Source organism: Carassius auratus, chromosome 44, assembly GCF_003368295.1.
Source record: "Carassius auratus strain Wakin chromosome 44, ASM336829v1, whole genome shotgun sequence".
Lineage (NCBI taxonomy): Eukaryota > Metazoa > Chordata > Actinopteri > Cypriniformes > Cyprinidae > Carassius > Carassius auratus.
Window position 1 is genome coordinate 3,513,698 of NC_039286.1, and position 71,053 is coordinate 3,584,750.

Sequence of the window (71,053 nt, forward strand, 5' to 3'; positions counted from 1 at the left end):
CACTCCAGCCATGCCATCTGTTCAACCCCTCCTCCCTTGTCTTCCTTTACCTCTCTATTCAATACACTGCTCTCAGTTGATCTTTTATTCAGAGTTTCAACAGTAGCGAAATCAGAATATTATACATTTTTGTCAGTTATTTTTTGCTCCTCCAAACAAGTAAGAAAAAATGTTTTGGTAACACTTTATTTTAAGTTGCACGTTACATTACTTATTATATAATAACAATATTATGCATAATTACATGCAAGTACCCCTAAAGCCAAACCTAATCCTAACCTAATAAGTACATGTAGTTAATTACTAGTTAAATGTATAATACACTGTAACAAGGACACCTTAAAATTAAGTCTAACCAAATATATGAAATGTGACTATTACAACCATACATTACAAACATTTGATGTTTGAATCTTCTTCATCTGGAGAACATGAAAGAAGATGTTATGAAGAATATTTAAGTGTTTTTTTTTCCTCCATACAAAGAAACAATGTTTAATTGTTGACTAAAACTACAACTAAAACTAAAGCTATTACAGATTTCATTCATTGAAATAAAGCTGAAATAAAATAAAATGAAAATATCAGACCTCATATGAAAGTGAGAAATTTTACCTTGGCAAATAACTAAAATACAAATGTTTAACTGAAAGTTAAACAAATAAATGAAAGCTTAATAAATGTTTTAAATAAAAATGGCATAGTCACAAGACAAAATGACTAAAAAGACAACTAAAATCTAAATGAAAAATTATAAATACTACAATAAATAATCCTAAAAGTACAGCATTGAAAGGCAAAGGAATACAAAACAGCATTGGATCCCATTAACTTTCATTGCAAGGACAAAAAAACCTTGAGACATTTTTTAAAATTCTTTTGTGGTTTTGCAGAAAAAATTAAGTCATAAAGATTTGGAACAACATGAGAATAAGTGAATGATGGCAGAATTGTATTTTAACATTATTTGAACAAGGTACGTTTTCATCACTCGCAAAATTACATGCAATATTGAGTCTCAAAGATCAAATCTGAATTGGATGTAGTGTGAACAAAGCCTGAGAGAAAAGTGAGAAATTAAGGTTCCAAGCCAATTTCTGTCTTATCTTATCTGGCTTTCTCCTCTCATCGTGGTTACAATCCTATCTCAACCACACATGCACTCTAAACACACATCACGCAGCGTTGCCAGAGCATCGCTATGATTGACAGGCAGTGGGCGGGGCTGATCTGAATGGCAGGTGCCATGAGCTGGTAATAATGCCACACAGCTGGGCTGTCTGTATATGTGTGTGTGTGTGTGTGTGTGTTAAAAAAAAGAAAGAACGAAAGAGAGAGACAGAAAAAGAAAAAGAGAGATTTCTGTTTAGGAAAGGTGGTTGTTGTTCTTAAAAATATGGTTCCCATCGTACCTAATGGGGTAGGTTTGAACACCGTCTTACCAGGCTTAGGTGAGCCGGGAGACTAATAGAAGGATGGAGGGATAGAGAAGGAGGAGAGAGGATTTAAAGTCAGGGGAACCTGCTGATCTGTGTCTGGAGAGGTCGGCAAAGGTCAGATTACTGTCATGCTAATAATGGGATTTGTTCTGGAGTTACCCATGAGCACACATGCGCATAACGTTACTCACCATAAGGAAAAACCATCTAAACAGATACTCACAAACATTGATTCTCTAAAACCAAGGTAGAACAAGGTTTACTTTGCTCACACTTCAATTTTAATTTTGTCGCTACTAACACTACTCAACCAGCTTTCGATGTTACGTGATGTGACATACAGAGCAATAAAGCCATATATCCCTTCATTAGCCTACGTCTGGTGGGACAACAGTCGGCTCGGAGTCTGTTCAGATGCACCAGAAGCTTCTGTTCGACCACTCAGTCCACATCGTGTCTCATCTTTTATGACACGCAGCTTCCTCTAGTGCAAATTAAACTCGCTTAAATAGAATTTGAGGGGAAGCAAAAGATTCCCTGTGGGTTTGTTTGCTCCATGTCTAATCAACAAAGGAAAAGAACATTACCATGTGAGCACCGAGAGTAATAGTTGTATTAAAGGGATATTCCACCTAATAATGAAAATACTGTCATCATCATACTCACCCTAATGTAAGTCCAAACTGGTCTGACTCTATTTTTATCTGTGGTACGTAAAAGAAGATATTTTGAAGAAACTGTTCAACAATGGAAGTCAATGGGAACCGAAACTGTTTGGTTACCAACATTCTTCAAAATATCTTCTTTTGTGTGGAGCTGAATATAGAAAGTCATACATGTATGGAATGGCATGAGGCTTAGTCAATGGGTGGAATATCCCTTAATTCCTTCTTGTTGATCACAAATATAGGACATATGAACTCATTTTCAATAGCTATACACTGACGTCACATGCATTCAACTTGCAACACGGCTCATAATGTTCCAGTACATCTGTCAAATCTGAAAAAGTAGGTAATTAGCACATAAAACAACATAAAAAAATATGAAGAGACTGGAGGTTTGTGAATTTACATGTTGCCTGTCATGGCAGATGGCCTAACAGCTAATCAACGACTCCAGACAGCGACACGATCGCAGATGCCTTCAAGGATTGAGCCCTCCTACATACCTAATTAAAGTCTGTTCAGTCAACATAGATTTCCACAGATCCCATCTCCTGAACCATATAATGTGTTGTTTCCATTTTTAGAAATGACTTCATGTTCCTCAGCCCTGTTAGAAGAGCTTAATGATAAAAGATTTATGCTATATGTAGTCTGCTATATATAGGCAACTGGAAGTGTTTGTTTGACTTAAATAAATCTATTTTTTTATACAGCCCGTTCACATTATTAACACTGACAACTCACCCCTGGCAATGTCTTCTGCTCATGCAGTGCATTCTGGGCCTTCAATGCTGACTCCCTCGCACAGTACGTCAAGAACGCACATCCTGAAGAAAGAACAAGAATACAGTGTAGGATGTTAAAAGAAAAACATACCAGACATAGACAGATCATGGATAACAAGCAGTATTTTGCAGACATAAAATAATTTGACAACCGTGACTGAGAAATGAACAATTTGTTTCATCACCAAAGATGCCTTTTCTATGAATAGATTTATCTCAGGAAGCTAGAAAGCTGGATGCAAACTTTAAATGTAGCAGCAGCAAATGAATGCTACTACAAGCTAAAGGTTAAAGTGTCTACACAATAAAACAATTATATATCCCAGTGTCAAAGAAGGCCTCAGTAGACGAACTAAGATATGTAGTTAAAACATGAAAAGGAAATACATCTAGCACCATTAGTCTCCCGTCTCCCCTTGAGACTGTCCGTTCTATAGAGCTGCGTTTAATTACCTTTGTGCATTCCCGTGTACTTGTCCTTGATCACCGTAAGCTCATAGATCTTCCCAAACTGCTCAAAGATGGGCTTCAGGTCCTTCTCCTCCAGATTCCGTGGGATCTGGCCAATGAAGAGCTTGATGGCGTCGGCTTCCTTCATTAGGACAGTTTCCTAAGAGGACGGAGCGACAGCTGCGCCCGGAGTTTCAGCACTGGAGAGCGGCTCAGCGGCGGGGGAAGAGTCGCGATGTTAAACACGAGTCCCGGTGGAAAGGTTTGAACCGTGACAGCTCTGAATACAAAATAAAATAAATAAATTTTACAAAATAAAATAAATAAATTATACACACACACACACACACATATATTCTGGCCAAAAGTTACCTATCTGGAAGACCTTATAAACAAAACACTAATGCTTTTATTTCGAAGAAGCGACACATGACAACAGTATTTAAGTTTTTTATCAATGTAAAATACGATTGGTTTCTGTTCGTGAGTCCTAATATGTAACTTGAGGTAACTGAAACGTTTTTAAATCAGCTAAAACCTACTATATTTGTCCTTAAATGTAAAAAAAAAAAAAAAAAAAACTTTAGTTACCGAGAATCAAAATGTTTTCTGTTCTGCAATATGAAAGCATACTTAATTAGATGTAAGATATCTAGACCAATCAAAATTCAATATGCAAATAAATTCAAGAACGACCTCCAATCGCCATTCAGTTTGCCAGAACTACAATATCTTCTTCCATGACGGTCAATTTGAACAGCGAACATTTTCACACAATGGGACATCTTACATTTCTTTACAAGTATAACATTTATAAAAAAAAAAAACAGATAGCAAACCAAAGAAAATTATCCACAAAACTAAGTTTAAGTTTGAGCTGAATTAACTACATAATATGGAGGATAACAGAGATTTCTATACAATGTTGGCTTTCTGTTTGACATTTCAACATCATACAATGCTGATCTATAGTAGCTATATATTTTTTATTACAATTTTGAGCTATTCGAGTATACATTAATGATCTGTTTGAATGAATGCATTATATAATGTAAATATTAATAATGTATGCTATTATAAGGTGTCACCAAATACAGAATATAATACGAGATCAGTGAATCTCTGAGGTATTTTAAGAGATTAAAATGCTATAGTAAAACAAAGAAACTTGTGTTACGAGCTCTGGCAAGAGCAAGTATATTAAAAGCGAATGCAATAAAATGAAATGCATATAAATATCGACAGATATCCCCATTGCTTCTTTGTTTAATCCACACTGGAGGTTCAGGCGTATGTGGCTCTTTGTCACGACACCAACTGCACATACGCACATACATGATAGAGAACAAAACATTCAGCTGTACATGCAACTTCACGTCTTTAAATCAAAAGAGACTAAAATAAGTTTAATTTATTTATTTTTTACTAGCTCTCTGGTGTTTGTCAGAGGCGAAATTTGCTCACGTATCCTTCCCTCTCTCTCTCTCTTTTGTTAATCCCAAGGGGATGTTTGTTTATTTGCTGTCTTTCTGTCTGGTTGTGAATATGGTGTGATATTCGACGTGCACAGATAAAGAGAGCTGATGGAGAGCGGGTGGCTTGAATGCCAACCCCTGTACATTTAACTAAATCCGTGCATCTGTCACCCTTGAGTCGTCTTGGTTTTTGTCTCTCTCTGCCCTCTCATATATCTCCTGTTGACTAGAATACATGCACGAATCAATACAAGTATAAATACGAATAAAATCTATTACACTCACGTTTTAAAGCAGAGGCTGTGAAGAAGATGCACTGTAATGCTGTAGCCAATATTCACGGTGTTGACACTCCGTATAACCCGTAGCTTTTGACGTCGAAAGCCGGTGTCCCCCTCCTGTCCATCTCCTGTCCTCCCTCGGGGTGTGGAAACCGTGACGTTTACTCGCTTTAAGGGAACGTTTATATTTTCCTCTCACACAGTGTAGCCGCAAAACCATTGGGCGCTGTCAAATAAAAACAGCTGTCCCTTTCAAATCAGTGTGTGACTATGGAGGTCAAAATCACTAATCATGCATTTCTCCTAATCGCGCCTTTATAATATATAATTTTTTGTATCTGCAAATATTTTAGTTCTTATAATGCATAGCTCAAGTTTGTGACTTAAAATCTTGCAATTGCAACTTTATACTGATACAGTTTATTTGATATGTTTTTACAATTAATTTAATTTTTTTAAATTTAATTTTTTATTTTTTTAATTTTAGCTCATAGCTAAATTGAACACAGTGCTACAATAACAATATGATTCACCTCCGTTTGTTTTGAGAATGAGTTGTACGAGGGAAACTAGTTTGACAAAAATAATACCAATTAATTTTCCATATATATATATATATATATATATATATATATATATATATATATATATATATATATATATATATATATATAATGAAGTGAACAAAATTGGAAAAAAATACAAAGGAGCATGGAATAATCATATTCAGAATTATTAATAAAGAATAATGGTAATAATTATATTAATAATAATCTCACACGTTCCTTCATGAACAGTTACATTACATAACAAGCCAAATATGACAAAATATTTTTTTTATTGGTGAACACAAACAAACGAACACGTTTTACTTACAAGAAACTGTCTGTACACTCAAGTGAACTGGGTTAAACTTCGCTACTGCTTTATTCGAGTGTTCGTTTTTTAGCTTTGCATGTAACATTTCGACGGTGCCTGATATCAAGGACGCTAATCCGCCTTTTGTTCTCGTCGAGCTCTGACCACGGTGCTGAAACTACACTGAGCCAAATCATGTTTTCTCGCAAATTAACGCCCACATGGCCTAAACTACGTGATGTGCTTGCTATGCGGTCGAGCAATTCCCAAATCTTAGTGCGCGATCTGGCATGGAATTCATTTTAATTCATTCTCTATTACTGACAAAAATATAAATAAATAAAATTAACCTTTAGGAGATTAATTTACACAGATCACATCACAAACCATGTGTTCGCTTTACATCCGCAGGGACGTGAAGTTCATCTGTAATTGTTTAATGGTCAGTAGCCTATATATCAGGCTGTCTGGCTCTTAGAATAAACTAAATTAAATACTAGAGTACTTGTGTTCATTTACTGGGATTGGCAACCATCTGCCACGAGCCCTTAAATCCCCCAATGCTGTTTTTACCCTTGCCCGCGAATCCATATTAAAAAGTTATCTTTCTGATAACCACACTTTAGAACAAAAAACATAATTCTTATACTATGAGCCAAAGCACGACTCAATCACGTACACGAGAGCACGCACTTAAATAAATCACAGATGACTCAACTGGTTATACCAGACAGCTGAAATAACGACGACATCTGCTGGATATTTCAGAATTGCCTATTTGTATACATTGAGAGCTTGTCGGTGGTCAAAGTCTGTGTCAATTATGCAGGAGAATCAACTAAATAAAAGCTTCCAGATGCCCAACAAGATTTTTGAACAACAGCCAAGAAATCTGGATGATAAACAAACTGTTTTTATCATTTGTGAGTAGCTTTTTTAATGTATATATATATATATATATATATATATATATATATATATATATATATATATATATATATATATATATATATATATACACATTAAGCAGCCCAAGGCATTCAAATCTCTGTGAGGTATGAAACGTGATATTGTATCAGCTGCATCTACTCACTTGTGGACTGGCATAAAGGTCACCTGATATACCCTGACCTTAATGTTGTGTAATCTTTTTGACCAATAACCCGATTTGTGAGTTCTGAGTTAGACACTATGCTAAGCCTACATGGTCATACTCATCTAAAATTATATATATACAGTACAGACCTAAAGTTTGGACACACCTTCTCAAAGAGTTTTCTTTATTTTCATGACTATGAAAATTGTAGAGTCACACTGAAGGGATCAAGGGCTATTTGACCAAGAAGGAGAGTGATGGGGTGCTGCGCCAGATGAACTGACCTCCACAGTCACCGGACCTGAACCCAATCGAGATGGTTTAGGGGTAAGCTGGACCGCAGACAGAAGGCAAAAGGGCCAACAAGTGCTAAGCATCTCTCGGGGAACTCCTTCAAGACTGTTGAAGACCATTTCAGGTGACTACCTCTTGAAGCTCATCAAGAGAATGCCAAGAGTGTGTAAAGCAGTAATCAAAGCAAAAGGTGGCTACTTTATTACATATTTTCAGTTGTTTCACACTTTTTGTTATCTATATAATTCCATATATAATTCCACATGTGTTAATTCATAGTTTTGATGCCTTCAGTGTGAATCTACAATTTTCATAGTCATGAAAATAAAGAAAACTCTTTGAATGAGAAGTTGTGTCCAAACGTTTGGTCTGTACTGTATATATATTAACATTTTTGCTTTGTCTAATAAAATGTAGATAAAATATTGCCTGCATGTTAATAACGAGAACAACAGAAACCACAATACCTCTCACAAGAGAGCAAACTAACCCATGAGACCTATGATAATTGTCTGCCCTATGGCAATGAAGTACCAGTTCATTAACATCAGTTTGTACCAGTAGAGGGAGGTAGAGCTCTAACTTTGCATTGTTCATTGCATTTGTCCTGAAGGCCTGAAAAAACTTTAGCAGAATAAAGGCTTTAACCATGTTGTGCACATAATAGTTAACCTCCATTGCCATCTAAGTTTAAGACTAATATTACATTATGTCAAATGCATAAAAAATATTTAGTAGTTAGTGCATTCGGAGTGTGCTTTGTGCAACTGCATATCCTTTACCTTGATTTGCAAGCAGACAGGATACAAGGGCATTGGATGTCCCCTCAAGGACTCTGTTGCTGGGCAGACAAAGTCCTCACCAGAAGATCTGCATTAATTGAGGATGGACAGAGGGAGAAAATAAAACAAAAGGTTGAATGGGTTAAAAGGCTAAGGTTACAGAAGGGGGAAGAGTATACACACACACACACACACACACACACACTCACCCAAATGGTGCTTTGAAAAATACATATTAAATTAACTATTAGCATCTTTTGGTGCCCCTTGACTTTATTTTTTTTCTATGAGAGTATATATATAGAGAGAGAGAGAGAGAGAGAGAGAGAGAGAACATAATATTAAAATGTTTGTTAAATACAAACAAAAAACCTGGGAAACTTTAAGCAAAGTGTTTATTTAATATTTTGATACAGAGGTGATTTCTAGTGTATGAACTGTGTATGCCGAGGGCGGATAACGCGGCACATACTGTTGTGGAATGTTTGGAACAGTGCGCGCGCTCTTCGCGTATGGGGGCGTGGCCCTCACTGCTATTAAAATAAGATATGTAACGTAAAGTAAACAGACGAGCGAGCTGATGACCTTCAGAACATCACCGTATACCTCGGAATCACAGTTTAACGTCGTCTTTGGTACTGTAAACTCTTAATAGTTTAGCGTTAGCAGCCAAATAAAATAAAATTACTTTATGATATTTAGATTTATTATAATTCAAAACATAACTCTACAATGATTATATTATCTATTAATTAAATTACAATATAGGCTATAATATACTAATGTATTGCAATGATTAGGAGTTTAATCTTATAATTAAATATTACAGATAATAATAACCTAGTGTAATGTTTTTTTTTTTATGTTATTTTCCTGAAAATATTTCATAGGCTATACATTTCATAACTATTATTTCCACGAAAATAAATCCGAGTAGGTATCATAATCGGTCTTATTGAAACATCTGAGGACACGACGATTAACTGTGTAACATATTGGACCGCTCCAGCGTTAATTCTCCATTTAAATAAAATGCTAGAAATTCAAAACAACTTGGCATATTCGTATGAGAGGCGACAGCTTATGGTTTTGAATGGTGATGGAATGCTGAGCTCTGGCCTTTCTGGATTTGTGTGAACAACACTGTATAAAATTACATTTAAAACCAGTAAAGGAATATTCTATAATTATCAATGGTTCACAACTTTAACAATTATATTCTTTCACGTCTATTTCTGTGCACATAACGTCTTGAATTATATTTAAGAAAAAATTTAATTTAAACCTCATTATTACTTTTATTTGCAAAAACGTGATATAGGTGTTTGTTAATTACTCCTAGTCCCACCAAATCTCTACACATGAATATGTAGGCTAATTATTGTATTGCTGGAAACGAATTCATGAATTAAGAAGTAAGGTTATGTTTTATGAGGAAGTTTGTAATTCAAAGCCCTGCTTTTGTCAATGACAGACAGAGAGGAGCTCAGCTGACACCTCTACAGCAGGTGCCTTACTGAATGATGAACCTGAGAGGGCAAAAGAGAGTTTGAAGACCCCTGATGTTGTCGCCCCCTGCCGAAGACCATGCGTAAATATTTGATTTGCAACTTGAAGCAAAAATAGATTTAGTCAACTAGAGGTTACAATTATTTACAGTATATGCTGATTTTGGAATGTAGATAGATGTGAAAATTTCAGGCAATTACTGAAAGGTTTAACTTTAACAGGTCTTTAGAAATGTAATGCTATTTCTATAATTTTAAGCAATTTAGTATTATAAGAAATTATGATTTCTAACTTCACTATAAAGTACAACTAAATGTTTCCAGCAGCACTAATTTAGGTTATTTAGCTATATTTCCTTTATGTTGTACAAACAATTAGCCAAAAAATCTCATTTGAGTCTTTGCTTCCTTTTCTGTTTGATGAAAGTTGAAGAATGAAATATGCATATACTTAAGCACCCACTCAGAAAAGCGAGTTTCAACATGTTTTAAAAAGTCCTGCGATGTTTTACTTCTGCGCTCCTTTTATTATTATTTTTTAATCTCTGAAGCAGAATTTATTCTGATATAACGCTTTGCTCATTGCTAAAATCCTGCCTATTAGCCAGCAAACATCACCTGCAACTGATTTTAAGGCTAAAGAAGTTCTCCTTTTACTTTACACTTCTATAATGTTGTTACTCAAGAAAAAAAAAAGCTTCATGTTGTTATGTTATTCCAATTTTAGGAGTTGAGAACATAAACATCCATCTGTGCCTAATCCAATTAGCATGAGTGACATTAAATTAAGTGGAACCATGCCGGGCCTTAATTTTAGAATCAAGTTATTGTGTAAATTCCTTGTCTCATATGCTACATTTAATTCAGAGGAACATAATTATTTCTTTTATGCTGTATTTCAGAGAAAGATGCAACAGTGTGATGCAACATTTGCCACACAACTGAAGTGTGACCAGAATCATCTCTAGATAGTCCTTACTTGATCCGACAAAAAATAGATTTTTATCTATTTCTGCATAGTAATTGGCTATTTCAAACTATTGTGCAAAAAAGCCTAAAGTGAGATAAATACGGGTAATTTGAAGTAAATACTCATTTCATACCAGACTACAATATGTGAGAGGAACGGAATGGAGGATTGATTACAGAACGCACTGAGTGAAGAGGTGAACATTTACCTTTAATAAACGGTCTACACTTATATTCTGATAACTCAAGCTTTGCTTTGTACAGTTTGCAGTTACACAGAATTTATCATAGAAATGGCCTACATTTACCCATTCAAACACTAATTGAGAATTACATGAAATGTAAAAAATACAAAGCCTCTGATTTTGGTTCCAGAACACAGTGAAGGACAAATCTCAGTCATATATAGTCGATACGAGTTGCAGCCATTTAGCTACAATGAAATCTCTGCATACAATGTTTATCATATTTTATTGATGAATGAAAGGTGTTCGCGAAACTGAAGAGCAAAGAAATCAGTCACTGAAGCAACTGAGATGAAAAGACTCATAGACATCATGGTTGAGACTGCACTCCGCCACAGTGGGTTTTTTTCCAAACATCTTTATTTATGTCAGTACAGTAAAAGCCTCAGGGAACTGAGGGAGGCCATGATGATTCTGCCCGACAACTTCGTTTCTGCCGTTCTGTTTCTTCTGCATCTTCTGCCACTGTTGGCAAAAACGGCTCGTCTCTGTACACCTCAGCACCTTACCTCAAAATTGTAAAGATTACTTTTTCTCTACACTGCACTGTTTGTCCGTGAAAGAGGATCATGAAGCTTAACTACCTGTTAAGGTACATTTAATTATATGTACAAAATAAGATCAAAACTACCAGCTTTGCATAACAATATAGCTTGATCATCAGTTGAACTTCAATTTGGAAGTAAAAAAAATATTACATATCAACCTTAGTTAAATGATGATCCAAAAAAACAGTTTCCCAAAGATATGTGCGAGATATGTACGCACACATTCTCTCTGAGGGAAAAGGACATTTTGTATTAACCTTTCAATTTGACGTTTTTATAGAACTAGACACAAAAATGAAATTGAAAATGGAAATGAAATTGAATAACCACCTCTTGTTTTGTTTGCCTTCAGATTCCATCTCATTCCCCCAGCATTCGTTGCCAGATATTCTTTCCATTTCTCTGCTCCAGTGCTTCTTGACTTCACCTTGCAGCACAACTGCTCACACTTTACATGTCTTGGTGTTGGAAAAGATCAGAGAAACAGATCTTGCTCAAAAGTTTTTGTTGGTCTGATTCAAACCCCTTGGTTACTTGAATAAATCTGCACTTTTCTATTGTGATCTTGTGAAGGTGTTCAGGACCATCTCCTTCGTGTCAATATCCACAGCAATCTTTGTCTTGATGATAACCCAACAGCACTTTGGACTTCTTTACTTGCTCACTGTGACATGCACTAAACACCTGAGCTTAAGTATCACAAGACACACTTCAGTAATGTCGAGGCAAGAAAGGTCTTTTAGGGGGATAAAAGGGGCCCCTGACTCTGGAAGGTCCACCAAAAGGTGGGCCAGGTCGCTTGCCTCTTGGAAAGGGCAGCTCATGATGGACCGGTGGTGGCCTGCGAAGGGGCCTTGGAGCTGGATAATGCCCAGGGTGAGATGGAAGAATATGGCGTGGTGGTGGAAGCCTGTGCTCCAGGTGAGGAGGAACCCTGCGTTCTGGGTAGTGAGGTGGTAATTCTTCAGGATAATACTCTTGTGCATGAGGCGAAATCAGGTGCATTTCGTAATGAGGGGGAGAGGGGCTACGTGGTGGCTGTTCGTAGAATTGGTCAAAGTATGGATCTTCAGGCAAAGGTCGAGGAGGACTTGAAGATTCATGGTAACCCCGTACTGGAGGAGAAGACCCAATGTGGTGATGGGGTATACTTGGAGGGTGCTGCAGAGGTACTCTTGGTGGATGTTGGTGGTTGTAGTCCACTGGCCCATTCAGTGGGATTTTAGTAACAAGGTGCGGTGCATTAGCAGAGTGAGAAATCACATCCCCATGTGGATGGAAAGGCTCCTTGTTTGAAACCTCATGAGACATGTGTTCATAATCAGAGTTTGCTGGGACATAGGAGCCATCAACACCACCTCGTTCTGCTTCCCTGAAAGGTTCCTGCAAATCTTCAGTGGCATGAGGACCACTTGCTCTTGAAGAAGATGCTGTATGCATGAAATCTTGTGGTGGAGGAGGAAGCTTTGGGATAGGTGGCAGAGGTGTGGTGAAGAAGTTAGGCGCTGCAAGATCCTGTCTTGGTTCTTTGGCAACATAACGCTCTGCACCATATGCGTCAGAGCTGGCCAATACTTGCTTCTCTTGATCATCTCGATATGCGTAGCTACCTTCCACCATTTTAGAATTTGGTCCCACATCATGAGTCAAGGAGTTTTGTCTCAGCTCTTGAAGCATTACACTGGATTTCTCGGTATCTCTCAAAGGTTGCTGGTTGCTGGACATAGAAGAGGAACGCATTGCTTCAATGCGTTGAATGCGCTTAGCTTCTGCCTCGGCAAGAGAGGGCACATAGTCTTTTTTTGGTGCGATCTTCTGGTGCAGGTCTGTGTGAGCTTGAGGATCGGTGTGAGCATTTTGTTCCTGCCAAGATGGAAGTGGACGCATTGATTTAGCATCTAAAGTGGTGGTCATAGACACCGTTTGCCCCTGCTGATACGAGAACAGCTCTGATGGAGGAGCATCCATAATTTCATCTTGTGTCGGTGTAGCACCAGCTTCATCCCTTACAGGGGTTCCACCAAGGTTTTCTGCACTTGCTGAAGGGCTATCAACAGTTCCTTTAGGCCACAACAGAACAGATGGAAATCCCAAATTAAAGCCTTTCAGCCCTGGGTTATCTTGGAGAAAGTTATCCAACTTGGAGTCAAAGGTAGAGTTGAGAGAAGAGCTAGGAGTTATTTTCTCATTCTCCATATTGGACTGCATAGGCGTAGGAGCCACACATCCTTGAGTAGAGGGATTCCTAGCCAGTGGGAGACTAGAAGGAGCAAGTAAGACTTTAGGAGATTCTTGAGTCTCTGCTGTAAGAGGCGATGTCAGGGATTGCTTTTCAGAATTCGAAGATGTGGTGGTCTTTGCAGTCGGGTTGTTTAGCAAAGAGGACAGACCTGGTGGGAAAAAAAATTAAAAGAAAGATAGGGGTAGGGACGCAGGGTCAGCAGATTGAGTTAAAAACAAAACATTTTCTAAAGAACTCATACTAAGAGCCAGACTACTAACAACTACCCATTTTTGACATTAAAAAACTACTGCAAGAATTTACTATAGGTTATTTTACCTAACCCTAATTGAACAATGTGATTTACCAAGATTTGTATTTAAATTACTGGTATTTGTGCCACTATTTAACCGCCAAAAAGCATGCCTTAACCAATTTTGCCCCTGTGCTGATTTTAGATTACCTGAACGTGATTATCATCATCTCTTCTTGTTTGCAACCCTACACTAATTTACACTGCTCTTGGTAAACTGCATTGACACTTTTATGGGGATTGCATAGTAAATTGACCTGTTTAGTAAATCTGGCCCCAAGTCTTTTTAAAAAACATCTACTGTTGCTTCCACAATTAGGCATAGTTTCACTAGAGTTTTAGGTCAACATGAAATAACATTGTCAACTCATTTTACTTAAGTAATTTGATGAATTTTCGAACATTTAACAAGTAGGGTTGGATTGCATCCATCAGGAATCATGGGCAAGAGTGCCAGAATGAAACCACACCTGAATCGGAGTTCACATTCGATTGTGAAGTACTACTATGCTCATAAATCACTACTTGTCTGGCACCAACTTTTGAGATTTTAGAAAAGCCACATTACCTTAATCAAACGCTTCAAACATAATTTAGTCTTTTTGCATTATTGACACACTGTTTTCCTAATAAATGTTGTTCAGTTGCTTTGCCGCAATGTATTTTGTTTAAAGGGCTATATAAATAAAGGGGACTTGACTTGACTTGTCATCTTAATGGTATTAAGCTTTTCGGCTTTAGATTTTGATTATTAATGGCCTAGGTGACATCGTCTGAGAAAGATGTTGTTTCAAAGGTGGAGCTAGTCATTACATTTTTGATGAAAGATTACATCAAACATTTTCTTTTGTGTAACACACTGAAGAAATCACACACAGTGAGACCGCAAATGTATTAAAATAAAAATAGGGTTAATTTTGATTTCATGTTGACTTAAAACAAATTGAACATACTATGTTTGAACTACTGTGTTCACAAATTTCATTTCCCAACTCTCTGGTTTCTCAAATAATTTAGCTTTTCGTTTTCTCACCCTGAAAACCCCCATGGGTTTGTGTTTTAGACAGTGCACTGAGCAAAGTGTTGGGGTTGATGTCCACCCTAGAAAGGATGCTGGCCAGTGGGTTAGCCAGAGGGGCAGTAGTGGGAGTCTTTTGAGTTGAGCTTGGAGTAGAAGGTACACTCGGGGATGGCCGAGATACAGGACTAACTCCTACAGCTGCAAAGGTAAAAGCAATGTTTGAATGCATGATGTTACATACAAATGTAGATTTCATTTCTTACTATGAAGCAGTTCTCCAAATCCAAATTCCAAAATTATTTTACTTTCTGGAATTTTTTCTACTTTATATTGACAAATAGTGAAGAGGAGACAAGAAAATTATTAGGGGAATGGGAGAAGACACAACACAGGTCACATTTAAACATGCATCTCTCGAATGAGCACCACAACTTACTGCTAGGACAAGGCTTTGACGTATGCACATTCAATAAGATATTTTGAGCTGTGTGTAGCATGCTGTGCAAATCAAATTTCAGCATCTCACCTGAGCTCTTCATAACGTTTGTGATTGTGCTGAGAATGGAGCTGATTTTGCCTAGATCAACACCAGCAAGGTTCACTGGCAGTGACGGTGTAGTTGGTGTGGTGGTGGTTGTTGTTGTAGTTGTTGTTACTGCTGAGGGAACTGTCACTGCTGGGGTGTCGATCTGCTTTGTTTGAGTACATTCAGTTGTTGGCAAGGATTCTGTGACATTTGGAGTGACAGAAGACTGTTTGGACGCAACAGCCGAGGCCACACGTTCCTCAACTGTAAAGAGGATACAAAATGAATAAAATAAAAAACTATCAAGTTTCTTTTGAATGCGAAACATACTAAATATCAAAAACTTTAAGGTCATATGGTACCTATGATGGTAGGCGTTTCTGTCTCCTCTACATCCGAGAGGTCCATGTCTTCTACATCACGATTGTCTTTGTCTCCCAAAGGAGCACTTGGTGGGGAGGAGCCCCCGACAGATGAGAGAGGGCTGGGAGCATCAGCCAAAGCAATCAAGTCCTCCTCCATCGCCTGACCATCCAGCTCTGGGTCTGGGGTACCAATCCTTTCCAGAGCTTGGAAGGGCGACTCTGAACCAGTGGGCGAAGGAGCATCTTCAATGGGGGAGGGGATGGGGGATGGTGTGGGGGAGTCATCTGGATCAGGCAATCTAGACTTCAGTGAATCGAGCTTGCGCTTAAGGTGTGACACCCGGTTTGCAAATGTCTCGTAAGCCTGAAGAACAATGATTTGGAGAAATGCTTCACTATTAGTTCCAATAACTACATCTATCAAATTGTACATTCACAAAACTGGCACATTAACAAAGGTTTTGTTTTGGGGGTTGAGCGGTATGAACTTAAATTACTTTTCAGAAGTTTAGGGTCAGTAAGATTTTAAAATTTAGATAAATTATTACTTGCGTTTAGGAAAGATGCATTAAATGCATCAAAAGTGATAGTAGAGACATTTTACAAAAGATTTCTATTTCACATTAATATCGGCTCATCAACAAATTCTTTATAAAACATCTCACACAAAAACATTTTAAGCCATTTTTAATATTGATGATAGTAAGAAATGTTTCTTGGGCACAAAAATAATATATTAAATAAGAAACATAAAAATAAGCATATCAGAATGATTTCTGAAGGATCATATGACACTGAAAATTCAGCTTTGCCACCACAGGAATACATTTTAAAATATTTCAAAAGATTGCTGCTTTTACTGTATTTTTTTATGTGAAACACAAAAGAGAAATTACAATATTTGTATATTTGATAGTGTTTTGTTTAATCCAAGACATCTGCAGATATGATTAAAAGATGAATACGACAAAACTACAGAATGTCACATTTAATTTTTGGGTGTTTCAACACATTCATGTTTAACCAAATAAAAAGGACCACACTTTTAGAGTTTAATCTCCTGTTTGATGTGAGCATAAGTATTGGAACAGTTGACTCACAGGCCTTTCCAAGCATTCAGCTGTGTCCTATTGCATTAATTCTTCAGATATTAAAAGCAGTTAGCTATTGCTTCTGCATGTGGAGTCTTGCATTTGATGATGAAACACATGAACCAGGATGAAGATGAAAGGGAGCTGACTTTAAGAGACATGCAAGCATTTGGATGCTTAAAGAAAAGAGGAACTCAATTAGAGCTATGTCAAAAACAATGGGCATGGAGAAATCAAGAATGTCCTGAAAAAGAAAGAAACCACCGGTGACTAAAGCATCCAACAACAACCTGGCCACTGATGACAGACAAATCATAAAAGCTGTGAAAATCCTAAAATGTGTGTCTGTAAAATCACCAGAAACCTCCAAAAAGTTGGAGTGATGGTCTGACAATCTACTGTCCGTGTTAAACCTCTGATCAGCAGCAAACATATAAAGGCAAGAATAGAGTTTGCAAAAAATGTGAGCCAGTAGAGTCTTGACAGATGAGACAAAGATAATCTAGGATTTAAGAGATGGGGGGAAAAAAAGGAAATGATCCTAAGCATACAACATCAACTCTAAAGCTTGGTGGAGGTGCTGTCATGGCATGGGCATGCGTGGCTGCCTCTGGAACAGGCTCTCTCAACTTTATTGATGACGTAAAGAATGATGGTGATAACAGAAGTGTACAAAAACATCTTGGCTACCAATGTTCAAGAAAATGCCACAAGACTCATCAGAAAGTGATTCATATTACAACAGGACAAAGACCCAAAACACCTTGCAAGCTCAGTCAAGGAGTTTATCAGGGCAAAGAAACGGAAGGTCTTAGATTGCCAAAGTCAATGTCCAGATTTAAAACCTATTGAACATGAATTTCACCAGCTAAAGAGGAGACTAAAGGCAGAAACCCCCCCAAACCAAGCAAAAGTGGAAATTAGATGTATTAAAGGCTGGGAAAAGCATGTCAATGGATGAAACAAAGAGTCCGGTGATGTCTATGGGTGGCTGAATTACTGCTCTCTGTGACTGTATGCAAGGGATATGCAACTAAGTATTAGCTTTTAAACTTATACATTTGCTTTAAGTTCAACTGTCCCACTACTTGTCCATTTTTATTTGGTAAAACATGAATGTGCAGAAACACCCAATAATAAGATGTGATATTCTGTAATTCAGTCAGGATCTTGTGACTCCACAGCTGACAAAGCAATTTTGTCTTTAATGTTATATATATATATATTAGGGGTGTAACGGTTCACAAAATTCACGGTTCGGTTCGATACGATACACTGGTGTCACGGTTCGGTACATTTTAGATACAGCAAAATGAAAAAATTGGCAGATAAATTTCCTTGATTTTTAAAAAATGTTTTATTTATTAAAACTAACAAAGTATGTTTTTTTTTTTGTTTTTTTTACATTGAACAATGATGGAACTATTCTTTACCCATCTTCTATGGTGTTTTCTTAGCAGCATACTGTATAAAACAAAAACAGCTCCTTATAAAAAAAAATAAAAAAATGTTATATTGTTGTAGTAGTTATGAACAAATACAAAGATGTAACTTTTAATATGGAACTCTACAACTCTTTATATTGAGTGTGTTTTTACTCAATCGGTTCTCTATAGGGCTTATGTTTTTTGGAACAAAGCAGGAATTACGGTTTGGCTGAAATGGGCTCGTGAAGGAATATTGTAACGGGGCTCAATTACATTAAGCATGTTCTTAAAACCTGCGTTTTCCACTATAGGCGCTCGCTCACTCAGTACGCGCTGAAGGCTCGTTGCAAAATGGCCAATGCGTTTAACAGACCAGAAATAGAAGATCCTCCAGTAACCAACAGGTCTGGTGTTTGGGTGCACTTTGGATACCCTGTAAACTATAATGGTGATGATAGAATGAATGGTAAATAGTAAGGTCTCATATCCGCGGCTATAACGTAAATGAAGCCTACCAATCGCCGCGGTGATGTCTCTTGCCCTGTTTGAATCCGTTGGAAATGTAAAAGCAGACATTTTTTCCGCTGGTGTTCCCTATTATCATGTAGATGCGACATACCGTTGTTTTTTTATCCACCACTCTCTTGCCATCACCATGGCTTACAAGACCTGTTGGTTACTGGAGGATCTTCTATTTTTGGTCTGTTAAACGCATTGGCCACCGCGTACCGTGCATGAGCTGCGCTGAGTGAGCGAGCGCCTGACTTAGTTGCCTAACACAAACATATAAGTTGGTGTTTTTTTTTCTTCTTCGGGGGTGTCAGGGGCGTTGCCTGTTACGTCGTTTGGGTTATTGGGCTACCTTGTTGAACGCATATCATTATATTTCACTTTTTCTTTCCAAATATAATTAATTAGTCCAACGAACCGTTCGGTACATAATGCGTACCGAGTACCGAACCGAAAGCCTCTTACCGAACGGTTCAATACGAATACGCGTATCGTTAGACCCCTAATATATATATATATACACATACACACACACACACACACACACAGAGATGAAAAACAAATTTTCTAATACAAATTTTACATATACTGCTCATCACCCAGACACCATCTAAAATCTTATAAAAATTAAAACAATTAAACTACGCAAAACCAATGATCTAAAATGTAATTATCCCAGAAATGTGGTAATTTAAACCATTGTAAAAATAAAAAAAGGTTAATTATAAACTTATACAGCGGTGTTTTTTTAAATGGCCAAATATGGCAAAAATTTAATTTCAGCACAATGCACCTGAAACCACTAAAAGCAAGAAATAACCATTTAGTCATTACTTCTGAAAGGGCTATTTGCTGCTTTCAATCATAAAGATAGTTTTTATATGTGCATTGAAATAATGGGTCTGCTGGAAGGCTTGAGGACGCTGGAAGTGAGGAGAGATTAAGAGCTTTTGTTGAAGCAAATGGAAATAATTCCATTTCATAAAGTGCTTTTTGGAAATATAAAGAAAACAACATTTTACTTATTTCCTACTCATCCATTTCATTTGAAATGACTTGATGGTTCTTTACATTCATTCTTGTCTCCCGGTGTGGAAAATGAATACATTTAGTAATATTTTTTCCAACAAACACTGCAAATTATAGTGTAAAATATTTTGTACAGGAGTGTACCGGTAGCTAATTTTATTTATAATATCATTTCAAATTGCGCCCAAAAATATCATCACATTAATCTGCAATACTCACTTTAGCCACAATCTTGACCTCTTTATATTGCATCTCATAGAATATGTCTGCATTCTCCAGAGCTTCCATTAATGGGGGGCCTTTTTTGACCTCTCCATCCAGAAAGGAAACAAACTCCTGAAGCTTTGTACTCCCGTCTTCAAAGTCTTTAGAAAACCTTTTACCTCCTGCCTTGTCTAAAATATGAAATGTAGAAAGAACAAACACATAAAAATTAGAAAAATACTGATACATTAATTAATGCATATCCATTTAGAAATCTTAAAAGGCCACTATTTACCGACCTTTCAGTTTCTTAAGAGCCTCTGTGCTGCACACATCCACTCTCATTGCTGCTAACTGTTTCTCTTTGAGCTCAATTTCATCCATGGACGTCCTGTACTTGGACAGATGCTCGATAAACGCAGTGGGCTGACAGGTAAAAATACAAACAAGTAGTTAAGAAGTTGTTTAAATGAAAGGTATAGTCACCCCAACCCAAGGGGTTCCAAAGAGTCACTCAAATCCAATTGTGAATTTTGACTATTTACCACAAACTCAGCAACAATCTTGGATTTCAGGGCAGATTTGGAGCTAACTGGAGCTGAAAATAAAATTGAATAATATTAAAAATGAATAATCAATCACTTATAATTTTAATAATTAAAAAAAATATGTACAAGTCTTCAAACATTGTATATTAAAACTTTCAATGTTAAACATAAAAATAAATACTGACAAGCATGTAAAATACGACCTGGAGCAACATTAAGTTGATAAATCCTCAATTATTGATTCAGACCTTTCACTGGTTCTTCTTTCCGAACCAAATTGTTCCTAAGCTGACTGATGAACTCCTCTGAATAGACATTTCTCTCTTCCCAAATGGACAGTATCCTCACCACTGCCTTGTTCACCTTAGAATCCTTTGTTGCACTACAAGAAATCACATTTCTTTCACAAAGCTTCATAATATAAAGCAATTCACACAATGCAACATCACAACAGATTTTAGAAAATAATTTGCATATAAGGCCACATTAATGCATGCTTTGTTAGAAGCACTTTGTCACAGCATCATTTAGTAACTGATGGCTGATTGATTATAGAAACATACTAATCAAAATATATATATAAATAAATGTGTGGCTGCAATGCATAGGCTTATAATGTATAATTAAATAAAAAACATGTAATTCAGATATGTCTTTGACTGAGATTGTTATTTGATTTGTATGTCAATTATTAAATCGTTAAACAAAATGGACAAAATACAAAATGTCCCAAAAAAATATATATATATATTTTTTAATAATAATAAATAAATAAAAAGTTGGTTTGGGTCATGGCTCCTTATTTTGGAACTGTATAAAATTTAAATGTAGAAATTACTTCCAGAACCGAGACCTGAGAAAGTGGGTGGTCACTGTTGTGGTCTATAGGCAGAAAGTGTATTTTTTGCTCTTGAGAACAATCTGGTTAAAGTTCATGTTGATGAAAGCAGACTCACCTGATGAGCTTAATAGCTTCTGGCAGCACATCTGTGAATGTGGTGCGGTAGACTATGGCATTTTTCCTTTTACAGTTCTGAATGACATCATTCGCCAGATAGAAGAGATTAAGCCTGTGTGGCGCATCCGCTGGGAAAAGAATAAGGAAAAGTTTAACTTCATCATAAAACAATCAGTTTAATGGTCCGCTTACAATGGCATGAACTTTGTCTAATATTAGTGAGGATGGGCAAACCATAAAGAAGTATTAAAATTCATGCTAACATTGAATAATTCATGAGGAATGTCACAAATTACAGCAGTTTCTTTCATTTATAGCTATATTAGCATACACACCAATGCACTATAATGTTCTGTTTATTATAAGCAGAAGCTGCAGTTATGTCATCGGTCACTTTAAATCTTTGATCTCTTTAAAACAGGAAGAATTCTGATTGGCTGTCAATGTTTTTTTCATTTGTTAGCTAGAAAAAAAATAGTTGTGAGTGATTCCAACGATATCATTCCTATGTGTCGCTATCAGAATAGTGTGATTATAAACCATTTTTTTAAAACTATATCTATCTATATCATTATAGTTATTGTTCTTAGTTTGTACAGCCCTTAACTCAAACTTTTTTCTTCTTGGAAAGTTTTTACTATGCCTGCACATAGTTTTGAATCACGTGTACACTATGTACATATTTGGTTGTAAATTTGTCTTAAACCCAGACTTTAATATTAAAGGGGTCATATAATGAGATTTCATGTATTCCTGTCTCTTTGGAGTGTTACAAGCTCTTGGTGCATTCAGAAGATCCATAAAGTCGCAAAGACTAAAGTCTCAAACCCAAAGAATATTCTTTGTAAAAGTAAATGCCCTGACACGCCTTCCTAAAACACCTCATTCAAACAGGCCCCCACATATCTACGTCACTGTGTGGGAAAATTTGCATAACACTGCCCAAATGTATAAGCAAAGAAAGAAGGCATAACTTTTATTCAGTGTTAAGGCTTGTTTGATATGTGTCAGTGCTACACAGATGAATAAACATATGACATCATATACAAGTACGGTGAGAGCGATTGGAGAGCAGATGACTCTTCAAGCTTTTGAATCGCTCTTGTGGTACTTTGATGTCATACACTGATTGGTCTGGTTGTGAAGCCGCTGTGTGTTTCGTTGCAAAAGCCAAACTACTTTGTTTCACCTTCCAAAAGAGGACACCTAGGGGTGTGTATCTGCAATAATCTGGCGATACAATACGTATCATGATACAGGGGTTGCGATATTTTGCAATACACTGCAATACTGTAAGCAAGGCGATATATTGGGACATTCCTTATTTTAGGAATAGGATATATTTTTAGGAAAGCTGTCCAAAAAGGACATCTGCTTAATATCAATGAAAAAAAAGTTATTGCAGGGTGCCTAAAGAAAACAAAACAATTGTAAAACAATAAAATAAATACAGATGTTAAACATTTTCAGAACCTTTGAAACACTGCAGAGTTTTTTTTAATTTTCTTCAAAAATAAATCTTGTATCAGAGTGGGTACCCCTACTGCAAGGGTTTTTCGGTGGTGGAAATCCATTGCTGAAATTCCCTTGTTGAGACGGAGATTGCAGCTGATGGAAGATTAGCAACGACAGACGTCTCAAGAACGCAACTGCCCGAGCACTTTGGAAAGGAGAACGTGCGCGCGCCCGTGTGTGTGTATATGTGTGTGACTGTGAACTCACTGGGCGCGTTAACACATGCAACCACACGCCTACAGACATTTAGCTGAGCAAGCCAAATGAACCGAGTGAAAGGTAGGCCCATTTCGAGAGAAAGGGCAATGAAGTTACTTGCAAAGTATGTGACACAGTATTAAAATAAAACAGTAGTCCAAGAACAATGCTGTATAACTTGCGACACAAACATCCACAAGCAAATGAAAGGCGTGTCCCAAAGCTGGCCACTCTAGCAAGACGTTATCTCTTTATTACCGGGACATTTGTGCCATCGGAGACGGTGTTTCTACCGCGGGATGTCCACAGGCTGCGCTCCAGTCTAACCCCGCATCGTGACATTTTACATTTCTTAAATAAAAATTGAAAAAAGTAATTATCGCGGATGAAAAAAATGATAGAGCGATTAATTGATTTATTGACTATCGCGACAGGACTATGCATAAATGTCTAAAAATCTTGATTGGACCATCACTATTCCACACGATAAAAAAAAAAGGCTTTTAAAAGATCGTTATAAGTGATCAAGTCAGCAGATACTGCTTTCTGTGATCGGCCTCAAAAATCCCGATTGGAGTGCAATTTTATTATTTAATAATCGACATTTAACCGGTTCAAAATATTTATTTAATGTTATCTGTGTTAGGATATTTCATCTACAACAACGAGAACTTTTATAAACATCCATTTGCAAATACAGATCTCAGAAGCCCACGTACATTGTGATTCCTCACAATATGACCACTTTAAGCATTTAAAGAAAATTTGTAAGACAAATACACATAACTGCTGTATAACAAACACAAAACATGCTTTTTGGGAGTGAAAAATGTGTTCTTCCTCAGTCTAAGAACACAAACTAGTGTATGATGTGACAGCAGATTGTTGTTTCTGAATATCTTGCTTATCTTGTGGTCACTTGTTACATAAACCCTGCAGAATGCTGACAACACTTTTTGAACTTCTGGTTCCATCATCCCAAAAGTGTTTATTTTGAATGGATTTTTGGTTAAATGCCTGAAATAAGGTTGTTGTGAACACAAGTGCAAGATGTTTTCACGTTTCATTCTATGACTTAAAATACAGCAGTAATGGCATACTTGTGATTTTTATGATTGAATGTGTCTTTAAAAAGGCAGTTGCTAACAAGTTGCAAATTGGGACTACAGATTTTGCCAGGGATATCCAAGATTCATGTTTTATAGTCTTACTATGTTTATAGTATACTCACACTCTTGCAAACTATTCAAACTCAAACTTTCCAACTTTTGCAATCATCCAATAGTAAAAAGTGTAAAAAGTAACTCTATCAATTACTTACTCGGTCAAACTTTCCTTTTACTAAGAATTAATAATATTTAATCTGAAACAATTAGACAATTAGTTCCTAAATTAAGGAATAGTCAATAAACAATGAAACATTAGATTTGTGCTATTTAAAAAAAAACACATTTACTTACATTTTACTGTTATGGTCTTAATGCAAGCATTTTAATTATGCAAAACAGCACGTCCTTACAGCAAAAGATGGAATGTCACATTAATATTTAGGGTTGGGTATCGATTGGGTTCTTCATGATACCGGTTTCGATACTTTTAAAACGGTGCCTGAACCGATACTTAAAAAAAAAAATTTTTTAAAGAACCACAAAAAACTATGGATAACATTAAAGAACATTAAAAAATATTTTAAATAAATCCATAGCTTTCACACGCTTCTTGGATGCTCTCATTTCCCAATTTGTGCTTCTTTTACTCTAAAGCTAATAAATGTATTTCATGATCTAGGTCATTATTTAATAAAGCACACCTATTGTTTCTACTGTATATCTGTCAATCTTTAATCAGTTCTGTGAATGACTGTATGGTCATTCTTTCTATACAGTACTATGCAAAAATCTTAGGCACATTAGTATTTTCACCCCAAAAAGTTTTTTAAGACAGTTATTTCTATCTTTTGCTGTAGTGTGTCAGTAGGAAATATCAGTTTACATTTCCGAACATTCATTTTGCCATTCCTTTTAATAATAATCTAGTAAAATTTTTGAATGCACAAGCAGTCTCACAACAGCTGGTCCTTCACATGTAGATCTATGGAATTACACTTGCTTCAATAAAACTGAACGTAACTTTTCAGAAGCTATCAAAAATATGTCATTACAAAAAAAGAATGAAAATGAAAAAAATTAACTCAGTCGCACAAAGTTAATAGGCTCTTCAAATATGCTTAATTCTTTGTTAATGTTTTTCAAAGATTAGTTTTTACTAATCGTTGATTCTGAATGCACTGCCACAGATTTCGCTTTGGTGTTTGGTGTTTTCACACAAACTTCTCGTGGGGGCGACCTTAACAGTGATCTACTCTGATTGGATAGTGAACTTTTGATGGACAGGTGCTCTGTTACCAGGAAGTACAGATGTCACTCAGTGGCGTGCATATTGGAAAGCTCTCAAGGTGATTTGTATTACTAAATATGCAAATAATATTTGACCTTCGATCGTCTCAGTCTTTAAAGATGAGCGCTTGTCCTTCAAGGCAGCTAGAAGTAAGCTTGTGTTTCTGGTTGACAATAATAACCCACAACAAACTGTAACACACTGTAACATGACAACTTGTATCAATCTTATTGGTTACTTCAGTAACACAAGCTTACTTCAAGCTGCCTTGAAGAACAAGAGCTAATCTTTACAGACTGAGACAATTGAAGGTCAAATATTATTTACATATTTAGTAATACAAGGCATGACATATTGCATACAAATCACCGCGAGAGCTTTTTTTTCTTTTTCTTTTTTTATTAATGCAGAGAACAAAAACATACAAAAGTATAAACATACATCACATAATATCAACCACAAAGAAAACAATAAAGAATAAAATAGAACTAAAGAAAAGAGGGCCAAAATCTAAACAAAATTACACAAGGAGATCAAAGGCAGAGCAAATTCTAACAGTAGTTATAGCTATCTTATTAGTAGGGATCGACCGATATGCATTTTTCAGGGCCGATGCCGATACCGATTATTACAGATCAAGGAGACCGATAACCGATATTTTGAACCGACATGTGTCTAGTGTAAAAATGAAAATTAAATGTCAAAATTAAGAATAAAAAGACCTCTGACAAAGACTCTTTAAATTATTTTAACACATCTTTAATTCTGAGAACTGTTCATAATAACAACATTAATATTAATAAAAGTGGTACCACAGTATGTTTCATGATTAAGCCTATGGATATTTTACTACAGCTGAACAGTTTAGGGAAAGGGAAGTATTGGCATCAATAATTTACATGTTAGAAATGTGCAATAGCTTAACCTCTCATAATTATTTTCTGATGACTAAAACATAGCCTAAAATAATAGAGGTGACTACTCAATTAAAAGTCTAATGCACATCAATGGATTAACAGATAGAGAGCGCCCGTGAGAGATACAGAGAGAGAGCAATCCGTCTTCAAACAACACGAGTGCTGTCTTGTTCTCTCTCCCTCGCGCATATTAATCAATAAACACGATGGTGTCGATGTTTAAATCATTTAAAATGAGAATGTAAGTGTGCTCAGCCCATTTTTGTTTGTAAAAAAAAATATTGCAATATATATCGCAAAAAAATAAAATATCGCAATGTCATTTTTTCCCAATATCGTGCAGCCCTACACACAACCCATATTGTAATAGTGTTTTTTTTTTTTTTGATGTGTTAAATGTTCGTTTGACTGTTTATCATGGCGATACAAACTAGGAAGTATACAGGACAGCGTCATTCAGAAACGTTCAATGTGAGATTATTGACAATTTACGTTATTAGCATAGGGTTATTAGTCAAATGAGAGAGCGCGGCTGCGGAGATAACTAAATCAGGAATAGGGAACTCTTCTTTCAGCTCTTCAAAATTGCATAATGGTAATTCTGAATCTGTATAATAAATTATTTTGTAATCATGTTAGAATAAAGCAATATTTCTCCAAATATGCACAATTTTTTTGACTAAGAGCCCTAACGGAACAGACGCTGTTCAGTGAAGCTATGTGAACAACACACAAAAAAAAACGCGGCAGACGTGAGTGAATTCATTCATGTTGATAATCTATTCACAATATAACGTTAAATTGGCCGAATGGTGAGAGAAGTAGGTTTTAGTTTGACTATCTCAGCACTGATGTGATGATCCATTAAAGCATATCACTGCAATGACGGACATTGACCGGGAATTCCCAGTATAATAACTGAACCTGTCATCAATCGATTATATTTAGGTGTTTTGCAACTTCAGTGTAGTGATTTATTGCAACTTCAGGAACGTTTACTGCATTCTTACCTTTGAGAGATTTTAGAGAGAACTAATTGATGTGTGATGATGATCACTGAAGCAGCTCCTGTGCTTTTCGGTGTGAGAGCGGAACATTTTCCAGCCACACCAGCCGTATTGATTGGACAGGCTCGTGACTCCCAACAAATCAGACGGACGATGGGCGGGGCTTAGTCTAGGACACAGAGCGGTGCGCTCTGCCTGATGGCTGGATCAGTGCCAGATCGCGCATATCAAAATAAAAATGGTTTTATCGGCAAATCGGTTTTGAAAATGGCAGATGCCGATAAAAATAAAAATGCTTAATATCACCCCTATAATCGGCCACGCCGATAATCGGTCGACCCCTACTTATTAGTAGATAATAGGGGTGGCACTGTTCGCTGAAAAAAACCTGTACCGTTCGGTTCACCACACACGTGCTGGGACCACGGTTCAACTTAAATCCAAAGCATCTGTAATATGGTTTGCTACATATAGCAATTAATATATGTTTCTGCTGACGGATGCGCATTCTGGATTCCCAGACATTACAACAATAGCGATGAAAATAAAAAAATAAAAAAATACCTGGCCAAACCATTCCCTCTTGATCAATGTGAATGACTTATGCTGGAATATGAGCAGTCATTTATTCTGTCATCATCCACTGTATGAGTGCATTCTCTTAAAATGACAGTCTTTATATTAATAGAAACAGCAACAACAACAAAATCACTCACTGCTCTGGATTAAAAAGCTTTTATAACTTTAAAAAATTATCTTTAATTTATATAGTCCAATATGCAATGCTGTTTTACATTTGATTACTTTATTCAATTTCTTCACCTAAAAACTTATGCTAGACCTGCCAAAAACAATTTTTTGAAAATCACAAAAAAACTGAAAATCACTGTTTATTGTTTGTATCTTTACTCTATTGTATTTATGTGTACTGTTGCTTGTAGTTGGATATAATATTCTTCTTTTTTTTATTAGAAAGTATAGTTTTTCCATAAACATAGCACATACCGAAATGTACCCCATGACTCTAAAACCGTGAAACAAACCGAACCGTGAAAAAGTTGAACCGTGCCACCCCTAGTAGATACTGAGATTACATTAAAATAGTTTTCCATTTCTTTTAGGAAAACAGAGAAGACAGATTTACAGTTGGAGAATTTGCATTTGTGAATATGAAATTTGTTTAGGAAAAAATTAAAATTAATAACAAAACTGATATTTTTGTTTGTGGGTTCAGAGTAGGGCTGGGCGATATATCTAAAGATATGATTATGCGCACCTAGTCAGTAAATCCGGTTCCATGATTACCACTCAATCACCATCCCCTGCTTTCAAATCGAACAGCATTTAATAGATGGAACCGTAGATCACAGACAAGCTATGCAATATCGCATTCATTATCCAAGATGAATTGCCTTCGCTAATGCTTATCAGCGATGTACGGATCATATCGTTAGATATATCGCCCAGCCCTAGGTCAGAGTCATAATACCCAAATATAATGTTTTTCATTTGTACGGAGAAGCCTGGCAAAATCCTACACTTGACAAACACAGCAATATTATCCCAAAGTTCCTGAATGTAGCGACATGACCAAAATAAGTGTACAGTTTCTTCAGAACTCGAACAAAAAGAGCATGTAAGATCAATTTCAGATTTAAATCTTTGTATAAACTACGTTACAGGGTAGAACCTGTGTATGACCTTAAAATAATTTTTTTTCACTTTGTCTGTGAAAAAGAATTTTTGCGGTATAGACCAGATTTAGTCACCGCGCCACTGAGTGACGTCTGTACTTCCCGGTCAGAGAGCACATCTCCATCAAAAGCTCACTATCCAATCAGAGTAGATCACTGTTAATCCGCCACCACGAGAGGTTTGTGTCAAAACACCAAACTAAAAACTGCAAAGCATAAGCGAAATCTGTGCCAATGCATTCAGAATACACGATCAGCGAAAACGAATCTTTGAAAAACATTAACAAAGAATGAAGCATATTTGAAAAGACTGTTAAGTTCATTGTTTTCATTTTCATTGTGTTTTTCTTCTTTTGTAATGGCATATTTTTGTTTTTAGTTTCTGAAAAACGTTCAGTTTTATAAAGTTTTGCTCATTTTTATTGAACCAAATGTAATTCCATAAAGATCTGGTCTCACCATCATCGAATCTGTCGGTGATTACATGAAGAAACAGATGAAACGGAGACACACTAAATCCAGAAGAACTGTAGCAATGTCTTCAAGAAATTTAAATTACTTCAATACCACAACTTAGGTGCCCTTGAGCAAGGCATCGAACCCCCAATTGCTCCCCGGGCGCCGCAGCATAAATGGCTGCCCACCGCTCCGGGTGTGTGTTCACAGTGTGTGTGTGTGTTCACTGCTCTGTGTGTGTGCACTTTGGATGGGTTAAATGCAGAGCAGAAATTCTGAGTATGGGTCACCATACTTGGCTGAATGTCACTTCACTTAAAAAAACCTGCCTCCAAAGCTACAGTAGTGTGAGAAGTTTTAGGCACTTGTTTAAATATTCTGTAAGTAAGGATGCTTTCAAAAATATTGTCATAAATGGTTTTTATTTAACAATTAACTTCAATTAACTAAATCAAATCAATATTTGGTGTGACCAACCTTTGCATTTAAAACAGTTTTGTCCAGGTACACTTGCACATTGTTGTTCAGGTAGCTTTGCAGGAAGGGTTTTTCAAGTGTTTTAGAGATATGACCACAGTTCTTCCAAATGTATTTTTGATGTTTAAAAAAATTCTAACTGACCCTCTGATGTCACATGGACTACTTTGAAGATGTTTTTATTACCTTTCTAACCTTGGACAGTATACCGTACACAAACTTTCAATGGAGGGACAGAATGCTCTCGGACTAAATCTAAAATATCTAAGATGAACGGAGGTCTCACGGGTTTGGAATGACATGAGGGTGACATAGTTTTCATTTTTCGGTGAACTAAACCTTTAATGCTTTGAAACTACAACAATTTTATTCCTGTAAAGTTAGCTAAATTTAATGTGTTTTTAACCCAAATATTTTTTTTAACTACTGTTAAGTGATCCAATATCACGAAGGTGCTAAGTATAGGGAGGTTCATTTTAACCGGTTAAGAATTTTGAATGATTAATAAGATCAATTAAACGGTTTAAAAAGTCATTTATTCATTTATTTACAGTAATTTATCAAAATATTTAAAAAGGTTTGCTGCATGGTTAAAATATGCTATGCATATAAAATAGTGTTTTTTTAGAAGTAAAAAATTAATTAATTTACAAACATTATAATAAACTGTAAACATAGCTAGGCTTTTTTATTTCCCCTCAGTCAACAACAAATAATTTCAATTAACATTATTTAGAAAAGAACAAGAATTAAGAATAGGTCTTTCAGAAGTTATAGCAATATAAACGACACAGCCAAAACGAAAACATTTTGGCTAAAATGAAACCGGTTCTCTCATTTGACACAAATTAAAATGTTTCCATATTAACGGTGCACTTGAATGCCAAATTATCACTTCTGTAGGCCTACTTCTCTCGCGTTCCAATATACAATACGTTTTGCCCAATATTACGGCAGTGACATTTAAGGCTACTTCTTAAAAGGCAATGCATGTCCAAAAAAACTCCAGCCAAAGACACACAGTTCCAATTTACAGACTTCCCTAAATATGAACTATGACATATATATATGGCATAAAGTCCAATGCACACAACAGTTCTTCACCGCCTCATGTCTTTTAAAAATAAAGCATTAATGTTCCTGATACAAATTCTCATCCTAAAGCTTCTAAATGCAACTGGCACAGGCTAAACCTCATGTCAGGATATACTTGCAGAAAGCACAGCAAACCATGATGGAAATGTTCTGGAGCAGGATGTGCACAATCAAGATCACTTCCCCATGAAAGATACAATGGCTGTGTTTTAAAAGTCTAGTCTAGTGCCTGAGACGCCCAAAATTGCAGCTGACTTGGAACAAATTCATGTCCAAATTTGCATCAAGGATGTTTTTGCGTAAAGGGTTAAGTGCATCAAAATGGTTATCAATATAGCATATATATTAGTTATATTAAGGGTGTCTGCATTATGCACATCAGGCTGAAAAAAATAAAAATCTGTTAACTTTCTAATGCAATTTCACTTTGCTGATAACAGAACGGTGCAAATACTGGGTGGAAACTTGGCTTCCAAAAACATCATGTTGCTCAGGCTCATGTTGACTCTGAAGTGCTAGTTACACCTAAACATGCTGCTGACGTGGAAGAAGCCCATGACATGCAAAATGCAACTGACCCTGAACACTCTCATTTGACCCCTTACTTCCCAAAAATGTTGCTGATTCACAACATGCCTAAGACACGCCAAATGTAGTTCAACCAAACTTGCCTTTCTGACACCAAACAGTCCTGTTTAGCCTGTTTAAACTAAACCTTAGTTTAGCCCAAAAATGCTCCTGATCCTAAAAACCCCTTTACTGGCAAAAACTAGAGCCCGACCGATATATCGGCCGATATGAGCTAATTGCATTTAAATCGGCATCGGCGTTTATAACGGCCGATGAAACATGAGAAACAGTCTCATATTCTTCACTCATGTTATGAGTGTTGCATAGTTTGCCCACCAGAGGGCGGTCTGCAGCTCCAGAGTTGCAACAGCGCCAGAAATCCACAAAGAAGAAAGCGATCAGCCAAGCCACCCAGGTGAGTCTGTCGTTCGTCATGTGAAATGATTGTAGATTTAGTTCATACACTGTATATAAAAACGGTGTGGTAGTTCTAGTTAACGGTCCTATCATTATCACTTCTAAATATTCTGTAACATCACTTACAGCCGCTAATGCATTGCTATATTAGATTAGCCACAAAGCTAATACCATGTTTATCAGTGGAAGAGCGCGAACGTTAATAAGAGGTCGAACTATAAAGTTAGCGTTTAGTGCTTATTCTATTGCGGTGTGTTTCCCACATAATGACCGCGTAATGGGCCTTTCACACAGGACGCGGTATGCACAGCGCTTGGCCGCTGGGTTTAGCGTTGCCCTTCAGATACAACGCGATTTGCCCTGCTCTGCGCTATGGCGTAGGCGGAGTTTTAAAAACTTTTAGCGGGAGCTCTTTCATAGTCTGTTGTTCCTCTTTTCGGTCAGCAGCAAACATGTATCTGTCCCGTTGTAAGAAGCGAGCGATAGCGCTAGTCCTGCTGATGAGAATTAAGAGAGAAGCAAGGAAGAAGAGGCTACCCTCAGGCCCAGGGAACAATTTGGTGAATTCAGGCTGGTTACGTTACTCTAATGCTAATATAGCTTCCTTTTTAGCAGGCCCCTTAAATGCTTGCTATTAACTTGTTTGAAGGTGGTTCTTCTCAAAATTGACAGCGGTGTGTTCATGGCACTAACGTTAACCATTTTGATTCAGACTGCACAAAGAGAAGAGGAGAAGATATACGGGTCCGTTGTGAATGTGTCTGTGAGAGCAAATATAGTGTAGTTACAGTAACTACAGTAGGTGCGTCAGAAATGATTAAATCAGAGGGGACATGTAAATAAATGTGAGCTGAACAAGCGCTTTTTTCTTTTCTTTTTTTTTCTTACATATTGTTTCAAAGCAGCTTTACAGACATAACAGGAAAATGTTGAAATAATATTGTTAAATATAAGGAGGTTAATACCTATTGCTTGACAAATAAAAAAATATATATATATTTCTCATTTTTGCCTATGTAGGAGATCCCTGTTTATTATTATTATAATTCTAATGATGACATGAGTAATGATACATGATGATATTATTAATACACATGCTTATTCTTTCTATGTCTCTCTTTCTGCCCTACAGATGGCTGAAAAAGGTGAATGATGTAGCAGCAAAAGTGTGGGACTACTTCTGCAAATACTTTAACTTTAGTATTATAATTTATTTACAGTACACACACAGACTGTTAAAATCAGCTTCAACTGGAAGAAAGTAAAAGTGTTAAATGTTTAAAATCAGACTGTTTTTTGATCGTTAAAAAATATATACTTTTGATGTGCAATTGTTTAGTGATTGAGACCGTAATCTAAGGCTTTTTTTTACATAAATCCCTTCTGGAAAATGGTTTATACAGCCCACATACATAGAACAGGCAGATATTTTGCCACTGAATGTTATGTAAGTGCAGCTTATAGGAAATGGGTCTAATATCCAGTTTATTTTCAAAATCAAAATATCGGCTTATAAATCGGCTCTTTTCGAGTTAATATCGGCATCGGCCCCCAAAAATCCATATCGGTCGGGCTCTAGCAAAAACTATGCAGATTCAAAATGCGCCCAAAAATGAAAATAGAGAGGACCCCAAACCCCAAAAAGCCTTTTTCATTATGCACTAAAATGGCCAAACACTTTTTGCTCAAACACGTTCAAGATTAAAACATGCCTATGACACGCAAAAGGACTGACCCCAAACACCCTATTCGGTCCTAAAATGTTGCTGACACAAAACACATCCATTTAGCCCCAAAATGCTGCTGAAACCAAACACCATTTACTGGCCAAAAACGCTGTTGATCAAAATGTGCCTGTGACACCAAAAATTCTGCTGACCCAAAAAATGTTCCTCATTCGAAACATGCCTATAACACCCAAAAAGTATCTGACACAAACACCCCTTCAGTCCCAAAATGCTGCAGACACCAGACACGAACACTTCTGATTGGAAATGTGCCTGTGACACCCCAAAATGTACGTAAATTTTGCTCCAAAAAGGTACTGACAACAAATACCCATATTTACCACAAAATATACAGCACACTGTAAATGCCTCTATCCCTCCTAAAGTTGCTAACAGTTACTGGATTCAAACACCCATATTTAGCTGGGGGAAAAAATGCTTCTCACCCTAAATGCCACATTCTGCCCAAAAATGCTGCTGACCTCAAACACCCCTTTGCTGCCCCAATTCGTTGCTAACTCAAATCGTGCCTAAGATACAGCTGACCCATAAGAACTCCCCAATTTGGCCCTAAATGGCTCTACTTCGCCAAAAGAACTGCTGTCTAGGAAGACATCTTACTAGATTTTGAAACACGACCTATGTCTTCTTGACCTGATAGAATCAGATTAGCAGTTTGCTAATTAGCAACAAAAAGTTGTTTATTGGGGCGAAAGGGGAAAAAACAACAACAACTAGCCAGTCACAGTAACGTTTGTGGTACTTCTTCACACAAATATGACACATGTCCGCTTAGAAGCCTCAAGGAACGCAAATATGAGTTTGTAAACAGGTGTTGTATCACTGCTGAACTCAGATTAGCCGGCTAACGTGCTAAATACTCACATTTGCGCAGCCACCTCATCCAGTATCGCACGACCAAGCTGTGATATTTCTTGTTCTCGATGCAATAGACGGATAGGCCCTGGATGGATTCCATGGTGTTGGATACAGTCTGAAAGCGACGGTCCAAAGTGGACTCCAAGCGCGGCGATGAACCATTGTTGTGGCCGCTAACGCCTGCACTTCCAGCCGCCATCTTTCAGGTCCTCGGGTCGCGGTGCTGCCGCTCACAGGTTCCTCTGTGGACACTGCAACATCATGGGACTCTGATCATGAATCCCAACATTACCATAACAATTAGACATGTACAGTTGAAGGTCGTATACTTATTTTTTACTTTCTCTGGTCTGAAATTACAGTGACAAGGAGAACGTGTTATACAACACAACATATGCGGTAGAAACTGGTGAAATCACGATGAAACGTGTATAAATATAAGTATTTCATATTGCTGTAATATGAACCATGCAAACATCCAGCAGGGGTCAGACATGGACAGAGAGAACAACTTTCAACCCCTACTTCTTACGAATTCATGTTAATCACCGTATATTTACAGATGTCACGATAACTTTCATTAATTTAATTAGTTAAAACAAGAAACATACGTATTTCACCTGATTAATATATGTAGAATATATAATAAAGATTGGGAAAAAGATTTTGGAAAAAAATCCAAGTCCAGGCACTCAATAGGATGCAAAAGTTATAAAGCCATATCCAGAGGATACAAGGGATTCCAGCAGCGCTCCAGTTCTCTTTTGTCTCATATAATAAAGATTGTTTTGAACAATTTAAATAAACATGCAAGCATATTAAAATAGAAGTTATTTAAATTGACCGTTTTTAATGTAATTGGTGAGCAATGTAGACTTGAGCATATCTTTCAAAAACATTTTACACATTTTTCCGACCAACACTTATGAATGGTGTAGTCTATATTTAAAATATAAATAATATATGGAAATAATTGATGTCTAAAAGAGAAAAAGAGAAATGAGGACAAATTCAAATAAGAAACTTGGAAACATTTAATGATATCAAAAAGTAGAGTTTTTTGAAAAGCATTTTGCAACCTTGACAAAAACTTTGATACAAGAACAGAAATTAGTTACAAGAGAAAAAGGTTTTGAATAATGAATAGAAAATAGCAGTGGTGCAACAACTTCTGACTTTTCTGAAACAAATAATAATAATAATAATAATAATAATAAATCTTCCTCAAAGAAGTGAAGCTGTTAAGTGCCATTAAATATTAGCCTCACAATACATCTTCATGTTCATGTTTCCCAAGCAGTACTGTCTCCATTATAATTCCAACAATGTATTTTTCACACGATACTTGTACAGCTGCACAAAGACGTGACTACATGCATCTCAGTCAACATAACCAAAAAGTTCTTCTCATACCAAATACTGCATCTATAATGTCAGAATCTATTCTACAAATAACTAAATAAAATACAAGTCTAATCTTCCTCAGTGTGACCTTTACAGTGTGTGACATGCCACATATTCATCATTAACCTGAACATGTTCGTTTTAGAGAATGATTAATATGTCACAATGTTCAGATTTACAAATTCTAAATAGAAAAAAAAGGTGTGTTAAAGGAAACAATTGTGCAGTTTCCTATAACGAAAATCTTGATATCTAAGGCAAAATTAACTATTATAACATGGAAGCAGAACAACATAAATGCACATTGTTTTTGGCAAGACCATTTTCAATAAATGAATGCTTACTCTCCAGATTATAGAATAACACTTCACGATGCATCCCATCTGTTGTTCCTGGGATTATTCTTTCGGTCTCTTAATAAATATAAGACACTAAACTATGATAAATGGACCACAGCCCAGACACTTTAAGGCTGCTTTAGTGAATTCAGTCTCTTCAAGTAATAATGCAATAAATAAAACTGCCTCTAAAATATCCTCCCATATGATGCAATTCTATTTCATCCGATGCTCAAAGTGGTTTTCAATTCAAGTCAAAGAGCATTAAAGTAGATTGCAATTGCAGTCATGCTTCTGGACGTTTTGTCAAAGCATTTTTCTCCTGCTTCTGTTTTTCCTGGTTTCTGTTCATAAAGCTGCAGGTATTGTTGGAAGTCTGTGTTATCATGGAAAGTGGAGCAATAGAGTGTTTGATAGCTGTGCATGTTTTGCGGCTTAACAATACGGCTCTAGCATTTCTTTCTTCAAACTATAACCATATAAACACAAATCTTATGTCACATAGTACATATGATAACTTCTGTGCTGTACATATATGTGGCAGAATGCAAAATTAACAAAACTAAATGAACAAAACTTTGTGGAAAAACAATGAATTCTCAGTATCAACAGGCTGGAGAAATGGTGAAGTCAATCATTCTTTTAAGCATGAGAAACTTCAAAAATGTTATGCGTTTAATATCTCTGTGCAACTATTAACCTGTTTTTTTGGCCCTTCTTCTTTTACAGATTCACCCACATCTTTCTCATTCATCATCATGTCCACTGGTGAGGCGGAAGTAGGAGTAGTGGAGGACACCGAACAGTCCTGCATGCCCAAGCGGCTGCCGTCTGTGGCTGACAATGGTATTACAAGCGGAGGAGGTCTTACTGTTGCAGTCATAGGGGTTTCATTTAAGGAGTTTGTCATTTGCCTGACTAGAAGTTTGCCGTTTTCAATGAGTCTGGTTTCAGATGTCACATTATTTTGATTTGTACAGAATGTACTGTCTTCAAGTTCACTAGACGGGGTTTCGGAGCTGCTGAGCCATGAGCTGCTATCGCTGGGGCTCAGTCCTCGATCGTCCTCTTGAATGCGTTTGCTGCTTGAAGAACCTTGAGAGTCTGAATCTGACCAACTTAATCTGCGTTTCTGAAAAAAGAAAAAGAAAAAGGATGATGCAATTTAGAACAAAAGTATTTTATGTTAATGAAAGACAAACAATAAATCATTCAAAATTGTTGTAGATTGTAAGAGACACTCCTTTGCACCCAAAGAAAGAATAAATTAAAACATAATAATGTTCTATAATGGCTAATGAATGTGAAGTCTTGCACATTCACTGAAAATCTCTTCCTTCCACATTGCAGAACGAGGTGGACATGAGCCGCTTACCTTCACAGGAATATGTAACTGGTCCTGATTCCAGCGTGAAGGCAGGTTAGCCATGAGACTGTGGAGTGAAGGGGTGTCTTCGTGATGCTGAGGCCTCACCCGAGGGAACCAAACCTTTAACATCATCTCCAGCTGTAGAAGAGTGCCCATATACTTCTCCCTATGGAGGAATCAAAATATGATTTATTAAATGGCATCATATGTATTGGACACAAAACTGAGAAATGTATCAGTGGTGAAAGATTAATAGAATAAAATGAAATACCCAAGGTTTGGTTTTTGTAGAACACCCACAATCCTTCGCAGTCTGTCCATGGCAACACTCTGTTGAAATGTGCTCAAACCTGCAGAAAATAAACAGAAAATAATAAAATAAATGAAAACACAATTATATGTAATGGGTAAAAACTACTAACTACTAAGTTTGGGTTCAAAAATTTATAAATATTATATTATTTTTTTTTACATTTTTAACATATGTTTCATGCTACCCAAAACTGCATTTATTATTTTATTTTATTGAATGAAAACAGCTGTACTGCTTAAAATTTACATGGAAACAGTGATATTCTTCAGCATTCGGTGATGAAAAGAAAGTTACAAAAAATAGCCTCTTTAAAATAGAAATCTTTTGTTACATTATAAATATCTTTAATGACACTTCTGAACAATCCAGTACATTCTTGCTGAAAAATCTTACAGATCCTACTTTTGAATGGTAGTGTATATGACATTTTTTTTTGTGCATTACCTTTATCATATCGACCCGTTTTCAGTCCCTTCAACAGCTCCAACAGGGGTCTGATGTACCCATGCAGCTCTGCACACTGTAACATAAATTAATTAATCTATATATCATCATAGAAACGTTACATCAGAGGCACGACAGATTTATAATCTGCAGAACTCAGAGGCTTGAGCCATTTTAAAAGAAAAATAAGGAATCCCACTTTCCCCTAATTGGCTTAAATAAAACCTAGATTAAAAACAAAACCTAATGAAAACTCACTCTAACTTTTTTAGGAACTCCGAACATTTACCAGAAACAATCTGCAGAGATGACTCATTCTGAATTTCCAATGCTTCGTGACATTAAAAAGTTAATTAAAGATGACTTTAAAATAAACACGCAGGTCAACACGTCAACATGACCACCCACAGGTGTACACCAATGATACCCCTCTATTTGATCAGAAACAAGTCATAGCTGGCATTTATTTTTAACAAGGTTCTTTGTCAGATCATTTGTTCATCACATTTCATCAAGCGTCTACCACAACGGGTTGCAAAGTATACATTTAAAGATGGGCCACTTAAAACCATATTTGACATAACAGCAGCTTATAAGCCAATGTCTGAAAGAATGTGCTCAGTAATGAAGTCCATTGCACAATTCACATATGTAAGTGTGCTTAAAGGTATAGCACCAAAAAACTAAACCTTTACAGAGAATTAGTCATGAATATCTACTTGACTACAATTATAACTCTCACTCACTTTGCGTGCAAACCTCAAGTCCCCCTCTGTGGGAATCCTTTCGACTGATGTTGACGTCTGAATGGTGTAGGGTGGAGACGCTGAGGAACATCCAGTTTGAACATTATCAGCTCTACCACTCCTCCGGTTCATAAAGGTGAGAGGAGATTTTGTATTATGAGAGCTCCCGTTGGCCAAGGAGCATGGCTTTGGACCAGGCACAACTCCTGCAGACTCAATCTCAGAGGAGAAGACCTCCGATTCGTGCTGCATCTGGACACTCTCGCTGTAGAGGAGACTGGGGGTCAAAGAGAGGGAATCTTGCACTTGCCATTTGGAAGGACTCTCCGGTGACAGCATCACTGAAATGTGAGAGAACAGATAAATGTGAGGTGGCAGATCGTTTAAAGCTGAGGAGCGATGGGCTGAAATGAACTGAACGTAGCGAGTGATTTCTCTCAAGGGAATGTGGCAATGGAAAAGTATGAAGATACATTAAATAAGTCTGAAATAATGTAAACAATAAAGTGCAACAAGCCAGTTGACAGAACGGTCACTGGGATCGTCTTGCAAATTCTTGTTAAAATTGCGAGAGTGAGTCACTCTTGCAGTTTTAACAGCTACAATGGTTACAAATTTTCATCACTGTATGCTATTATTTTTCAGCAAAACAGTGCGTTTGAATTATAGTTTTTTCCTATAAATAAAACACCTGGTTAATTATTATGTTTTTATTTAAGGTAAAGAAAATTAAAACATTAAATTAATATATAAACATCCATTGAAAATAAGTCTCTTTGTTCACAAAGGGCGCATTACCTTGATCAAAAATACAGTAAATCTGTAATACTGTGAAATATTGCAGTTTGCAAATAGCCGTTTTCTATTTAAGTTTTTTTTTTTTTTTTTATGTAATTTATTTCTGTGAAGTTAATGCTTAAATTTCAGCATCATTACTCCAGTCTTCAGCATCACATGATCCTTCAGAAATAATCTGAAATTGAAATATGTACACATACACAGACAAAATTTCTGCCTATATAATATTAGCAGGACACATACAAAGCTTGCTTTGTACTGGCTAGACTGGACTTGCAGAAAATCCCTTATTATTGAGAAATGTATAGAAACTTCCCTTTTCTTTCAGTCAAGCACAAAAAAAAAAAAACTATTGGGAAGGCAAAGCTTGGATTAAAAAAAATGGATAAAAGGAAACACAGGATACATTCCAAAACTGAAAGAGAGATCGCAGAGATATCATAAAAAAATAAAAGAAATAAATCAACAGACTCTGTTCCTTTCACTAGGTGAAAGGCCACAAAACCACATAAGGTCTGTGTCTCAAGAAATAGTCTTGTAGGAGTTTATGAAAAAGCACATGAATGTAATAGAATATGAGTGTGCCTATAATGCTGTTTGGATTGACAGCTAGATTTGAGACACAGCCATGGGACAGTTTTTCCAAATTTACAGAGAAGAAAACCCTCTCAAGGACATGTGCCTCATAAAAATAAACAGGTAGGAGGTGCCATTAAGACTAATTACCAGATGGACTAACGCTATTTGGTAGAAGAAGAAAAAATCGTTTGGATAAAATCGTCTGATAAATGAATAAATGTAAATATTAAACATTAAAAGAGCACTATTATTTTAGGTCTTGGCCCATGTGGGCAGTGCTGCAAAATCATTCATAAATTTAATCATGTCAGCTGTTAAACCAATACACAGTTTTGAATATTCTTTATATAAAAATGAAAAGTAAAAAAAAAAAAAACACACACACTGACCACATGTGGACAAAAAAACGACAACAACAAAAAACAAAGCAACAATGATTAACACCACACATTCACTAGTATCAGATTGAAATAACTTAATTCTCTACTTTGTAAATCAATTTAAAACGCAATTTTGACATCAAGGGATGCTATTTACCAGCAGATTAACAAACAAAAACAAAGGGATTATTCAGCTCCAGGACGTAAACACACATCAATCGCAATGACGAACACGTGAAGCTATTCTGGAGTATAACAGATTTTTTATTTTTGTATCATTTTTTAACATAAAACATAACCCTTACCTTGATGGTGGTTCGTTTCTGGGTCGGTACCACAACAACCTGGTGTCCAGCGCCACCGACACAACCTTACGTGCTGTTAGGACACCTAAAAGTAGTTTCTTCACTTTACTGGTTAATTAAGATTGTGTGCCGACGTTTTGTTCGCACGCACTATTGTCCCGAATGAATCCTGAGTGGATGTCTGGACTTCTCTCCTCTTCCCTTCTCTACTAACGTCACTATACAGCAAGGGACAACATGTGAGTTTCTACACGTGCTGGATAAAAGCCATCGCAGACTGCGCTCCCATTGGCTGACAGATGAGAATCCAGTAGCTGATTGGACGGCAAGTAGATCCAATCTCTGAGAATCTGATCCGTGATTGGTCGGTTTCATCTATTTGTAAACCCCCATCTTCGCACGTGGCACTCGTGTGCAGACACAGATACTACGCACGGGAACACAACACATTTTACAGAATCAGATGGTACTTACTGTTCCACATTAGGTAGAGTTTGTACCCGACAATTTGATTGGAACATAATAAATTAATTTTCAGTGCTATATTTTAGATGAGAATCAAATTCTTTTAGAAGTAACAACATGAACAGTATGTCATAATATATCAATGTATTATAAACTCGCGTATCAACAATGTATTAAAGATAAGTGTATCTTTATGATAAATTATATTTAGAATATGATATTGATATTTACCCTAACTGTTCCAGATGTGTCACACGGTTATTGTAGTTAACTAAAATTAAGTTTAAACTACAGCCATTAAAATAACATTAATAATATGACTTTAAAAATGAATTGACAAAAAAAATTACAATGGAAAATATAAAATAAAACTTATTCAGAATTGACAAATAATAAACTATTATTTTAAAAAAAGAGCATCTCAATGATAGTAAAACAATAGTGGTGTCACATAAATAAATAAAAATGCATTTTGCCAGATGAATCAGATTGTGTCCCATAAATTACATTCAGAAATCCATTCTAAAATATCCTGCCTCCCGTAAAATCATTGCATAATCCACTCAGTTAATAGCAGAACAGTATCTGTCAAAAAAAGGTCAGCTCAGGACAACCAATTGGCTCAGTTTCACTCAAAACAAATGAGCTTATGAGGCTGCTCCCTGTGGTCAGCAAAATGACCAGGCAATATTGTCTATAATTATACATTTGCTTGGCTTGTTTCATGGTTGTTATGATCAAAAGGACACTGTCAAGAGTAAATATGTGCCTTTCAGGGTAGATTAATTAATAATGAGCCAACAACAATGTTCAAGTAGCCTATAAGTGCAGTCAGTACTGAAGACATATTGTGTGAAATAAAGTAATTTGATGATGTTTCATAGTTGATGAATACTGCACCTAATATTAAATCTAAATCACAGTTAGATTGTTGATTTCTATGTCACTAAATGGTAAAAATACTGTAAATAAAACCTTTAACCCAAAATTTTCAGTTTCATTTGGGGTGAAATGTCTCTTGAATAACATCCACGCACAAATGCTTTGAAAGTTTATATTCACAAACACACTTGGTCAATCTTTAAACGGTGTCAGTCGTTGAAGGTCACCGACTCTAACTTCCTCCAGCACTGTTGTAGGTCAACAGTTAATGTACACATCAGAATATAGGTCCCGCGTTAACCATGCTCCACTTTCTCAAGATCAACTCGCCTCCATTCACACCATGAGCATCACCATATATTAGTGCTAAAACCAAGGACAATGGGATATCTATCTGACAATCCCAGCCTCTGACTGATATGATACATTAAGGCCCTATTGCCATTTACACAGCAGGAGAGAGAAACTCATCTGTAGCAGATCAGTTCACTGAAGTGTTATTTTGTTGTGTTTTTTCTTCATCGTTTTGTTTTATGCCTATAGAGTTTTTATTCCTTAGAAATAAAATTTAAATTTTTTGTTGTGATATGTTGTGAAATCTGTGGTATAATGTCACATGACTTTACAGCTTTGAATCTTTTTCTATACACAGGTCAACATCCACAATTTCACCAGTAAAACAAACACAACTTTGGGTACAGTGATTATGTTTAAAAATAGGAAATAATTCAAACGTTGACTTCAAATAAAAGACTCTGTATTGAATAAATCACTATTGTGAATGGCATTGTTTATAGCCCCAAAGCAACTGAAGAGGCAGAAGTGGCAGGTCTTAAATTTTTACCATTTAGACTAAAATGAAAACATGACTTCATGGAACGCAAACCACTTCAGCTGCTTGTGTGGAGGCCTCATCCACAGCTATACACTGAATTGAATGACCTTCTGGAGAGAGACCCATCCCCCCATTACACATATCACACAGACCTTCAGCTCACAGAAAGATCACTAACTACAAACCTCTTTCCAGTAAACATATACTGTGCAATTCAGCTTATTGTGACTGGAGAATTATAATGACATAAGATATTTTACATTATAGATGGCAGGCAATTTACCTATTAATTTGATCTTAAAGAACTCACACAAAATCTTTGGCTCAGGCCATTGAAACAGATTCAGAAAAATTTAGCATTACATCACTTGCTCATCAATGGATCCTCTGCAGTGAATGGGTGCCGTCAGAATGAGAGACCAAACAGTTGATAAAAACATCATGATACTCCACAAGTAATCCACACCAATCCAGTCTATTAATTAAGATCTTGTGAAGTGAAAAGCTGCATTTTTGTAAGAAACAAACTACCATCAAGGTAGTTTTAACATTAAACCTTCACTTCTGGCCACAGTCCAGAATCCACATAATGTTTCCTACAGTTGAAATGTCCATCTTCTGTTGTCCTCTCACATCTAAATCTACCATATTTGTATAGAACTCTTTTCAGTCGTAAATGGTGCTTGATCTGTGCATATTGCTCTCCTAATTCAAATGAGACACGGAAAAATGGAGAAAGCAATATTATAAAGGACTCACATTTTAGTGTTTTATCAAATTCAATATTATTGTTGTGGTGCCACTAGACAATTGTCAAAAAGTTAAAAATTAAAATATTTTTTTTTACTTTACAATATTTTTTTGCTAAATTTAACAATAAGTTTTATTTATTTATGGAGCCCATTTTTCACTGGTACAAAGTAAAAGGTGCAACGGATAAAGTACTCCAGTTCTGCATTTTCAAAATGTTAGCATGAAGAAATGATCCACACTTCTTGCCTGTTTGGAAGTTTTAAAATGTTTACCTTTTATTTGAATTAATTTACTACTTAAAACTTTGCTCAATGTGTACATTTTAATTGCTATCGGTTTTCAAATGTTCAGAAAATATACTTTCTACAGCCAATAAAACACAAATTATTGTTTTTTTGACAAATGCACCTATGGTAAATAATGGAAAAGTTCTTATGATTGGACAGCTTTTTTATAATTACCAACATACAGCAGTTTATAGACAGCATGTTAAGTCAACAATATCACAATATTCAAGATGGAAATAAGGTTATGACAGAACACAGTCCTGCAATTATTTTTTTTGATGGTGAACATGTAAAATGTTCCAGTGAATCTTTATTTTGAGGCAGATCACTGTGTCTGACTCAACAAGAACAGTCAGTTTGTCATCTTAACATCCAAGCCATGGATCTTGTCTTTGTGTCCTTGATACGAAAGATATTTTTCTGGCCATCTCACTGTTGTAGATTCTCTTACAGTTCTCATAGCTCTTTCTCTCTCGCTCACGACAAGGTTTCTCATAGTATCTTCTTCGCTTTACAGATTCAATTATTCCATCAGAAGACAGCACTCTGCAGAGAATAAGAGAGACAGAGAGAGAGAGAGAGCATGTTACAACTACAATATCTGTAAATATGAAATATCATACTGTATTATTTGGTTAAATTGTGAATACAAGGCAGCCTTGCAAACCAAATTCAAGGTAAGACTTTTGATTATATGGTCAAGGCCAGATTGCAAGACTACAACTCTACTGCACCCTCTAAAAAAATTTCTGCAATAACACCTCACACGTATTTTTTTTTTTTTTTACATTGATGGTATTACTTTATTTATAGGTCTGTGCCTTTATATCACTGTCATGCATTATTTGAGCATTATTGATATTTCTTTCAGATGTTAATATTACTTATTTGCACTATTATTTAACATTGGTTATCATCGGATCTCATGTTATGCTGCAAACATTTTGACAATACAAACGCAGGTTTTTTCATGCTAAAAGAAGCACACTCAAATTGTTATTATTAAACACTTTCTTTAGGATGATTTTTAAGCCTTATAAGAGGTTATTACAGTTAACTACAACAACAACAATAAAAAAGGAAATAAAACAAATTTGAAATGTAAATGTTGCTTTGTATACATTCATTTGAAGGAAGTATTATATATATATAATAAGTTATTGTACAGTGCCAACCACTAATATTGGCACCCTTGGTAAATATGAGCAAAAGTGTCTGTAAAAATAAATCTGCGTCGCATGTCCTTTGATCTTTCATAAAAAAAAAAGTCAAACCTATCATTGAAGTAAAACAATTGAAATTGGGGGGGAAATCTTTTTTTTCTCCAATGAATGTTGGCCACAATTATTGACAACCCTAGAAATTCTTAAAGAGTAAAATATTAGTGGTTGGCACTGTACAGCTAATTAAATTAAAGTAAATATATATATATATTATTTGTATTAAAATTATTAATAAAAACTGTAAACGTATACAAAGAAAACACTAAAACAACACTACAAGCAACATTGGTGAAGAAATACTTTTATTAACTAACGATTAACACTTCTACCTTAAGACTAGTCTGGCATTATATAATACAAATCTTCTTTATTAAAGTCCTTATGTGTTAGGGGCACGACTTTTCGTGTCATATTATTATGACCTGTTTTTATACTGTCTATGATTATGACACGGTCACATCAATTAGCGCTAACCTAAAGGATTTATGACACATATAATATATTTCTACACAGATATCAAAGTCACCAGACATCTCATAAGTACCTGCTCAGCGCGCCATATGCCGCGTCGACATTGCCGTTCTGGACCATGACAGTCCGAGCTACGAAGCGAAGGTGGCTCGCCATGTTTCGTCCGTGTTGTCGTCAATTGTGCACGTGTGGAAATGCGATCTGTTGCGCAGCCAGTTCCTGGAATGTTAGCGCGCGAACTCTAGGTGGCGCCAAATAGATTTAAAAAAAAAAAAACGTTTGCTCTTCTTGGACGAGATGACAGGAATTAATTTAGGTACATTGGATTAATATACGTTCAATTATGATATTTTTTACGTTTTTCGGTATCATCACATTTTCAGTAAATTCTCACCCGGCAAATTACTACTAGGGTGAAAAGATCAGACAAATAAACCTATGAAATTACTTCCTGAAATATTCTAAGGGAAGCATTATTTGTTGATTATAGAAAAAAAAAATGAAGATACACATGGAGTGTTTCTTAATAGAATGCTTTTTTCCATTTTAGAATTTAGACGTACTTAAACCCATGCTGAATTTTAACTAAGCCCATTAGGCTCATTGAACTTCTGTTATGTTTTGTGAAATTAAATCTTCAGTTTGGTACAGCATATGCATTTAGGACATCAGTGGTTGTTATCACAGATGAGCAGACGTATAGTCTCCAAATAATTGACTTTTTATGTAGAAATATCCCCCTCTCCTTTCACTGTCTGTCTCTTTTATATGTGAATTCCTCATCGTCTCCTGGATAATGGGGTCAGTAGAAGGTGAGTGTGGGATCAGGATTGTTTTCGCATTCAAATTCAAGTAGCATCATTGACCCTAAAGAAAAACTTGCTGATGTGCTTTTTTTTAAAATATAGGGGAAGCATTCAAAGTGAGGGCAAGAAAACAGCTTGAACTTTTGCCCCTGTCTCCATTCTGGCTGAAAATAAAATTTCATTCTTTCTCTCTCACTCGTCTTCTTTTTCCCCTTCCCCTCTGTTCCATTTCCAGGGTATCATTTCTTATCCAGACTTGTTGAAATGTTTTTGGTAAAAGGGGTTGTGTCAACGGTAAAAGGGAGAAGAAATGGATGGGTGGGGAGCAACTCAGGAATCGGCTGGTAAGTGACTCTATTTGGAGACAAGTATGTGGTTTCAGTTTCCCCTACTTGGCTTGGCTCCCATTTTGCCACTCAAATACTCCATTTGCTTCTCATCTCCTCGCTGCTTCTTTCACGCCATTTGTATGAGGAATGTGGAGACATAAAATGAAGTGAAGCAGAGAGAGCAAAGTGAGAGAAAGAGAGTGTGAGTTTGTAGAGGGTTTGGATAGAATGAATGGAACTGATTAAAGAAAATTTATAATAATGCCTCATAATTTATTAAGGTTGTACTGAGCCGTTTGCAAAATTCATGTGAATGAGACAAAAAAAATTAATAAATTCAGATTCCAGGTTCTGAAGTGTTCTTCTGGTATATCTGTGTAAACTGAATAAAACTCAGTGTTGTCTTCTGTTAGCATTTTAAGATTAAGCTCTTTAGTTCCAGATTAACAGATAGTGAACATAAGAAGTGGATAACATTAATTTTACAGCACACCTGATATAGAATCAGATGCTTTTTCAGCCTCACAGATTTGCCTTGTAGAATAGGGCAAATTTAATATAATCAAATATAAATTTAGATATTATTATTATAGTTGCCATTAATAGTGTTCATTGTCTGGTTGACTACGTCTTGTATTAACTTTTCAGAAAATTTCTGTCATATGCACATTAACTGACAGTCACCACTTATGAGCTACTACTAAATATTGAAGAAACTTAATTTTCTGTAAAGTTGCTTTGCAATGATTTGTATTATAAAAAGTGCTATACAAATAAACTTAAATTGAAATTGAATTATATGGGGTTTTTTTACATTCTAAAAAAATTATTATACATTGTATTTTGTTATTTCATTAACTTTTTATATTTTTCTTTGCTATAGTTTACTTTTATAAATATTTCACTACTTTTATTTAATATGGTCTTAAAGGGTTAGTTCAGCCAAATATTAAAACTATGTCTGTCAGACACAGACGAGGACACAGAGGATTCAGTGATAAGGTAGTTTAATGTGAATCAGAGGTTTCAGACACAGGTGAATCTTGACACGTGGATAGAACGGTGACAACACAACTTCCCTTATGGTGAACGGTGATCCAGATGGTGCTCAGATGAAGACGATGGGGACAGGAAGACTGACGAGGATGAAGAGGGTTCAAGAGTTCAGGTAGGTTTAATAATGGCGTTCAGGCAAGTGAGGAGATCGGTGCAAGACCAGACGATGAGTGATGGTGACTGATGGCTTTATATGTGGTTCTGGTGATGATGCACAGGAGTTCAGAATTCGGGTGATTGGGGACGAGTGGGTGTGGCGTAAGTGTCCGATTCCGGGAGTGTAGAAGGTGTGGCTGTGACAGTACCCCCTCCTCCACGGGCGGCTCCTGACGGCTGGGATCTTGTGCGACGACGGGGTCTACCTCGGCCACGGGGAGCGGGGCGGTCTGGATGGTCTTGATGAAAGTCAGTGAGAAGGCTGGGGTCCAGGATGTCGTTACGATTAACCCAGCAACGCTCCTCCGGGCCGTAGTTTTCCCAGTCCACAAGGTACTCCAGTTGAGGACCCCGTCGTCGAGAGTCAAGGATAGCTCTCACCCGGAAGATGTCGTTGTCGTCTTCGATGGCCGGAGGAGGAGGTACGGCATCATCACCAGGTTCTGTGGATGGAGGAGACAAAGGTTCAGTGAAGGGTTTGAGGAGTGAGACATGGAATGAAGGTGAGATACGGTACTGTGCAGGGAGTTGGAGTCTACCTTCCCCTGGTCCATCTTCACGCCACATGGGTCGATGATGTAACCTAGGAACTGGACTGAGGGCGTATGGAACTCACATTTTTCGGATTTGAGGTAAAGGTGGTGTTCCCGGAGTTTTCGGAGTACGAGGATGACATGATGGATATGTTCTTGCTTGGATGTGGAGTAGATGAGGATGTCGTAGATGTAGACAATTACGAACTTGTTAAGGTAATCTCTGAAGACTTCATTCATGTAGTTTTGGAAGACGGATGGACTGTTGGATAACCCATACGGCATGACCCGGTATTCATAGTGCCCGGAAGGAGTGATGAAAGCGGTCTTCCATTCGTCCCCCTTCCGGATGCGGATTAGGTTGTAGGCGCTCCTCAAGTCCAGTTTCGTGAAGATCCTGGCTCCGCGTAGTTGTTCCAATGCCGCTGGGACCAGGGGAAGAGGATAACTGAATTTGACGGTTTGTGAATTGAGGTGGCGATAATCGATGCACGGCCTCAAGCCTCCGTCCTTCTTGGCCACGAAGAAGAAGCTGGAAGCGGCAGGGGAAGTAGATGGTCGGATGAACTCCTGAGCGAGGGCTTCCTGTATATACTCCTCCATGGCCTTCTGCTCCGGGATGGACAGGGGATAGATTCGTCCTTTAGGAAGGGTTGCTCCAGGCAGGAGGTCAATGGCGCAGTCCCATGGCCTATGAGGTGGTAGCTTCGTTGCCAACCGCTTACTGAACACATCCTGGAACGCCCGATATTCAGGAGGGATGATATGATCCATCTTCGTGTCGGGGCTCTCCACTGATGTGGACTGGACCGGTAGGGAAGACTTCCTTAAGGGGGGACTGACCTTGGGGATTTTAGCTGGAGGAGTGATGCAGGTATGATGGCAGGACATTCCCCATTTCAGGATCTCGCCAGTGGGCCAATGGATGTGAGGTTGGTGGAGGTTAAGCCAGGGGCGTCCCAGGATGATGTCTGCGGTGGATTCCTCCAGCACCATGAACGTGATGTCTTCTTCGTGCAGGAGTCCCAAGCGGAGGATGATTGTGGGGGAGAAATAGTGGACACGACCCTTGCCCAGCGGCTTTCCCTGTATGGTGGTTACTTTGAGTTCGACAGGGCTTCGGTGATGTTTGGCGTTGAGACGAGTTAAGGTTTGCCGGTTGATGAAGTTCCCCGCCGAACCGGAGTCGATGAGGGCTTGTACTGAAACAGAAGAGCAAAGGTGTCTTAGAGTAACCCAGGTCTTCGTTAGATGAGCAGTTTGAGGAGGTATATGGATGGAACTCACCGCTGGGCGTGGAGGTCGAACTGGACAGGATGGTAAGAGGTGTCCATCTCCCCCACAATAGAGACATAGCCCGGCGTTGATCCTCCGCTGACGTTCCGATGCGGACAGATGGTGAGAGTCCACTTGCATGGGTTCAGGTGCTGGAGGAGCGACAGATGGTATAGCGGGCGGAGGAAGTACAGCGGGAGTGAGCGGATGACAGGCAGTGAGTCTCTGGGCAACTCGAATGGATTTCTGAATGAGATTCTCTAGTCCTAGTGAGTCTTCGTACACAACTATCAAACGTTGCATCTTGTCATTCAATCCGTGGCGATATGCTGTAATTAAGGCAGTTTCATTCCAGCCGCTTATGTAAGCGAGAGTACGGAAGCGTATGGCATAATCACTCACAGATTCATCTCTCTGTTGGTGAATGGTAAATAATTGGTCATGGACAGACAATGCAGAAGTTTGATGGCCAAAGACGGATTTTAACTGGGAACAGAAGTTAGTGACGGATCCAAGGGCAGGTGAGTTCGAGTCCCAGAGAGATTGGTTGATCTCTTACCTGAGAGTAGGTTGATGATGAAGGCTACTCAACTGCGTTCGGAGGTGAATAAATGAGAGTTGGATTCCATATAGAGGGAACACTCGCTGGGACTCGCAGGGGCAACTGAAGAAGTGACCGGAGTTGTAGCGGTGTTTGAGTTGTTGACAGCCGGTGAAGAAGGGGGAGTTTGTTGCATCAGTGAGGACCGTACAGCGTGAACCAGTTGCGTGAAGGGATCCGCGGTGCGGTCCTCGCCCGTGTCCGAAGAGCTCTGCATGCGGTCTGGTCTTCTGTCAGACACAGACGAGGACACAGAGGATTCAGTGATAAGGTAGTATAATGTGAATCAGAGGTTTCAGACACAGGTGAATCTTGACACGTGGATAGAACGGTGACAACACAACTTCCCTTATGGTGAACGGTGATCCAGATGGTGCTCAGATGAAGACGATGGGGACAGGAAGACTGACGAGGATGAAGAGGGTTCAAGAGTTCAGGTAGGTTTAATAATGGCGTTCAGGCAAGTGAGGAGATCGGTGCAAGACCAGACGATGAGTGATGGTGACTGATGGCTTTATATGTGGTTCTGGTGATGATGCACAGGAGTTCAGAATTCGGGTGATTGGGGACGAGTGGGTGTGGCGCAAGTGTCCGATTCCGGGAGTGTAGAAGGTGTGGCTGTGACAATGTCATTATTAACTTACCTTAATTTCGAAAACCTCCGTTTATCTTCGGAACACAGTTTAAGATATTTTAGATTTAGTCCGAGAGCTCTCAGTCACTCCATTGAAGCTGTGTGTACGGTATACTGTCCATGTCCAGAAAGGTATAAGAAAAACATCATCAAAGTAGTCCATGTGACATCAGAGGGTCATTTAGAATTTTTTGAAGCATTGAAAATACATTTTGGTCCAAAAATAGCAAAAACTACTACTTTATTCACCATTGTCTTCTCTTCCGTGTCTGTTGTGAGAGAGAGTTCAAAACAAAGCAGTTTGTGATATCCGGTTCGCGAAAAATCATACGATGTAATCGGATCTTCTTGAACAAGTTCACCAAATCGAACTGAATCGTTTTAAAATGGTTTGCGTCTCCAATACTTATGAATCTACAAATTAATTAAATTAATTAAAACTTTTAGTTTTAATTAGAGTTCAAACAAACCAATATCCCGGAGTAATTCATGTACTCAAACAGTACACTGACTGAACTGCTGTGAAGAGAGAATTGAAGATGAACACAGTGCCGAGCCAGATAACGAACAACAGACTGACTTATTCTTGAGTCAAGAACCGTCACGCACGTCCAATTCGAGAACTGAGGAGCTGAGAAGCAGACCGACACACTGAACTGAACTGAAGTGATTCTTTTGGTGATTGATTCTGAACTGATTCTGTGTAATGACCGAAGGCTTGAATCAAGGGCAGTCATCGCCAATGATGCCATTATATCGAGTGCAAAAGAACCGGCGAACCGTTTTCTTCAACAGGTTTATTGAATCTAACTGTCGAGAGAAGTACTGGTGATCCGAAAACCGATGCAACCGGTTCTTGTCTCGTGAACGAGTCAGTCTATTGTTCGTTATCTGGCTCAGCTCGGTGTTCAATCTAAAATATTTTAAACTGTGTCCCAAAGATAAATGGAGGTCATACGGGTTTGGAACAACATGAGGGTAAGTTATTAATTACATAAATGTAATATTTGGCTGAACTAACCCTTTAAAGAGTGATTTAAATTTGTTTCGAAAAATAAAGTCCCTCAAAACATTAAAGGAGGTCTAAATGCAAATTCAAACCCAGAGTCTTGTTAGGACCCAGACACAGATCAGTCTAGAGCAGCTCTCAGCAAGAGACACAAGAGAGCCGAGATCTGAAGCTGTGATATGATTGACTGACTGAATACTGAGAGCTCATGATGAGCTCATGATGAGATGTCTTTGTTGGCATGTTTGTATGAGAGAAAGGGATCTGAGTATGTATTTTGCACCAATTTTAAGCAAAAGCTTAAAAAGTTTGACAGAATCTCCAAAAACATAATGGAATGCTTTCCGATTTAGTGTATGACTGATAACTAAATGTAACTAAAAGTAAAAAAAAAGAAGAAGAAGAAGAAGAAGAAGAAGAAGAAAAGAGTGAGAATCCCATGCATGATCCATGAATAAGGAGTCTGGACTTGTAGGAATCATGCTGCAAGTTGCTTTGGGTAAAAGTGTCTGTTAAATAAGAAATGCCCAGTGTTAGGATGCAGCTAAAGGAATCAGCCGTATATGACCCGATCGCTCAAGCCAAATGAGGAGGGTTTTGTTGAATATTTACTGGAAGCACATGGCGCGCGAGCAGCGGCCGCCCAATGAAACGCGGAGCAGGTGAAGACGCTCCGGATTGGTCGAGAACTCAGTGCACACATTCTGATCTGAGAGAAAGAAAGACTGCTGGACACCGGCGGATGAGAGGAGGAGAGCGGTCCAAAACAACTGTCTGGAAGGAAAGATACGAAGAAACATGGAGTCTAACAAGAAGCGAACGTTTCCTGACTTTTCTGGATCATGGAAAATTACAAGTTCCGACAATTTCGAGGAACTTTTAAAAGCTATCGGTGAGTTTTCAGATAATTAATGTCTAAGATATTATCTTCAGATATCTAAGATAATTAAAAACTTATGTGACCTTTGTATTATTATTGTTTTATTATTATTATTACAATTAATAAGTTATTTTGATATTTTGTGATGCTTAAAAATGTCTTGGCAGTGTAAATTCCTTTAAATTGTAAAAAATAATAATAATAATCTAATTAAAGGAACAAAAAGGAATTGTTTGCATAAGTAATTTAGTATACATATTTTGTATGATTACATCTTTACAAATAAATAAAATGCTATTTGTGTGTGTGTGTGTGTTCTGCAGGAATAAATGCCTTTCTACGCAAGATTGCAGTTGCAGCAGCTTCCAAACCAGCTGTTGAGATTACACAGCAGGGGGAACGTCTCTCCATTCAGACCTCCACGAGTGTACGCACCACTCATGTGTCCTTCACGGTGGGCAAGGCCTTCAACGAGACTACAGTGGATGGACGCCTATGCACAGTAATGTCACACTTATTCTCAGCACATCATATTTTTCTTATATCCTATTCATAAGATTCATACTATTAGAAAATATCAATGTATTAAATCTATTATTGTTTATATTTTCTAATAATAAAAATTATATGTTGAAGGGATAGGTCACCCAAAAATGAAAATTATGTCATCATTTACTCACCCTCATGTCGTTCCAAACCTGTATGAGTTGCTTTCTTATGTTGCACATAAAAGAAGATGTTTTGAAGATTGCTGGTAATAAAACAGTTGGTGGTTCCTATTGACTTATATGGTATTTTATTCCTACTATGGAAGTCAATGGGAACCACCAACTGTTTGATTACCAGCAATCTTCCAAACATCTCCTTTTATGTTCAACATAAGAAAGCAGCTCATCCGGTTTTGGAACGACATGAGGGTGAGTAAAAGGGAAGTCGTGGCCTAATGGTTAGAGAGTCGGACTCCCAATCGAAAGGTTGTGAGTTTGAGTCTCGGGCCGGCAGGAATTGTGGGTGGGGGGAGTGCACGTACAGTTCTCTCTCCACCTTCAATACCACGACTTAGGTGCCCTTGAGCAAGACATCGAACCCCCAACTACTCCCTGGGCGCCGCAGCATAAATGGCTGCCCACTGCTCTGTGTGTGTGTGTGCGTGCGTGCATGCGTGCGTCTGCTTAAAAGCAGAGCACAAATTCTGAGTATGGGTCACCATACTTGGCTGAATGTCATTTCACTTTCACTTAATTGATGACAGAATTTCCATTTTTGGGAGAACTATCTATTTAATTTCTTACTTTATTTCATGGGGAAGTTCACTTTTATCTATACACACAAACACAATGATGTATGTTTTCAACAAACTTTGAGACTCATTAAAGATATTTAAAATGTATATCTCTGCTTTCTTGGCCTTTTTTAACAATTTCTCATCAAGAGTTATCCAGAATGGGAGACAGACCGTAAAATCACTTGTGAGCAGATACTGCACTGTGGGGAGGGCCCTAAGACATCATGGACACGTGAACTGACCATTGATGGCAAGATGATTCTCGTAAGTGCACCACTTATTTTAAAAGTAATGCTAATATTTTTAATAAACTGAATTATTCCACTAGCATATGATATAGATTACTCACAGCCGCTTACTCTAATGAGCTTCTTAAAAGCTCAACACCTTACAATAATAGATTGTTATTCACTCCTAACCATTAGTGTTCACATTATTATAGAAGTCACACTGTTCCCATTTAGGCCACTTACAGTAAACAGGCTCCTCAATGTCAATGTTTTTTTTTTTTGTTCTTAATTGATATTTTGTAACTTTTAGTAATTCAGTCTTGCATGCTTGGAAAGGGCATTATTTGAATTCAGTGAACAAGATCTAACATCTTTTGTTATGTTTAGGCCTGTCGGATAAGGATCTTAAATTGTTCAAGCAGTTTGATGGTGGTTTCTTAACAGCTCTGATGTTTATCTTCCAGACCATGAGAGTCGGAGATGTCGTCTGCACCCGTGTGTATGAACGAGACTGAAGGATCTTTAGATTTCAGTTAATCTGGTTTATCATTGAGCAAGCCTATTCCTTCCACATTTGACATGTGCCAGAGAAGGAGAGATGTTTGAAGGCTCAGAGGTGGTACTTGTAGAAAGATGGTAGCGAGTTTGCATTGTTCTTTTGGGTGCATTAACTGAGAAATGTATTAATTATTGGTGCTTGTGGATTTTATGTTGCAGTTTCATGCCACAATGGCTTATCAATCCAAAATGTTTTAGGCAATAAACCTTTAATTTATAAACTCCCAAAAATCTCATTATTCACTGTTTTCCTCTTGCCTGGATATAGAAATGTATATGACACTGTCCTTGGTTTCACTTTTACACTTATTTTCTGACTCATTCCTTTTCTTCAGAGCGCTCATTGTATCTGTTGATTTCTGTCTGATCCAACAACACTATAAATGTAAATGTATGAGTGTACATCAGTTGTTGAATTATTTCCTGGCAAAGAGTAATGGGAGAATGAGGAAGGGGTATGGAAAGAGTGAGCAAATGTTAGAAATCTTGTGCTTTATTCTAAATCTAGAGCACAGTAAATGATGCAAAAAGCTGCTGATGAAAAGCAAAAATAAGTTAAAACTCTTTCTACCACTCTTTATTTCTTTCCTTTTTCTACAGACACACATTTATTTAACATTATTCAGAGACTGCTGTTCTTTCAGTCTGCTGCAGATTATTAATTTTACAGGTTCCAGACAGCAGAGCTCACAGTGGACTTATTCAAGATTGCACATCATTTCAGTCTGCATGCTGTGTTGTGTATGTTTTCTACAATACTCAATGGTCCTGTTAAAAGTTTTAAGCTCATACAACCCTTGATGTCTTAAAACAAAGTGTATATGTGCTGCAGAGTACTGAGGTTGCCGTTAAATTCTGGAAGAGGTTGAAATAAAATCCATAAACCCTGCTTAACATGACATCAGGCATTGACTGTAATTTTGTGCTTTTCCTAAAGCAAGAATCACTGCAAGAATGATTGCAACCACTTACAACCACCCAAAGCACCCTAAAACCCACCTGGCATTCCCAGAGCAGCCACCAAGGACACCCTAACAACCACTTAGCTATGTCATAGAAACCAGAAACCCCTTACCTATGCAAACCACCAAGCAACCACCCAGAACTCTGTAACAGCTATCTAGCAATCTAGCATTACTGTGCATGGGCGTCCATCCACTGTAGTCTCATTGAAGGACTCACCCACAGTGAAGGACACATGAGTGGTCCGCACACTAGTGGAGGTCTGAATGGAGAGACTTTCCTCCTGCTGTGTATTGCAATTGCAAAATTTCCTGTCCTTTCTTGTCTAACCATGTCCAGTCTGCACTGGAATGTTATAGAGTCTAAACAGGGGTCACACATTTCAATGCTTTGAAAGCAACTTGCAATGTCCTAGCAACTATACATAACCTCCTAACAACCATCTAGTAAAACTTCCAAAACTCCATAATGAATCCCCAAGCAAACACCTAGTACTGCCCTGGTAACCATACAGTTTTGTAGCTCTTTAATGTGACGTGACAGATCGCTGTAGTGCCTCAGTTCAAGAGATATGTGAACTGGTCGTATCTTACTCTTTACTAGTTATATAGTATGAAATAACCATGAATTAACATCTTTTCAACCATGGAAAGACATCAATACACACAATTTTTCAAGTACAAGTCCACCGACTTTAATCTACTCTCCTGTCTGGTTTGTTTTTCATAAAAAAATGGCAGATTGTCTGTAATGATTGGTCAGATCACCTTTCAGTTAAACTCCCAGCAAAGGGTCAATCCCTTACATCCATGCAGAACTCCCTAGTAAACACTTTAGCAATGCCCTAGCAACCACACCGAACACCCTCACAAGCACCTAGCAATACCCTAGTACTGTGGGGGGCAAGTTTTGCATAGCATTTTCTTCAGAAATTGCACATTTGCACTGAATTAACTTCCATTTGTTCCATCTGTCTGTCTAGGCTTCTTGACTCACTTTACAATTCCAAGTGAATGCCAAAATGCTTTGAGACACGGATTCACATCCACAGAAGTTCCTGGCATTTTCACTGCATACCTCGTTAACAGGATTAATATTATAAGCACTCTAGAACAAGGTCATCAGTTCTTCATCATGTATTTATCTCAGGCATTGTGCGGTTTAAGCCTATTGTGGTGGTTTGCATAAAATAAGGCCCAGACCCTGATTCATCCTCTTGTTTAATTTAAACCATAACGCTGAGAAACGGGCAAAACCTACTGAAGCTCCCTCCATCCCTGCTGGTTGCCTTGGCAATACACCAGTGTAGGGTTCATGTCAGCTCATTCCACAGGTGGTGATGTCATTGGGCCATGCATTGCTTGATTGGCTGAGGAATGTTGCGGGTTCCAAGGAAAGCAAAGGGAAGCATGGACACACCCACTTAGAGAAATGAAAAGAGGTTTTAAAAGATGGTTTAGGAAATTAATAGTGACAAATCTTTGTCACTTTAGCATAACCTTATTTTATCTTTATGAATGGTTAATTAAAGGTCCCATTCCTGTTTACCATCGCACTGTCATGCTCACCAGTTAATGTATATTGCATTTGAACTGGAAGCTTGCACACCAAGATCAGAGCAGAAAATAAATGCAATCCAGGAACCATGCTGTTTTAAAGTCATTTTGTGGAGTGCAGTTTCTTGGTTTCCATTCAGTATGAATACATTTTATCCACATCTGGTCAATACTGAAGTCAAAGTGCTGCATTGACTGTTTTTTTTGGAACACTTAACATACTAGCAGCAGAAACTTTATCATTTACCAAAGAAAGCAACGTGAATGTCTGCAGTCAAAGAGGTCGAGAGGTTTCATATCTAAGAAAATGAAATTGGTCTTACAACAGAATGAATGAGCAGGAACAAGGGTGATTGTGTGTGCACGTGGACCGGGGGAGAAGAGGTATATTTTGTGTTTTGAGGTATCATATGACTGACTTTCTCAAGTATAGGTCACTCCTGTCACCCATTTGAACTCACGACTTAATAACTGCAAGCCTTCAGCAACTCTTGCCCAATCGATATTTTACAGAGGAAAGTTACGCTGTTTGCCTCGCGTAACTTTCAAGGCAACAGTGACGCCCAGTGGTTGAAACGGGAACAGAAACAGCTTATGAATTAGCTTATGAATTTACATTGTACCGATTAACCGAGACGGACGGACAGAACATACAGATATTTTAGAAATGATAGGCCATGCTGTCGTTGAAATAATATTATACACTGAAATACAATTAATTTCATTTGTAAGGCGAAACATGCCCCACTACGTCACTCCTCACACATGCGCTGTTTCGCATAAATTCATCATGTGATATAATAGCGCTTTCTCATTGGCTCTTCCTCGTCATGTGACGTAACTATTTCCTTAAAGCGTCAGCGTCCGTGTTGCCATGTCCTCTAATTAATAAGCCATTTTGGGTGTTTTGTTCAGTGTAAGTAAAAGACTAGTTTATTTGTAGTTGTAATGTTAAGTATTAAAATTGTATTCCTGTAAATGGGAATTATTTCCAAAAATACATAATTCACCAGTTTACTCGTCCAAAATGGAAAAAGGACCGCTTCTTTTAATTGTTATTAATTTATATTATATTTAGTTATTTGTGCCGTATTTAAAAACTGGCAACTCCCGTGTCATGTGATACTAATATATTTCCTGTGCTCTAGCGCTACACAACAACGCCGTCAGACTTGATATTGAAACAAAATCGTGTTGCTCGTCGGATCGTACAAAGGAAGATAAATTATATTTAAAAAAATACTACAGAAGAAGACCACAGACCACTGGAGAATAGGGACTAGTTTTGCTATTGATTTGAAGCGGACACCTGACGTTTCGTTGTGATGTTGGCTGGTTAGCTATAGCTAGTGTTAACCAGGCTTGTGTGATTTGTTTGTTTTAAATTGATTTATTATAAGCTAGTATTTACTAAACTGGATTGACTTCTGCCTGTAACTGTCCGCTACACAACACTGTTCTGGTGTTTACATATTGCCAAGGTTGTCAAACCAGTACCAAAATGTCAAAATACACCACTTTTGCAGATGCAGCAGATGATCACAATCCATTTCAGGTAATATGACGTTAAAAATGTTGTAATATTTTAAACTGCTTATGGTGTTGTCTTTTGTGGCCTAATTTGAGTAGTTCTGGAGATGCTGTCATAAGACTTGACAGTCATCAAAGACCAGACCAGTCATATTAATTTACATTCATGTGTTCTTGTATGAATGATCCTTCCAGTCTTTGTCCTTGACATTCTGCTCTGAATTTGAGCTGCTAGTTATTGATGACTTGCTGCTGTTTGTATAGCTAAATTAAATAATCAATGAAATAATTAAATGAAATAATTCGAGGAAAATTATTATAATGAAACCGCATGTGTAAATAGATGTGTAAATAGTTTGGACACACCTTGTTATCGTTTATTGTTACAATTTTCCACAATTTAAAGTATTAAGTCATCAACAGTGTAAAACTGTATTATTATATAGTGTCTAATTAAGGCTAAAAATATAATTTTTTTTATCATGAAGTTAGTTTTTTTTTACAGAAAATGTAAAACAAAGTCACAAAGGTGTAGGAATTATATAGTGGCCAAATAAGACAAAGTGAAGCCTGTGCATAGGTGCAGTTTATATTTGTCTTTTAAATCTAAATTTAAGTATAAGGACTTTAGGTCAGAAGGTTGTTAAGATCACGAGCACATAAATTCACCCATGTGTGTCTTAATCTTTGAGTGGCACTCTATTATTTTATTTTATTGCTGGTTAGTTACTTGCAGTTTATCAGAAGACTTAAATGTCTTAATTGTGTTTTATGTCTTAAGGTTAGTCCCCCTATAGCAGATAACGAGATTGCCTCAGAAACAATGATATTAGAGCAAGATATGTTTACAGTGCCAGTTCTTAGGGCGACCTTTTGTGGTATCAGCCCAGATATTTAATTATTATCTCTCTACCACCTGCTATATATGAAGTGAAAAGTTTGTTTTCTTGTGTCTGCAGGATCCTTCAGTGACTCAGCACAGCAGCAACACTGGCTATGCCACGCTGGATCTCTACAACCCATTCGACAACAACACAACAGCCGTAAATATGTCCATCCTGACCATTGTCAATGTTGATTACGAAGCATTCAACTATTAATACATCAACTTGAGTTACCTCTGCTCTGCAAGAGAACATTATTATCAGATACTTTTGTCATTATGTCATGTTATTTATTTAAAGATGTCTGTTAATTTGTTGTATTATACCAGTCTTGCATCATTATGATGGCTTATTTTTGCTTAATTAGATTTTTATTTAAGATTATATTAATTGGTTTGCTTGTTGTTTTGGGTAATGAAGCCTCCACCTGCCTATGAAGCCACATCTCCTGCCGCACCTCCTGCCCAAACGCCTCCCAGCAGCACCACACCAACTGAGCCCAAGAACTATGGATCCTATGGAACAAAGGTGCTGTTTAGAACTAATTGAGCCATATTTGTTCGAGAGCGGTTATTGAGCAGTAAAGCCATTTTAACCTTTTAAAATTATTGCATGATGGTTTGTATAATTTGATCTTATTCATTACTTCATTCAGTATGTGGGCAGCTTTAGAATTTTTCACAAAATGAATAGCATGATTAAACTGATTTGCATGGATAATCTTGAGATTACTGACTGATGTTTATTATTTTGTTTATGGGAATAAACTTTATAAAAATAAAGTGATAAAAATAAACATGCACTACCATTCAAGTATTAATTACTGATACCTTTGGGATTTCTGAAAGGTCACATGACGGGAAGACTGGAGTGATGACTGCTGAAAATTCAACTTTGCTTTACAGGAATAAATTCCAATATTAATATATATTATATTTTCCACTAATTAATAAATAAAAAATTAATACTGCCGTGGAATAGTTAGCACACTAAACAACTGAATTTCAACTTTAATTTTGCTCCCTGCTGAGTTGCAAACAGTTGATCATGAATATATCTAATCTATTTAATGCTGTGCAAAAATGCTTCTTAATGTGGAAGTGACAAAAAACAGTTATGCATTTCATAAGTGTTAACTGCCTCTTTCGCTCTCTCTCTGTTGCAGTCTGCAGTGAATGCCACCACGGCAGATCTGTTGAGGAAGCAGGAGGAACTAGAAAGAAAAGCAAAAGAGCTGGAGAGAAGAGAGAGGGAGCTGAATGCACATGCACTTGGGTCTGGAGCCAGTGAGTGAAAGCTTGGGAAAAAATATCTTGATTTGTGTTTTAGCCATGGGAATTAAATGTAAACGAAACATCTTGTACAGTGATAGCTGATAGTGTTGTCTTCAGTTTTGACCTGACAATGATCAACAACATCCTAACATTATCTTAGCGGGTGTTTGATGTGGAACCACCATTCACATTTTCAGAAAATGTACTTATCTAGATGCATTATTGGAAGAGCTTTGATTACAAATATTTCAGTACTCCCAGCTCCATTTGCACATTCTATCACATTCAAATCCACTTTTGGAGAAACAATTTCACACAATTCTGCAGATTTTCAACACCGAAAACATGGGACATTGTTTTTTTTTAAGAATGAAATGCTTCAATTCAGTCAAGATCAGCAGAACATACAAAGCAGAACACATTTAAATAACAAAAAAAAATGTCTGCATGGAAGAGAGCAAAGTAGAGTAGTATTAGAAAATTATTTTATGTAAATAAGTGACATAAAACAAGTGCATTTTAAGAACTGAAGTGATTATTTAGATGCACTTCTAAAATTGTTGCTCAGGGACAAAGAAACAGCACGTCTAAAAAGATGACAGTGATGGATGGATGGTATTATCAAAGGAGTACGATTTAGACCTTGGCGGTAATGAACAAGACATTAATGGAGTGTGATTGATGAATGGGGATATGAAGCTCTTTCTGTCCTTCTCCCTCAGCTCGTCAGAATAATTGGCCCCCATTGCCCTCCTTCTGCCCAGTGGGACCGTGTTTCTATCAGGACATTAACGTGGAGATTAGTCAAAGTTTCCAGCGCACTGTCACCACCATGTACTACTACTGGATGTGTAAGTTTGCTCGGTTTAGTGCGTCTTTTGCGGCGTGTGGATGGGTCTGGTTTGTATCTGTCCTCCATCATTTTCAGTAAATACTTCAATTATGAATTTATCATGCATGCTTTCATTAGTTAAACAGAAATTGGTAGTCTTCTTTGTAGTGATTGACCAGTATACTGGCCAGACTGATTAATCAACTGTTATTTGCCCATTTGCAGCAGAAATTCTCAAAAGCCTCTTCAAAGGACAAGTTTAAAAAAACTGTTTTAGTAAATATTGGGTAAAATAGAAACGTGGTAGATCACCCAAAAGTTGTTGTATTAACACACTCGTAACTTTTCATTAATTCACCCTTATGTGAGTTTGTAAGATAACTTTGACTAGAACTTTAAAAATTACACTCAAAGTTTTTATACAAGTATAACCTTTAATGCTATATTGGCTTTCTAGTCTGGAGTTTTTCTTTATACTTCTCTTTCTCTCTCTTTTTACCCACTTCTCTCGTCTTTTTTTCCTTGTAGTCACAGCATGCACTTTGCTCTTTAATCTCATCTCCTGTTTGGCTATGTTCTGTGCGGACCCCATCAATGGAGTTGGTTTTGGTCTTGCCATACTCTGGTTTCTCCTCTTCACCCCCTGCTCCTTTGTTTGTTGGTACAGGCCTGTGTACAAAGCCTTTAGGTATGTGCCACTTTGGTCTCTCGTTGAGGGTGGGATGCTTTTGTCTTTTGTTCTTTTTTTCCTTTTTTCCTTTTTTTAGCTGTAGCAAACCCATTTCAGCAATACTCACATATTAAGTGCACCCAAATCCCACAAAATTTAAAATCTGATGAAAAGTGACTCTCCCTCAGACCATCTGAGATGTAGATGAGTTTGTTTGTTCGTCAGAACAGATTTGGAGAAATTTACCATTGTATTTAGCATCACTCGCTCACAAATGGATCCTCTGCAGTGAATGGGTGCCATCAGAATGTGAGTCCAAACAGCTGATAAAAAAACATCACAATAATCCACAAGTAACCCACACCACTCCAGTCAAGCAATTAATACCAGGATCCATTGGTGATCAAGTGATGCAAAATTTCTCCAAATATGTTAGAGAAACAAACTCAATTGCATCTTGGGTGGCCTGAGAGTGAGAACATTTTTTAAACAAAATTGTATGTTTGCGTGAACTATTAATTTAAAGGCATTAAGTGACATTATCTCTGCTAATAACTGAATAAACTCAGAACTTGGTATTAAACTTTGGGATAAGTCTTGTTCTGTAGATTTGAATAATTCTTGAAATTATGCAGATTTCAGACAATTTTCGTCTGCTCTATGACTAAATGATTGGGAAATAAACATGAAAATGTATAATAGTTTGTTATACCATTATGATAAAATTTTCATTTCTCAACAGGAGTGACAGTTCCTTCAACTTCTTTGCATTTTTCTTTGTCTTCTTCGCTCAACTGGTGCTTTATGTTATCATGACTATTGGTATCCCTGGCTGGGGCTTCAGGTGAGCATGACAAAACATTTGTGCAGATTTGGTTATCAACCTCTTGATTGTCTTTAATTGTCATTTCATTCTTACTAATTTGTCCACTTGCTTGTAACTCTGTACATTTCTCTCTTTCTCTTCCATTTGTGTCTCAGTGGGTGGATCGTGAGTTTAGCCGCTCTAAGCAAGAGCAAGGCGGTGGGTGTGATCATGATGCTAAATGCTGCGCTCTTCACCGCTCAGGCAGCCTTGGGAGTGATGTTACTCAAGAGGGTAAATCACATCACAAATAACAGCATCCATTGACAGTCAAATCAGGGATATAATCTTAAGTATAAATTGAAACCATACAAAATGTTTATCTTAATAATGTAATTGTTGGATATAGTGATTTGTGGGGCTGTGGGTCATGACATTCATCATGCTCTTTAGTACTTTTTATTCTGAAATAATGCAATTTTATATATATATGTATTATTATTATTATTCTTTTTTTCTTTTTCTTTTTTTAAATAAATACAGCCCTGGAGAGAATAAGAGACTTAACAACTCCATTCCCAAACTTTTGAACAATAACATATTAGAATTTTGATTCATTGTATTGATCTGATGAATGATGATTTTTTTAATTTTTTTGCGTCTTTTCCCATCAGGTTCATTCTATGTACAGGCAGACTGGAGCGAGCTTTGAGAAGGCCCAGGCTGAGTTTGCTACTGGTGTGCTTTCCAATCAGGCAGTGCGCCAGGCTGCCACCAATGCCACCGTTTCAGCCGCACAGGGCGCCTTCACTGCACCCCGGTAGAGAGACATGAATGACAGAAAAAAAAAAGTGTTGAGGAACGTATTTGCTTACACAGCTTAAAGACAAAGTGACTTCTTCTAGCATTCCTAGACATGGCCAAGTTGGAAACCAACACACTTACCCTAGAACCATCTTGTATGCATGTCAAGATGTAGTAAAACACCATTGGATTTCTCTTTGTATTTTTTGGTCTTGCTGAGCATTAGGCTATTAGTTCGGACATGCAAAAAGGATCTAGGTGTTGGTTGATTTCAAGTTATGGGTTATATATGCTGTCTGTGAGGATCTATGATCAACTAATACAATGGTCTTTCTGTTTATCATGCTAGAAAAAGTCACTGTATTTCGTTAAGACCGTAAAAATACCTAATACCACAGGTTTTGGCTTACAATTCTTGTCTCTCTTCAAGAGACAAGCTTTGCAGATTCAACAAAGACGTGTCACATTCTGCCTTTGGTTCTCCCTGGACTTCCTTCTTTGTGTGTAAATAGCAGTACGTGGCAAGGAAAGGGATCATTTCATTGCTCTAGAATTGAGGTTACTACTTAGAACCTGTGAAGTTTAATTCTTAAGCAAAAGAGAAATCCCATATCATGTTTTAGAGATTCATCACTAGGGTTATTAGTCTGTTAGTGTTATTTATGAAAAAGCATGTTTTGACGCAGCTTAAACTACTGTATGTACCTCTTTGCAGTTATACACGACTAATGTTTTATTTTCATGAGTTGAGGAAGGTGATTTGTGCTTTGGAATACATAATCATCCTTCATACCTTGATATAAAACTCACAATTTCTTATCCAAATGAACAAAACTAAAACAGGATTGGTGCAGTTATCATTGGTCAACCTATTTGTGTTGCTTTTGTGATTGTAACTTTTTTTCGTCATTTCAATCTAACGTTTTGTCTTAACACTATAGTATTAACCTAAATGAAGCTATTTGTTGTTTTAACGTTATTGTATTGCTGCTGTATGTTCTAGTAACTGTTTCTGCTATTTGTTTTATTAAAGGTCGTGAATATGCATCTTATACTTTGCCTTTTGCACTCACTATATATTAAACCAATAAAGGTTTAGTATAGCCTATACTATATGTTTAATATTTTATTTATTTTTCTATATATATTGTTATTTTGTTGTTGTTGTTATACGATTACCTTAAACGTCGTTTGTTTTAAAATCTTAATGAATAGTAAGCCTTTCATATGAAACAGTAGAGAACATTTTGCTCGGTATTTCTTCAAGACATGTATGAAAATACTTCAATGTTTCTCAAGAAAGTATTCTAAATAGTACGACGTTTTAAACGTTCGAAATGACGCGTCTCCTTGACAACCGACGCTCCTTTCCAAATGTGCAACGTCATAGTTGAGTGAGTGAAGATGGCGGAGGCCGCTGCTGCTACTGCTGCTCCTCGACACCGGTTCTTCTGTCACTGCTGCAGAGGTGAAATCGACCCCAAGCTGCCTGTAAGTACACAGAAACACTTCATTAACAAGCGTTTGTGCGTTTTGCGTGCTTACCCTGTGATACGCTTCAACGCACCTCAAGTGTTCCTTCTTACGCTATAACTTAACAGTAGAAGTACTAACTTACAGAACTGCATTTATTTCTTATAACGTTAGATGTAGTGTTTGTTTGAGTTGACGCGCATTGGTACAGAAATATGGGGATGTGGTTCACGAAACTAAACATTATAAGGAGTGTGCGACAAATGTCATCATGGTTGCGAGGAATTAAGTAACCAAGTTTGGGAGTTACACTGATGCCAAATTTAGCACAGCCAGCCTCGACAGTCTGCAACCCTGGTCAAGTAGAAACACAAGCATGCGTGCATTGATTGACAGGTGTGTAGGTCCTGGACAGGTTGTCTGACACAGAGGCGCATGTATTATAATAACAAACAAATATATATATGAATTGAATCCTCCAAACTAAAATACCAATACCATGTTTTTTGTAATTTCTATTTGGTAAACATGTAAGTCACATGGAATACGGGCACTCAAGGGTTAAACTTTATTCTCAGGACAAAGATATTTTTAGATAAATGTCAGGTTGGTGCAAGTTGTCACGTGTTTTAAAGCAGCATGGTATTATGTGTTTTTTTGTGTGTGTGTGTGTTGTCACACAAATTTTACATGTTAAATGATTTTATTTTTAATGGACAATAACAATGGAAAGGCAGTCAAGATAGTAAAATAAATATACAAACCTTCAGAATTACTCACTGCAGTTAAACTAGTGACAACTGTGAAAACTATCCCTGGTATATTATTTATATATAATCTTACATGAAATTTTTACTGCTATTTTTTGCAACCTATATAACTTTACAGATAAACATGTTTTACTTATGATGTCCTTAATAGTGTGCATGTGTTTGAACAGGAATATGTTTGTCCCAGATGTGACTCTGGTTTTATTGAAGAGGTGTCAGAGAACTCAAGGTGAGTTTTGCTTTTATGTCAGTAACTAATGAGATTGTAATATTTTTCTTTACTGTAATTCCATAGATCTCTGGTTACTCAACTTTTTTGTCATTTACATTGAGTAAAACAATGCTTCATTAGTTTTCTTCAGAGTCGTGATGGTGCTGGTGCTGGTGCTGGTGCTGGGGCTGCCGCTGTAGGCGATGATGACATGGCCTCACAGTTTGCAGAGGTATAATACTTTTAATATAATACCTACTGTCTTCCAATAACTGATTATTTGAGCATCATATATCATTAACTATAACTAAGACTATTTTTAAAAAATTGGAAATTAAATGAAAATATAACTATTGGATGAAAAACAAACTAAACAAAAATAGAAATATTGCCTTGCCAAAGTAATATAAAGTGGAAATTAATAAAAAAGCAAAAAACTATGACTAAAATTAAAAAAAATATTTAATAAAGGTAAATTCATAAAAATTGCAAAAGCACATAACAGAATTACTGAAAAAAATAAGTAAAAATTAAAATAAAATATAATTCGAAATATTAATAAAAACTTGTTATTAATAAAAATAAGAATAATTACAAAATTAAAGATCATTGGATTTTTTTTCTTTAAATCAAATGTAAATTCATGTCCCAGTCACATTTTCTAGGTTAAATAAACATTACCTACAATATCAGAAAGAGAGAGAGAGAAAATTCTATTCTTTAAAAAAATTTTTTTAAGTGTTATCAATGTTCTATTTATTAAAGCCAAGTATGAATCTCATGAAGTTAGTGTTTTTAAAGGGTTAGTTCACCCAAAAATGAAAATTAGCCCATAAATAACTCACCCTCAAGTCATCTTCGGTGTACATGGCTTTCTTCTTTTAGACGAGTCCAGTCGGAGTTATATAAAAAAATTGTCTTTGATCTTTCAAGTTGTTTCATGGCACTCGGTGGGTGTTGCAGTGCTTCAGTCTAAAAGAAGTTAAATAAAAATCGCCCCCATCCATAATAAAAAGTGTCTCACACAGCCCCAGGGGGTGAACAAAGGTCTCCTGTAGCGATTTGATGCGTTTTTGTAAAAAAAAAAAAAATCCTCCGACATTCTTCTTTACAAATCCTCATTTTGTATTTCTAATTCGTGACCATTGTTTGGTTTTGATCTTTCCCCTGCGCTTCCGCGTGTCAATTCTGAGCGGCGCATGCACAGAGCTGACCTCATACGTCATTCCCCTGGAACTGCTTCTTTTTACTACTGTTGGGGCTAGATTAAAGTGATTATTACGTTTTAAATATGGTTATTTTTCTTAGAAAAATGTATCGATTCGCTACAGGAGGACTTTGTTCATCTCCTGGAGCCATGTGAGATGCTTTTTATTTCACTTCTTTTGGACTGAATCACTGCAACATCCACTGAGTGCCATGAAACAGCTTGAACGATCAAAAGGCATTTTTAATATAACTCCAACTGGATTTGTCTGAAAGAAAAAAGTCATATACACATAGGATGACTTGAGGATGAGTAATTTATGGGCTAATTTTCATTTCTGGGTGAACTAACCCTTTAAGCGGGGGTCAGTCATGGTTTTGTTTCTCTATGAGCCTTTTGTATTTTCCTTCGCCATTAGCTGTGGCAGCTGCTTTTCATGGAACATTCAGCCCTCCTCTCTGACCCCACCGTCACAGACGCGCTCCGCAGCCGCTCAGGGGTTGAAGCAGCAGTTGGTGATCCTGCCCCTGGGACAGCGGGACCCGTAGCGTCTGTGGAGACTTTGTCAGACTGCACAGAGCCTGTGCTTCCCCCTCAACAAAACAGCCAGCAGCGTAACTCTAGACTGGATCAGGGACAGGCTGTGGAGGGGTGTGTAATGCCACTTGTTACAGCTGCTGTCTACTAGGAGTTCTAAAAGATGGAATATGTGTCGATCAATATTTAAAGTTTTAAGTTCAGTATTAACATGGTATATTTATATATATATATATATGTAAAATAGAATGTATGAGAAATGACATACTATACTCTTTGTTTCTTTAAGGATGGTCCAGCAGTTCCTGTCTGGTCTGTTTTCCAATTCTGACAGTGCAGGTTCCCAAACCTCCTCATGGTATGTTTTGTGGTTGACCATGATTTTGTGAAGTATAAAGTATAAAGGTTTCTGAGACAACACTCAATCCGTCAAACGGATTTAGAGTTTGGCTGAGCTTATACAGTATTTGTATCAACCCATCACCTCTGCTGTTTGACAGGAATCTTGTTCCTGGACCAACAAAAGATATTCAGTGTCCTGCAAATGTACTTATTTGTATATGACATTATCTACAGATCCATCCAGTGATTTATCAATAACCTATTCCTCAGGTCTAGCATGCTGCACTCTAACCCTGGAGATTATGCTTGGGGACAAGGAGGTTTAGATGCGGTCATCACACAGGTGAGTCACACTGTCATCTGATGATATGACTCAAGTCATCAAGCATTTTGCCTCTTGGGACTTAAATTTGTCCCCGGGCTGGAGTCAAGCACATTCTTGATTTTTCTTGTGAAAACTAAACCATTAGAAATATCCTGCTCATCAGCTGTTGCAGATTTAGTTTTTTCTTCCAGTTGCTTGGTCAGTCTGAAAACACCGGCCCCCCTCCTGCCGGGAAGGAGATGATCTCATCTCTCCCCATCGTTAGCATCTCCACAGAACAAGCTGGTAAATTCCCATAATCCTCTGAGTCACCATGCACACTTTATTTGAAGTGCTATAAATGAAAACAGGGCTGGTCACACATATCTGGTCACCTCCAGAAAGCTTTTTTTTTGCTTTTCCTGACAAATATTGTACTGAATATGATAAATTCAAGAGGGTGAACTGGAAACATGATGAATATGTATAATTCTGAGAGCAGAGCATTGTATATACGCCATATTTATACCAAACGTTTCCAAAGACTCACATTCTTCCCCTCATGTTATTGCTGAGCTGCAGATCTGCTTGTTCACTGAGCTGAAAGTTTTTCACTCAAAAACAAAAAACATTTACCGCACTAATGTTGTTCCAAACCTGTATGGCTTTAATTGTTCTGTGGCACATAAATGAATAAAACCTAAAGAATGTTGGTAAGCAAACGGTTTCAGTTTCCAATGACTTCCATTATACGAAAATACAATAGAAGCCAATGGGAGCCAAAATATCTTCTTTTGTGTTCAGCAGAAGAAAGAAAGTCTTTTGAGTTTGCATCGACATGAGATTGAGTAAATGATGACAGAATTAACATTTTCGGATGAACTATCCCTTTGACTTTCAACTTTCCATTTCACAGTAGATAGCACTTGACAGTGTATCTCTCCATGTATTCTTCTACATCTCTCTAACAGCATGCCGGCTGGAATG

General features: G+C 37.1%; 6 protein-coding genes across 9 annotated transcripts in view; 3 read left to right on the top strand and 3 right to left on the bottom strand.

The window, feature by feature from the left end:
• Nucleotides 1–2,413: 2,413 nt before the first annotated feature.
• LOC113062148 (regulation of nuclear pre-mRNA domain-containing protein 2-like) lies at nt 2,414–35,419 on the bottom strand. 4 transcript variants are annotated; one of them, XR_003278507.1, is made up of 14 exons: nt 34,967–35,419; nt 21,610–21,739; nt 20,902–21,035; nt 20,651–20,703; nt 20,405–20,531; nt 20,121–20,296; nt 15,842–16,208; nt 15,480–15,743; nt 14,966–15,151; nt 11,729–13,788; nt 8,129–8,216; nt 5,103–5,324; nt 3,346–3,622; nt 2,414–2,934 (listed from the first exon to the last, which is right to left on the bottom strand). XR_003278507.1 is itself a non-coding variant. In XM_026231772.1 (10 exons), exons 1-10 carry the CDS (start codon nt 35,157–35,159, stop codon nt 12,110–12,112), a joined length of 3,309 nt encoding a protein of 1,102 aa, XP_026087557.1. In that variant the 5' UTR covers nt 35,160–35,419; the 3' UTR covers nt 10,796–12,109. The 4 variants fall into 4 exon arrangements, 1 of the variants encoding a protein (XP_026087557.1); XR_003278508.1 differs by having other exon boundaries at nt 2,415–2,934; nt 5,103–5,235; XR_003278509.1 differs by lacking the exons at nt 2,414–2,934; nt 3,346–3,622; nt 5,103–5,324; nt 8,129–8,216 and adding an exon at nt 10,796–11,627.
• A 781-nt stretch (nt 35,420–36,200) lies between these two features.
• On the bottom strand, nt 36,201–41,880 carry LOC113062149 (circadian-associated transcriptional repressor-like). The gene is made up of 6 exons (XM_026231773.1): nt 41,637–41,880; nt 39,575–39,915; nt 38,829–38,904; nt 38,343–38,421; nt 38,078–38,237; nt 36,201–37,834 (listed from the first exon to the last, which is right to left on the bottom strand). Exons 2-6 carry the CDS (start codon nt 39,911–39,913, stop codon nt 37,370–37,372), a joined length of 1,119 nt encoding a protein of 372 aa, XP_026087558.1. The 5' UTR covers nt 39,914–39,915; nt 41,637–41,880; the 3' UTR covers nt 36,201–37,369.
• Nucleotides 41,881–44,824: 2,944 nt separating this feature from the next.
• On the bottom strand, nt 44,825–46,786 carry LOC113061974 (28S ribosomal protein S21, mitochondrial-like). The gene is made up of 2 exons (XM_026231476.1): nt 46,626–46,786; nt 44,825–45,404 (listed from the first exon to the last, which is right to left on the bottom strand). Exons 1-2 carry the CDS (start codon nt 46,706–46,708, stop codon nt 45,224–45,226), a joined length of 264 nt encoding a protein of 87 aa, XP_026087261.1. The 5' UTR covers nt 46,709–46,786; the 3' UTR covers nt 44,825–45,223.
• A 6,842-nt stretch (nt 46,787–53,628) lies between these two features.
• LOC113062150 (cellular retinoic acid-binding protein 2-like) lies at nt 53,629–56,803 on the top strand. The gene is made up of 4 exons (XM_026231774.1): nt 53,629–53,843; nt 54,155–54,333; nt 55,264–55,380; nt 55,811–56,803. Exons 1-4 carry the CDS (start codon nt 53,750–53,752, stop codon nt 55,859–55,861), a joined length of 441 nt encoding a protein of 146 aa, XP_026087559.1. The 5' UTR covers nt 53,629–53,749; the 3' UTR covers nt 55,862–56,803.
• Nucleotides 56,804–59,542: 2,739 nt separating this feature from the next.
• On the top strand, nt 59,543–66,274 carry LOC113062151 (secretory carrier-associated membrane protein 3-like). Its single transcript, XM_026231775.1, has 9 exons — nt 59,543–59,978; nt 60,913–60,996; nt 61,258–61,365; nt 62,003–62,123; nt 62,834–62,962; nt 63,472–63,631; nt 64,356–64,457; nt 64,595–64,712; nt 65,093–66,274. Exons 1-9 carry the CDS (start codon nt 59,925–59,927, stop codon nt 65,240–65,242), a joined length of 1,026 nt encoding a protein of 341 aa, XP_026087560.1. The 5' UTR covers nt 59,543–59,924; the 3' UTR covers nt 65,243–66,274.
• Nucleotides 66,275–66,514: 240 nt separating this feature from the next.
• LOC113062152 (E3 ubiquitin-protein ligase RNF115-like) overlaps nt 66,515–71,053 on the top strand; it is a 6,492-nt gene continuing 1,953 nt past the window's right edge. The window contains exons 1-8 of the mRNA XM_026231776.1: nt 66,515–66,713; nt 67,636–67,694; nt 67,818–67,908; nt 69,302–69,534; nt 69,710–69,778; nt 70,033–70,105; nt 70,279–70,372; nt 71,038–71,053. The exon at nt 71,038–71,053 is cut by the window's right edge and continues 100 nt beyond it. Coding sequence (XP_026087561.1) covers nt 66,627–66,713; nt 67,636–67,694; nt 67,818–67,908; nt 69,302–69,534; nt 69,710–69,778; nt 70,033–70,105; nt 70,279–70,372; nt 71,038–71,053 — 722 coding nt within the window. The 5' untranslated portion in view covers nt 66,515–66,626. The remainder of the gene's footprint in view (nt 66,714–67,635; nt 67,695–67,817; nt 67,909–69,301; nt 69,535–69,709; nt 69,779–70,032; nt 70,106–70,278; nt 70,373–71,037) is intronic.

Bases quoted from the DNA above. Each gene is read 5' to 3' on its own strand.
- LOC113062148 (XM_026231772.1), bottom strand. From the start codon at position 35,159: ATGGCGGCTGGAAGTGCAGGCGTTAGCGGCCACAACAATGGTTCATCG. The intron at 16,209-20,120 runs GTGAGTATTGCA...ATTGTTCTTCAG, and splicing joins AGGTCAAGATTGTGGCTAAA to GCTTACGAGACATTTGCAAA. The intron at 15,152-15,479 runs GTGAGATGCTGA...TTACCTTTGCAG, and splicing joins AAACGTTATGAAGAGCTCAG to CTGTAGGAGTTAGTCCTGTA.
- LOC113062149 (XM_026231773.1), bottom strand. From the start codon at position 39,913: ATGCTGTCACCGGAGAGTCCTTCCAAATGGCAAGTGCAAGATTCCCTC. The intron at 38,422-38,828 runs GTAATGCACAAA...TATTTTCTGCAG, and splicing joins AACGGGTCGATATGATAAAG to GTTTGAGCACATTTCAACAG. The intron at 37,835-38,077 runs GTAAGCGGCTCA...TTCTTTTTTCAG, and splicing joins AGTTACATATTCCTGTGAAG to AAACGCAGATTAAGTTGGTC.
- LOC113061974 (XM_026231476.1), bottom strand. From the start codon at position 46,708: ATGGCGAGCCACCTTCGCTTCGTAGCTCGGACTGTCATGGTCCAGAAC. The intron at 45,405-46,625 runs GTACTTATGAGA...TATTCTCTGCAG, and splicing joins GCATATGGCGCGCTGAGCAG to AGTGCTGTCTTCTGATGGAA.
- LOC113062150 (XM_026231774.1), top strand. From the start codon at position 53,750: ATGGAGTCTAACAAGAAGCGAACGTTTCCTGACTTTTCTGGATCATGG. The intron at 53,844-54,154 runs GTGAGTTTTCAG...TGTGTTCTGCAG, and splicing joins GGAACTTTTAAAAGCTATCG to GAATAAATGCCTTTCTACGC. The intron at 55,381-55,810 runs GTAAGTGCACCA...TTTATCTTCCAG, and splicing joins TTGATGGCAAGATGATTCTC to ACCATGAGAGTCGGAGATGT.
- LOC113062151 (XM_026231775.1), top strand. From the start codon at position 59,925: ATGTCAAAATACACCACTTTTGCAGATGCAGCAGATGATCACAATCCA. The intron at 61,366-62,002 runs GTGCTGTTTAGA...TCTCTGTTGCAG, and splicing joins ATGGATCCTATGGAACAAAG to TCTGCAGTGAATGCCACCAC. The intron at 62,124-62,833 runs GTGAGTGAAAGC...CTTCTCCCTCAG, and splicing joins TGCACTTGGGTCTGGAGCCA to CTCGTCAGAATAATTGGCCC.